This window comes from Pan troglodytes, chromosome 20 (assembly GCF_028858775.2).
Source record: "Pan troglodytes isolate AG18354 chromosome 20, NHGRI_mPanTro3-v2.0_pri, whole genome shotgun sequence".
NCBI classification, from domain to species: domain Eukaryota; kingdom Metazoa; phylum Chordata; class Mammalia; order Primates; family Hominidae; genus Pan; species Pan troglodytes.
The window spans coordinates 54,444,341-54,515,183 of NC_072418.2; the positions used below are offsets into that span (position 1 = coordinate 54,444,341).

General features: G+C 45.8%; 3 protein-coding genes and 2 pseudogenes across 10 annotated transcripts in view; 2 read left to right on the plus strand and 3 right to left on the minus strand.

The window, feature by feature from the left end:
- The window catches only part of ZNF175 (zinc finger protein 175), an 18,625-nt gene extending 11,708 nt beyond the window's left edge, over positions 1-6,917 (plus strand). For all 6 annotated transcript variants that reach the window (XM_016936722.4, XM_063800825.1, XM_016936721.4 and 3 more), the window contains one exon: positions 3,805-6,917. In XM_016936722.4, coding sequence (XP_016792211.1) covers positions 3,805-5,645 — 1,841 coding nt within the window. In that variant the 3' untranslated portion in view covers positions 5,646-6,917. The remainder of the gene's footprint in view (positions 1-3,804) is intronic.
- Positions 6,918-9,728: 2,811 nt separating this feature from the next.
- Positions 9,729-11,591, minus strand: LOC107969795 (uncharacterized; annotated as a pseudogene).
- Positions 11,592-15,640: 4,049 nt separating this feature from the next.
- On the plus strand, positions 15,641-18,908 carry LOC748403 (cytoplasmic tRNA 2-thiolation protein 1-like; annotated as a pseudogene).
- A 10,214-nt stretch (positions 18,909-29,122) lies between these two features.
- On the minus strand, positions 29,123-47,841 carry SIGLEC5 (sialic acid binding Ig like lectin 5). Of its 3 annotated transcripts, XM_016936724.4 has the most exons (9): positions 47,482-47,841; positions 47,015-47,398; positions 46,540-46,818; positions 46,226-46,264; positions 45,002-45,259; positions 44,630-44,914; positions 44,317-44,416; positions 43,218-43,299; positions 29,123-29,633 (listed from the first exon to the last, which is right to left on the minus strand). In XM_016936724.4, the coding sequence occupies exons 1-9, from the start codon at positions 47,666-47,668 to the stop codon at positions 29,442-29,444; spliced, it is 1,806 nt and encodes a 601-aa protein (XP_016792213.3). In that variant the 5' UTR covers positions 47,669-47,841; the 3' UTR covers positions 29,123-29,441. The 3 variants fall into 3 exon arrangements, with proteins under 3 accessions (XP_016792213.3, XP_016792214.3, XP_054528647.1); XM_016936725.4 differs by lacking the exon at positions 46,226-46,264; XM_054672672.2 differs by lacking the exon at positions 43,218-43,299 and having other exon boundaries at positions 29,421-29,633.
- An 11,881-nt stretch (positions 47,842-59,722) lies between these two features.
- LOC456252 (sialic acid-binding Ig-like lectin 14) lies at positions 59,723-64,292 on the minus strand. Its single transcript, XM_024351622.3, has 7 exons — positions 63,887-64,292; positions 63,420-63,803; positions 62,945-63,223; positions 62,644-62,697; positions 60,946-61,203; positions 60,704-60,839; positions 59,723-60,564 (listed from the first exon to the last, which is right to left on the minus strand). Exons 1-7 carry the CDS (start codon positions 64,113-64,115, stop codon positions 60,522-60,524), a joined length of 1,383 nt encoding a protein of 460 aa, XP_024207390.2. The 5' UTR covers positions 64,116-64,292; the 3' UTR covers positions 59,723-60,521.
- Positions 64,293-70,843: the final 6,551 nt, after the last annotated feature.

Below are 70,843 nucleotides of genomic sequence, written 5' to 3' on the forward strand. Positions count from 1 at the left end.
ACCTCTAGCTTGGGGCCCTGTTCTTCCATATGGGCATCTTTTCTTTTTTTTGAGGCAGAGTTTCACTCTTGTTGCCCAGGCTGGAGTGCAATGGCATGATCTTGGCTCACCGCAACCTCTGCCTCCCGGGTTTGAGCGATTCTCCTGCCTCAGCCTCCCAAGTAGCTGTGATTACAGGCATGCACCACCATGCCCGGCTAATTTTGTATTTCTAGTAGAGACGGGGTTTCTCCTTGTTGGTCAGGCTGGTCTCGAACTCCCGACCTCAGGTGTTCCGCCTGCCTTGGCCTCCCAAAGTGCTGAGATTACAGGCGTGAGCCACCGTGCCCGGCTATGGGCATCTTTTCACACAGGAATTGACTTAAAGGACCCATCCATTCTGAACTTTTAGTCCTCATATTTTTATTCTAACGATTTATATATCAATACCTCTAGTCCCTGTGCTTAAACTGTGTTCTGCTACCTTACTTAGCTCCATGGAGGACAGTTCCCATGAGATGACTCACTTCCTTAATTTTGGGAGATCAGAAATTGGAATCATCATCATCCAAATAAGGAATTCTCACCTGATAAATTTTGTGAGATTTTTCTGTTTCTGGGCTCAGAAACACAGTCCTCTAATTTAATTTATTACTTTGGAATTCTTACCAGTTTTTCTTTTTTTTAATTAAGAAAAAGGTGACCCTTTTTCTTAATCCCAGTGGTATTACAACAAACTAGATCACCATTTTCTTATATTTAGACAATTTTGTTCCCAGTGAGATATGTTGATTTCAGGTTTTTGAGTTTAGTCAAGATACTGACAGATTTTATGACCCCAAACATGGCTATTTTGTTTCTTTTTTCCTCAGTAGATATGATAAAAACAGGCAGTTATTTCCTACTGTGTAGGATTAACAAATTCTTTTCAGTGACATTGTCCTCATGGCCACATATTTCCAATTTAAAAATATACCTGAATAGTTTTCATCACTCATGCTCTGCTCCATTGTTTTTGTATGTTGTTTAATGTCTACTCCATAGAATGATTCACTTTGCATACAGTCTGCTGATTACTTTGTACTTTCTTAATCTTCATTATATCAATGTTTAGCATGAGGAAACCATTGTATTTAAGATATAGGATTAGGATTTTTGTATTTAGGATACAGAAAATACTGATTTTCTGAAAATGGGCAGAAAAGAATATTTCACAGTATTTTAAAAGGATGCTTTAAATATTTGCTGAGATAAATTCAAAAGAACGGAGATTGTATTTGGATGGAGAGGACAATGGCATTAAATGTTAAAAGTATTAGCCTTTGTGCATCAATCATGTCTATTTCATGGAAGGCTACTCAAAAAGTAAGTGTATCAACATGGGAAGCATGGATAGCAAATGCTGGTGAAGTTCAGAAAAAATGATGTCAGCCTAGAGGTGGAGTGACATTTGGAATTAATTTTAAGGGCACAGTACCTATAACTGGTTCAAGAAGCCATTTTGAATTGAAACAAAGAAGCAGATGAAGCAAGCTTAATGGGAATAGAGGACATGAGAGTGTGCTTGGATTTGAGAATAAATTGGACTTCTTTTTTGCAATCGACATTGTTAGGCTGTGTTGGAGAGTTGTGGAAAAGCTTTTCAGTACAGTTCTGATAGTTTACATTGAACATTTTGGGCAGTAATTTAAGTGTTACCAGGTTCAGCAAGATTTTTATGACCTGAATAAAGTGAGAAGTTAAAAATGTTTCAGATCGCTGCCTGGGGACACAGTGGAAGATTGCCAGAATAAATGACCACCTGTATATGGGTAAAATTGCTATTTAAGAGTGAAAAATGAAATAGAAAACAACCTGTTTTAATAAGTGGGAAAAGGATGTGAATAGACATGTCTTCAAAGATGATATACAAGTGGCCAATAATAGGAAAAAATGCTCAACTTCACTAATTATGTGGGAAATGCAAATCAAAACCACTGGGTGATATCCCTTTACATCCATTAGAATGGCTACGATTAAAAAAACAGAATAACAAGTGTTGGCAAGGATACAGAGAAACTGGAATCCTTGTGTATTACTAGTGGGAATGTAAAATGGTGTAGTCCTGTGGAAAACAGGATGATGATTTCTCAAAAATTAAACATAAAATTACCATATGATCCAGCAACTCCACTTCTGGGTAGATACCCACAAGAATTGAAAGCAAGGACCCAAACAGCTGTTTGTACACTCTTGTTCATAGCAGCACTATTCACAATATCCAAAAAGTGGAATTGTCCATTGACCAATGAATTGGTAAACAAAATGTGGTCTATACATACAATGAAATATTATTCAGCCTTAAAAAGGAAGAGGAATTATGAAACATGTTGCAGTGTGGATGAATCTTATCATGATGCTAAGTGAATAAGCCAGACACAAAAAATCCAAATGTATCATTCTACCTATATGAGGTACTTTAAGTAGTCAATTCATAGAGACAGAATAAGATTGTGGCTGCCAGAGAATGAGGGACGGGGGAAAAGGGAAATTGTTTAATGGACACAGCATTTCAGTTTTGCAAGATGTAAAAGTTTTGGAGATCCATTGCACAACAGGGTGAATACAGGTAGCACGACTGAACTGTACAATACAAAATGGGCAAGATGGTAAATGTAATATTATGCACTTTTGCTACAATAAGAAAAAGTTAACAATAAAGATTAAAAGTGTCCTTTTTTAAAAAAAAGAATGAAAGATGATTGAGTTTTTTTGATAGTACAAGAGTCTGGGATACAGTTTAAGTGACTGAAAGCGAAAAGAAACTACATGTGATGTTCATACTCAGTATTAAAATCTGGTAGAAAAAGTAATAGTAAAATTTAGTAACTATTATTTTTATTGAGAACCTGCTGTGTTTTGTGCAGTATACTAGTAAAGTGCACAAGATGATCAGGGACTCTTATTCTTGGCAAAAAAACAAAATAAAACAAAAAACTAAACTAAAAAAGGCATATTTGATAGCATAAAGCCAAAAGTTCTAACAAAGAACAATTAATTTCAATGGAACAAGGGTGAAACAAATTCTGGGGAACAGCTTGCTTGTCCAGTCTTTTAGAATATATTTCTGGGGATATGGGTATATTCCTAAGTTCAAGAAAAAAAAATTGTAGCTTCATGGAGAGTTGAGGCATAGGAGAGTTGAGGCATAGTCATTCTTTCACTGGTTGGCCATGTCAAGATAGGTGAAGCTTTAATAGTTTTCAGAAGGATATACAGGGCTGATGGACTTGGCATTGTTTCTAACAAGTAAGATAAAGCAGGCAGATTGGTGAGGATTCATCTCTGAAAGTTAATGAAGACCTACACACTGAGCCCCCTCCTTCAAGCCTTGGCTGCCCACAGATGTTGTCCTGCAACACTTGTCTGTTTTATCCCCTACTCATCCTACTAGATCTGGGTGTCTAGACCACTTGCATAAGTGTCCTCAGGTTGTTGAAATCTAATCCCCACAGATTAGCAAAGTGATCTTGGCCAATTACATAACCATTATGTGCTTCCTTTTCTTTGTAAAACAGGAACACCCATCATCGCTACCTCCTGAGGTTATTATGCAGATTAGAGTATGTGTGCACCATGTAGGCCACTGCCTGGCACGTGCTAAGTGCTATGTAGATAAGTGCTCATCATATGATAGGGGCTCTGTGTTTCTGCTCATTGTCAGCATCATTAGCACCATTATTACATGACTCAGCAATTTCCTTGTGTTCAGTGTCAATCAGCTTCATACAGTTTCTCCTGTTTCCTGTTCATTGTGTCTATTTCATCTTCTCTTTCTCCTTTTAGAAAGGGAGTTTGGGCTTGAAATCCCACAAAAGGAGATTTCTAAGAAAGCTTCATTTCAAAAGGATATGGTAGGTGAGTTCACAAGAGATGGTTCGTGGTGTTCCATTTTAGAAGAACTGAGGCTGGATGCTGACCGCACAAAGAAAGATGAGCAAAATCAAATTCAACCCATGAGTCACAGTGCTTTCTTCAACAAGAAAACATTGAACACAGAAAGCAATTGTGAATATAAGGACCCTGGGGAAATGATTCACACGAGGCCCCACTTTGCTTCTTCACAGAAACAACCTCAGAAATGTTGCTTATTTACAAAAAGTTTGAAGCTGAACCTAGAAGTGAACGGTCAGAATGAAAGCAATGACACAGAACAGCTTGATGACGTTGTTGGGTCTGGTCAGCTATTCAGCCATAGCTCTTCCGATGCCTGCAGCAAGAATATTCATACAGGAGAGACATTTTGCAAAGGTAACCAGTGTAGAAAAGTCTGTGGCCATAAACAGTCACTCACGCAACATCAAATTCATACTCAGAAGAAACCAGATGGATGTTCTGAATGTGGGGGGAACTTCACCCAGAAGTCACACCTCTTTGCCCAACAGAGAATTCATAGTGTAGGAAACCTCCATGAATGTGGCAAATGTGGAAAAGCCTTCATGCCACAACTAAAACTCAGTGTATATCTGACAGATCATACAGGTGATATACCCTGTATATGCAAGGAATGTGGGAAGGTCTTTATTCGGAGATCAGAATTGGTTACGCACCAGAAAACACACACTAGAAAGAAGCCCTATAAATGCCATGACTGTGGAAAAGCCTTTTTCCAGATGTTATCTCTCTTCAGACATCAGAGAACTCACAGTAGAGAAAAACTCTATGAATGCAGTGAATGTGGCAAAGGCTTCTCCCAAAACTCAACCCTCATTATACATCAGAAAATTCATACTGGTGAGAGACAGTATGCATGCAGTGAATGTGGGAAAGCCTTTACCCAGAAGTCAACACTCAGCTTGCACCAGAGAATCCACTCAGGGCAGAAGTCCTATGTGTGTATTGAATGCGGGCAGGCCTTCATCCAGAAGGCACACCTGATTGTCCATCAAAGAAGCCACACAGGAGAAAAACCTTATCAGTGCCACAACTGTGGGAAATCCTTCATTTCCAAGTCACAGCTTGATATACATCATCGAATTCATACAGGGGAGAAACCTTATGAATGCAGTGACTGTGGAAAAACCTTCACCCAAAAGTCACACCTGAATATACACCAGAAAATTCATACTGGAGAAAGACACCATGTATGCAGTGAATGTGGGAAAGCCTTCAACCAGAAGTCAATACTCAGCATGCATCAGAGAATTCACACCGGAGAGAAGCCTTACAAATGCAGTGAGTGTGGGAAAGCCTTCACTTCTAAGTCTCAATTCAAAGAGCATCAGCGAATTCACACGGGTGAGAAACCCTATGTGTGCACTGAATGTGGGAAGGCCTTCAACGGCAGGTCAAATTTCCATAAACATCAAATAACTCACACTAGAGAGAGGCCTTTTGTCTGTTACAAATGTGGGAAGGCTTTTGTCCAGAAATCAGAGTTGATTACCCATCAAAGAACTCACATGGGAGAGAAACCCTATGAATGCCTTGACTGTGGGAAATCGTTCAGTAAGAAACCACAACTCAAGGTGCATCAGCGAATTCACACAGGAGAAAGACCTTATGTGTGTTCTGCATGTGGAAAGGCCTTCAACAACAGGTCAAACTTCAATAAACACCAAACAACTCATACCAGAGACAAATCTTACAAATGCAGTTATTCTGTGAAAGGCCTTACCAAGCAATGAATTCCTAGTGCATCAGCATATTCATAAATGAAATATACTCCGAGTTTCTTGAAGAAGAGAAAATCTTCTCAGAATCAGGTCTAATTATAGGTTATTGAATTCATGCTTCAGAAAAACTCTAGGGATGCACTGCATGTGTGAACACATGACAAAAAAGTCATGCTTTATTTTAGTGAGGGCAATTACAGAGAAAAGAGTAAGCAGAAATGTCCTTCTGAGTACTGGCCTCATTAAGGATTATAAATTTTCTCCCCGGGAAGAAACCCTGACTAATGCATTGAGAAAAGCCTTTCTGTAAAGAATGGTACAAGACAGGTTGTTACTCGATTATTTATAGTAAAATGTGTGGGAAATTATATCAATGATAACCCTGTTTATTGTGGGATATCAATATTTTTAAAGTGCCAACAGAGTCATGATAGGACAATATTTTATCTGTGTGTGTGTGCCTTATGTATATAAGCATATATATAATATATAAGCATATTATTATATACAGGTTGAGTATCCCTTCTCCAAAATGCCTGGGATCAGAAGTGTTTTGGATTTCAGATACTTACAGATTTTGGAATATTTGCATTATATTTATTGGTTGAGTATCCCTAATCTGAAAATCCAAGATTAAATGCTCCAATTAGCATTTCCTTTGAGCGTTATGTTAGAGTTCAAAAAAGTTTCAGATTTTGGGTTTTCAGATTAGGAATACCCAACCTGTATGTACGTATATTTCTGTATCTATGTTTGTATATATATGCATATGCAGACATACGTATATGGTCTGGTCAGCATATGTGTATGTATGCGTATGTATGTATGTATGCCCTCAGTGCAGTGGGGTTTGCTGCAGAATTCACTGCATAGCAGGAGATGTAAGTAGATGAGTTATTTTTTAAGAGAATCTAATCTAATTGTTTTTATAAAAATTATTCCCTATTGAATATTTATATAATGAGGTTGTATCAACAATGATTAACTCCTTTATTATACATACACATGAATGTGCATTTTTGGTAAATGCATAAATGAGATTCTATAATGTTTACTGATCTTTATATTACAGATTTTCTCTTCTTTTAGGATTAGCTCAGCTTGCCCCCCCTTTCCATCTCCACCATCTATAGTGAGCCTCTCCATAATTAGTGCCAACCATTAGTCTCGTTCATATTTTTACACAGGCCCCTAAACATACACACCAGGAGTCAACAAACTGTGGCCATTGGCCAAATATGGCCTCCCAACTGTTTTTTTAAAATAAAGTTTTATTGGAACACAGCCATGTTCATTTGGACATGTATTGTCTGGGCTTCTTATGTGCTGCACTGGCAGAATTGAGTAGTTTTGGCGGAGATCAAATAGCCCCCAAGCTGGAAACTGAAAATATTTACTCTCTGGCTCTTTACAGAAAATGTTTGCCAGCACATGATACACACACAAACACACACACATACACACATATTACTATGTTCATCATCATATACCTGTGTAAGTACTCTTTCATTGATTTATAAAACTCAGATCTCTTACGTGTGTGGATGGTATTTTTTTCATTCTACAATCCATGATGGATTGTACACACGTGTATTCTATGAGGTTGACCTGCCATAATTTATTTAGCCATTCCCACAGTTTTGATTACTTATTTCCTCCCCACACACATTTTTTGCTAAAAAACGGAGAGGGAACTGTTATCAATACTTCTGAGAAACAGACCAGCATAATCTTTAAAGTGCACAGGCCCAGGAGCCAGCTTCCTGCATTTGATTCCTGGCTCCACTCTCTACCCTCTGCATCTGCTGAGCAAGTTATTTGGTCTCATCTATTCTGGTTTTCTCATCTACAAAAGGGAGATGATGATAGTACCCTACCCCCATGCATTTGGTGTGAGAAGTGTGTGTGTGTTAAACCCTTGGAACTGCATGGACAGACCAAGTGCTGATGAATTTTAGCGGGCCTCGTATCCCTGAGCCTGCCTGGTTCCCTTGTGCTGGGTGTGGGACTGTGGTGGGAGATTTCTGTCAGCTGGAAGTCTTTTCCAGAAGGGTGTTAGAGATGGGCACCCATGGCTTTAGTCTCCATACCCCTTCAAGGTTGATAGGGGCCCACACAGCTGGTCAGGAACCAGCACAGACCTGAGGCTGTGTCTAAAACAAGGTAACTTCACATGCAGGAGCCTGTGCTGGGCCCTGGAGAGCAAATCTGTTCTGTGTCTCACTGGCCTCTCCCTGTCCAGGGGCGTAGTATCAGTGACCATGTCCCACCTCCTGAGAAAGGTGGAAGAGTCTCACCTGGGGAGTCCAGGTACAAGGGCTGGCCGGCCGTAGACATGACTGGTGTGGGGTGGAAAGGCCACAGAGGCCTCTCCATGGTGGTGAGGGGGGAAATAGTGTGCACCTGGGTCCTGGGAGTGGCACCCTATTCAGTTTCAGGGAGGAAGGTGGCAGGGCCCTAGGACAGGTGTGTTAAAAACTTGAGCCCACAGTGTAGATACACTGGTTCCAAAGACCCCTCAGGATGTGCCTCCTTTCTCAGATCTGGGCTTTCCCTGTTCCTAAGCATCACCTGGGGGGATCACTCTGGGGTCCTCATCTCCAGCTACATGTTCACTCCTCACGTGGCCCTCCCTTACTGTCCCCCTCAGGGCAAGCCCTTCCTCCCCACTTCCAGAAAGCTGTTCGTTTCCTGGCCATCCCACACCTCTGACCTCGTGCCACTTCCAGGGCCTGTTGTCTTTAACACCTTTGTTTCCTCCCTACCCCCCAACCCCCTCTGTCTAGAGTGCTCACCTCCCTCCCAGCCTCTGTCTCATATTATTTTTTTCTTTCCTCTCAGTACCAAGCGCTGGGACAAGCCAGTCTGTACTCAATGCCTGTGGGATAATAGACGGAGGAATCTGGAGTTTGGTTGGGTGATTAGCTTTGGAATTGATGGGTCCCAGGGAGCTATCTAAAGTTTTCAGTCACATGAGGGCATGCTCACAGATCTGTGAAAAGATCTGTTGGCTCAGAGAACTAAGAGATGAATAAATGTTAGTCCAATGGCCTCATCATGAGATGAGAGGTCAAGAGTTTTGAGTTTCCAGAGGGAGAAGCTGCTATTCTAGGCAGCTTGTATGAACTAACTCGTTTATTCCTCACAGCCATTGCAGGAAATAATCTAACCTCATAAACCCCATTTTAGAGATGAGGAAACAGGCTTAGAGAATTTGACGTAAACTCAAGACCGAAAATCTAGGACCAAGAAAAGCCTGGATTTGAACCAAGCTATCTGATGCCAGTGTTTTAACTCTTAACCATTGTACTACTTTACCTCCCCATGACCTTTTTTTGTGTGTGTGTGAGATGGAGGCTTGCTCTGTCGCCCAGGCTCTGGAGTGCAGTGGCACGATCTCGGCTCACTGCAAGCTCTGCCTCCCGGGTTCATGCCATTCTCCTGCCTCAGCCTCCCGAGTAGCTGGGACTACAGGCGCCCGCCACCACGCCTGGCTAATTTTTTGTATTTTTAGTAGAGACGGGGTTTCACCATGTTAGCCAGGATGATCTTGATCTCCTGACCTCGTGATCCACCCCCCTCGGCCTCCCAAAGTGCCCATGACCTTTTTATTGTTGGGCAGTGAAAGCCATGGTGAAATGAAGAATGCCCTACTGTCATGTCATGTGATCAGAAAACATACTGCCCAGAGTCCCGTGCCCCCACCCCCAAAACCAGTACTTGATCCATCCTTTGACTGTTGTGGGGATTAGCACAAAGGTTGGGCACAGTAGCAGTTAGGCTCATGGGCTCTGGAGCCAACCTACCTGGATGCTACACATCCCAGCTCTGCCCCTCGCTAGTTTGGTGGCAAGCAACTTAACCTCTCTGCCTTAATTTCTCCAGCGGCACAATGGGAATAATATTATCTCGCCTTGTGGCTCCTTTGCAGATTACATGGTTAATTATGTAAAGTCAAGCATTAGCATGGTGGCTGTCCACCATGAGTACAACACAAATGCTCGTTCTTAATGATTCAACAAACATGGGATTTCATTAAATCTGAAATAAAGGTATTTTGAGAAGTTGAATTCCGTTATCAAGTGTGAAGTCCTGATCCAGACTCACCTCGTGCACACTATTTACCACAAAGGTGGACTCCCTATTTTAAATGCATTCACTTAAAGAGACCTTTCCCTGTACTAATTAGTGTTTGTTAAGAAGGACCTTCTGGACATAGTTGAAAGAAAGAGAAAAGAAGCAGGTGTTGGGGGGAGGAGAAGGAGAAGGGAGGAAGGGAGGGAGGGGAAAGAAGATGGATGGACAGATGGAAGGAAGGAATTAGGGATGGCAGAAAGGAGATAAAATAAACTCTAATAAGAAACCAGGTGGGGTGAGCGGGAGGGCTTCCCTCTGACCTTGGCCTCAGGGGCTCTTTCTGGCTTCCAGATAAGATACCCCTCAGCTTGGCACTGGGTCTCCTGAGGCTTGGAAGTTATGTCCACAGTGAGGTTGGTGTAGAGGGGCAGCCACTCTTTGGAGAGCAACCTGTAGCCCAGACAGTTGATGCCATCATCAGAGGATCCAGGGATCGGAGGATTGGTGGATCCGGGACAGAAGGCGAGGCCTGGAGGATGGGGAGGGGCAGCCATGTGAGCCTCAGGGAGGACCCAGAACCAACCACCCCACTTCCAACACTGATTCACCTCCAGGGCCTCTGCTTGTGGCCAGGGTCTTCCCCTTCCAGCATATGGTAGCATCTGAAAAGCAGGTGGGGCTGGGAGAGGAGCATCCCGCTTAGTTTCACCCTTCCAGAGACACAGGAAGGCATGGAGGCCAAACACCTGTCTCTGACAGGGTTCCCATGCCACAGCCCAGCCCTCCAGTCCAGGGTAGCCCATGTCCCCCTCAGTCCAGGGCGGCCCATACCTGCCTCATCATGTCAGGACCTGCAGCTCCTGCCTCCCACCTGGCAGTGATGTCATCCTCATCATCCCAACCCCACTACACGTTGGAGAAGCCATTTATCTTCAGGTAGTGAGTGGGGTGCAGGGCAAACACCCCTCCAAGGCACAAGCTAACGGCTTAATTGCTGTTGTTTCCCCATGTTCTGGCTTGCAGCACTTGTAACCTCTGGGCTCCTGCAGCCCTTAACATCTGATACCTTCACATTAAGATTTATCATCCTTATCTCTGGACCAGGCTGAATACACCTGTGTCCCGGTGCATCTGGCCAGCGGGTCAAAGGGCCTAGCACACAGATTAACAAATGAATGAGTTCCAGTTACCAAAGTTCAATCCTTGAGGTGGACAGAAGACGCCCAGGGCGTGTCTCCCATCACCCTTCACTCTCAATCCTCCTTATCAAGGGCCTCACGGGAATAGTGATAAGATCTCAGAATATACAGGAGGGAGCAGTTTCGGGAAGGGGGGCATTGGAAGGAAGTGGAGGGCTTGGATCTGGGGAGCAAGCGGGGAGAGTGCTCCGTTCCTTGGTTTTGGGATCTTGCCTTACGGGTCTCACCTGCCCTCCATCCTGGCTTCCACCTGGCAGGGTGTGTTTGTGTCAGAAAGACGATTGTGCGTAACTGTTCACCGCGTCCACGTCCCGAGAGTTGCGCACGCGTGGAGATCTGCAAAACGCTCCCTTTCAGCTCCGCGCATACACAGAGACCCCACCCCGCAAGTCCTTGCCCTTCGGCCTGGGCAGGCGTCCACTCCCATGGCTGCCGGGCGCGCCGAAGAGCCCACTCTGCATCCCCGAGACGCGGCCCAATCCTAGGAATGTGCTTAGCGCAGGTGCTATCTTCCCTTTTCACATTCCCAATCTCTTTCTCCGCCCCCTCAAACTCTTGCCATACTCCCACAACAGCAGAAAATCTGAAAAAAAAGTCCATCCCATCTTTGCACTGACAGCAGTGCACAGCAGCTGGCAGAGAATTCTGGCACGGCTATTGTGCTTGCGCAGGCGCAGACGGGAAGCGGGCCGGACCGGCCTAGTACACTCTGCGAGGCGTGCGCAGAATGCGCAGTGCTGCCGCGAGGATCTCTGGGAACTGTAGGCCCAGTTTGTCCGAGAGCCGCTAGTGTTTCAGGGCGACGCAACGCAGGGGCACCTGGGAGTCGTAGGCGGATGGGCCCAAAGCCTTCCGGGAGTCGTAGTCCTTCCGCCCGCTCCTCGTTTCCTTGGAGGTTGGCCCTTCCAGCTCCAGTTCTGCCCAGGTGAGCGCCCATCCCGCGGCCGGCCGGTCCTGGCCCTTTGTCGCGATGACGTGGCGGAGTTGAGGGTCTCTGTATTTCTCTCCCCCGCGTTCTGGTAGGCGTCCCTGGAAAGATGGCACCCTTTTCCGTGATCTCTCAATCCCTCTCTCCGGGTGGGAGTGCTCTAAGCAGCTGTTGTACCTGCTGACCCGCTTTGGATTCTGCGGCCCAGCCTGACACCTTCTCGCTCTCGCCCTTCAACCTGGGTGCAGTGCAAGCGCACCCTCCTCTGTCCGGGTTACAACACAGAGTGGTCAGGGCTGGCCCAGGGGGTGCTCAGGAGGCTGTGGGAACCCAGAGGAGGTGCTAGACCCAGCCCAGGGTTCAGGAAAGACCTTACAGAGCAAAGGACCTCAAATCTACCACATCCAAACGAAATCCCAGATTCCCTGTCCTAAACCTGCTCCTCTCACAATCTTTCTGCCTCCTCCCCACTAACTGTCCATCCAAGTGCTCAAGCCAAAATCTTGGAATGGTCGCCAGTGTTCTGTTTCTCTCATCCGCTTCCCTCCCGCAACCAAATCTTGTGTGAATCTCATCGTCTCTATCTCCAGAAGAGGCCCAGAATCTAACCACTTCTCTCCACTTCCACTGTCTCCATTCTGCTCCGAGCTACCGTTACTCCTCACCTGCATCACTGCAGGGGCCTCCTCACTGTTCTGTTTCTTCCCTTGCCACACTCCACCCTCTATTCAGGCACAGTGCCAGGAAGCCTGTGGAAATATAAATCAGATCCTGTTACCAGTCACTACCCTGCCCCCCAGCTTAAAATCATCCAGTGGTTTCCATCTCAGAATAAAATCCAAGCTCCTTATCCTGCCAACCTCTAAGCTTCTGGTCCTTTCTGGTCGTCCTCAGTCACAACACACTTTCCAATGGGCTGAACACAGCCAGGCCCTGCCCTTCATGTCCTTTGCATTTGCTATTAACTCAATTTGGAGCGTTCTTCCCACCCTGACCCAATATCTGTCTCCTCATTTTGTTGGCCTCAGCTCAAAGGCCTCCAGCCACCCTAAAGAACCCCCTTCCTGTTCCCCCCCAGTCATACCACCAAAGATAATTCCCTCATATTACTCCTCATATTTGGAAAGCATCTTAGTCATTTACTTCCTTATCCATGGCCTGGTTCCTCCATTAGAACATCAGTGCCCTGACAGCTGCAACCTTTCCTATCTTGCTCACTGCTGTGTCCCAGTACCTAGAGCATGCTGGGTACATAGGCGGCACTCAGTGGGTATTTGTTAAATGAATGAATGAAAGTTTGAGCTGAGACTTGAAGGTAAGAGTTAGGTCTACCACAGTGTTTAGGGAAGTGTCCTGGGCAATGAGATCAGCCTGGCCAAAGATGCAAGGGGTTGAAAAACCAATGGGAATTTCATCTGGCTGAGGTGAGTAGGTAACTACAACGGATGCAACTGGATCTGATAAGGACCTCAGGAAGTGAACCCCAGTACTAGGTGACTGTAGATTCAGAGGTTGAAAAAGCTGAGTTGTCTTCCATAGAGAAGCTGGGTGAAAGGTGGTGTTGCTTCCGGGAGACGGGGAGCTTGGTTAGGTAAGTTTCTGCCTTGGGGTGTGAGAGCTGGTCAGTTGGGCACTGAGATATGAGAGGCCTAGATGGGATCTTCCGTGGGGCATTTGGAGGGCCAGGCTGGTGGACATTGCGATTCAGAGTCACCCACAAACAGAATGAGAAGAGGGGTGATGGGCAGGATCTGAGGACTGTGAAGAGGCCTCCCCAGAAGATGTTAAGCGAGAGGCAAAAAACAAGAACAAAGAGGGAGGACTGAATCAAAAGCTGTGGGAGAAAGTATTTCAAAGGGGACTTTGCCCCGCTGTGACAGATGTACCTGACATCACCGCAGTTGAGTCCTGAGGGCTGCTTGATGGCTCAGTGACAGGGAAGAGTGCTTTGGGCAAAGAGAAGAGCCAGTGAAAACAACTAGAGACAAGAGTGTTCCTGGGGGTACTCAAGAGTAGACACCAGTGAGCAAGAAGGAGAGTGGAAGGAGATGAGGACAGAGAAACAAGGAGCCAGAGCCTGGAGGGCCTCGTCGGCCATTAGCAGTTACATTTTGTTTTTTGTTTTTTTGAGACAGAGTCTCGCTCTGTCACCCAGGCTGGAGTGCAATGGCACGATCTCGGCTCACTGCAGCCTCCGCCTCCCAGGTTCAAGCAATTCTCTGCCTCAGCCTCCCAAGTAGCTGGGATTACAGGTGCCCGCCACCATGCCCAGCTAATTTTTTTGTATTTTCAGTAGAGACAGGGTTTCACCATCTTGGCCAGACTGGTCTTGAACTCCTGACCTTGTGATCCACCCGCCTCGGCTTCCCAAAGTGCTGGGATTACAGGCGTGAGCCACTGTGCCCAGCCAGTAGTTACTAAAGTGAGACGAGATCCAGGGCAGGATCCCACTGGCTGTTATATGAAGGAGTGTGTGTGGAGGAGGCAAGGCGGGGAGCATGGAGACCTGTGAGGAGCCCCCTGCAGCCATCTAGGAGAGAGGCAGACCTGACTAGGGTGCTGCCATGGAGATGGTCAGAAGTGTTTGGCTGTTTTGAAGCTATAGTCAAACAATATGTGTGACTTTTCATTTGAGCACCTGGAGTTTGAAAGGGTCCGGACTTAGCATTGCAATTTGGCTCCACCCACTGGGAGAGTGACAACTGTAGTGATAGAAAGAGCAGTCCAGGGTCCTGGACCCCAAAGCTTCTGGCCTGAGCAGCTGGAAGGGATGGAGCTGCCCTGTACTCCAGGAGAAGCCCGTTAGGTTAGAGGAATCAGGAATTTGGGTTTTGAGATGCCTATTAGACATCTGAGTGGCACTGGTCTTTACTTGCATGGAAGTTAGAGACGGTAAATACACAGTCATATGAAATAATTCCACACATTGTGGTAAATCCTAGAAGCAGTGTGACCTGCTCTGAATGGCAAGGATGTGACAGCAGTAGTGCAGGCTGGAGGTGGTGGTGGCTTGAGGAGGGGGACTGAGCCTGGGGAGTTTTTATGGGTTCACCAGACAAGTGGGACGAAGGAGGTTCGATGGGACAGTTAGAGTCTTGGCTGGGTGGGGAGGGATGAGGTAGGAAAGAGAACAGTTGGGGGCCAAGGATGAGCCAACCCCATCACTGACCCCTCCCCTCCCAACCTCTCTGTGTCTTTCGGGGGCCACGGAAGCTTAGGTGGATTCTGATACCAGAGCGGGGTTAAGTTCAGAACTGGAGGCCCACACACCCTCACCTCAAAAATAGGTGCAACCCCTGCTAGTCTCCCTAGAGGTGTGATCTAGCCTGCCTGTGTGTGTCCTTGTCAGACACAATCAGGACCCATTCCTGGAGACAGTATGCCCACCCCCACCCCTGAAAGTGAAATCCAATTGGTCTTTTCTGTGTAGCCCCCTTCCCTTGAAGAGAGCATGGCCTCCCTCTGTCCTTAAGAGTCTCTGACCCCTCCCCTCCCAACCTCTCTGAATAGTCAGTAATATCTACCTTCTGATCAGGGCTGTAACATGGGTGGCCTCCTGGAAGTTGTTACAACTGGTCCTTAATAGACGCCCTCACCCCTTTGGACAGGACACGATCTAATTCTGGGTATAACCTGCTTGTTGCTCCCTCTTTTTCCCCCTGAAATCAGCTTAAGTTCCTTCTCTTCCTGGTGCACAATGGGTGCAGTCCTGGAAGCCTTCCTGGAGGCAGTGGCTTTCTTACACCAGAACCCATTTATAACCCACGTATATAAGAGCAGCCTGCCCACAGCTGCCCCTGGTCTATTCCAGGCAGGGGCACTATCTAGGGAACTCCTCAAAGGCAATGAAACATGTGTAACCCGCCTCCTCTCCCAGTCTAGGAGAAGCTGTCCCTTCTTGCAATGCCCGCCCTGTCATGTGCCTCCTGCCACGTGGCATGCGCCTCCCTCCGCCATCCATGCTCGGGCCAAGCGCTGTGCGGTTCCTGCTTCTGCACCGCCTTCGAGGCGGAGGTGCAGCACACGGTGCCTGTGGGCTACCTGCTGCCGCCAGGCGCGGTGGTGGCCCTGGGCACCTCGGGCGGCAAGGACTCCACGGTGCTGGCGCACGTGCTGCGCACGCTGGCACCAGGCCTGGGCATCTTACTGCAGCTCACGGCTGCAGACAAGGGCATCGGACATGGCTTAGCGGGGGGATCCCAGTAAGGAGCTGGGGAAATACGCATGTGCCTATTTAGGGCCGGAGTCTACTGAAGGTTCATGTGGGTAGTACGTGTGGCTCCCTAGGATGGAGTAAGGCAGGTTTTTCAAGCCTCTGGGTCTCTGACATCATCTTAGTGAGAGATGAAGCTGGCTGGGCTTCTGGGTCAGGTGGGCACTTGGAGAACTTTTCCGTCCAGCTAAAGGATTGTAAACACACCAATCAGTGCTCTGTGTCTAGCTAAAGGTTTGTAAACGCACCAATCAGCACTCTATAAAACCGGACCAATCAGCACTCTGTAAAACCAGACCAATCAGCACTCTGTAAAATGGACCAATCAGTGCTCTGTAAAATGAACCAATCAGCGCTCTGTAAAATGGACCAATCAGCAGAATGTGGGTGGGGCCAAATAAGGGAATAAAAGCTAGCCACCGAGCCTGCAGCGGCAACTCATTTGGGTCCGCTTCCACGTGGTGGAGGATTTGTGCTTTTGCTCTTCATAATAAATCTTGCTCCAGGTTGCTCTTTGGGTCTGCACTACGTTTATGAGCTGTAACACTGCAAAGGTCTGCGGCTTCACTCCTGAAGTCAGCGAGACCAAGAACCCACTGGAAGGAACCAATTCTGGACACATTGGTACATACATTGGCAGGTAGAGGGGCTACCTTGTAGGAGCTAAGGCTGGAGTACTCTGCTATTATTATTATTATTATTTATTATTATTATTTTGAGCTGGAGTCTCACTATGTCACCTAGGATGGAGTACAGTGGTGCAATCTAGGCTCACTGCAACCTCCGTCTGCCAGGTTCAAGCGATTCTCCTACCTCAGTCTCCTGAGTAGCTGGGCTTACAGGCGTCTGCCACCACACCTGGGTAATTTTTCTATTTTTAGTAGAGGGAAATGACTTTGTTTGTATCTCCCTTCACAAAGAGAGATGTGAAGAGGTGTCTGTCATCGAAAGTCACACAGTCTGAAACGCTACTGTGTCTTTTAACTCCTTTTCTTTATAGATTTCTCTCTGACAGCTCTTATTTTCTCTCAATGATTACTTCAATAAGTAATCATCGTCCATTGACTAAATACCAGATACAAGCTGTGTAGCCTAGAGCAAATTACTTAACCTCCGTTTCATCTTTTGTAAAATGGGGATGTTAATAATATCTGGGTCCTTGAGTTGGGAATTAGATGAGTTATATATAAAGCACTTAGACTAGAGGCTGAAAAACAGTAAACATGATGTAAATGTTTGCTGTTATGATGATCCACAAGAGCACAAGACAGTCTCTACTCCTGCCTGATTCTCACGAATGTAATTATAACCTGACGAGTGCTACTACGGAAAATTACACAGAATGTGTGAATTTATATCAGGGGGTACTAGTGGCGGGGAAAAGGTGGGGATTAAGGAAACGTTTCCTGAGTGAACTGAGACCCGAAGGCTCAGTGAATAACCAGGTGAGGGATGAGTTGGAGTTTGGGCGGGGGGTGTTCTGAGCTGAGGTCACAGAGAGGCAAAGGCCTTGAGGAGGGGAAATATGACCAACTTGAGAAGCCCGAAGAAGAACAGCATTTTAATATACAGACTCAAGTATAAGATGACAAGATGCAGAATAAACGTAGTTTCCATTTAAATTGTATGGCGACTGGTGTGTATGTATTCATTAACTTTCTTTCTGGTCTTTGTAAATCGCGTGATCTGCATTCCCAGAGGCACTCGTGTCTACAGCTCTCTTGAGAATCCCCATTAGATGGCCCTTTTTTCTCCTGTGTAGTCTGAAATACAGTTTTAACTGAGGCTGAAATGATGTTTGCAGCTTAAAGCACTTTTACCCGCTATGTGGAAAGAGAGCTAGCGAAGGGCCTGGTATACAGTAGGTGGATGGCAAATGAGGGCTCCCCCAAGGAGCTTGTTTGTGTTCCCTTCAGGTTTTCTGTCCACCTCCAGTCTCCTTCTGGTTGCTCCATGGTGCCCGGGAGTCTCCATGGTCCGGTTTCCCCATCAGTATCTGTTCCTCCTCCCCCTGCCCCTCTCTGTCTTGGGTCCTGGCGGCCCCGCTGTGCCCTGGGTCTCCCCTCCCCGTCTCTCTCTGGGTCGTGGTTACCCACAGTGTCCCAGGGGTCTCCATGGTTTTGTCTCCCCCTCCCTGGATCCTGGCTGTTGCACATTGTTCGGGGTCTCCATGGCTCGCTCTCCCCGTCGCCGTCTCTCTCTCTGGGACCTGGCGGCCCCACTGTGCCCTGGGTCTCCGTGGGTCTCCCCTTCCAGTCTCTCTCTGGGTCCTGGTGGACCCTTGATTCCTCGAGGGGCTCCCTGGCCAGCAGCGCCCTCCGCGCCGCACCTCACCCGCTCCCTTCTCTCCCCACCGGATCACAACGCCGACGACATGGCGGAGACTGTGCTCATGAACTTCCTGCGGGGCGGCTGGCCCGGGGCGGGGGCCTGGGCTCTCCGGGCTAGGGGGGCGCCCTTCCGCGCTGCCGCCCGCTGCAGTTAGCCTCGCAGAAGGAGGTGGTGCCGTACGCGCACTTCCGCCGCCTCGACTACTTCTCAGAAGAGAGGAGCGCCCGGGATCTGCTCAAGCGCCTGGAGGCGCCGCGGCCGTCGGCGGTGCTGGACCTCGTGCACTCGGCCGAGCGCCTGGCGCTGGCCTCGGCCGCGCGGCCCCCGCGCCCCGGCGCCTGTCCCCGCTGTGGGGCGCCGGCCAGCCGCGCGCTCTGCCAGGCCTGCGCGCTCCTGGACGGCCTGAACAGCGGTCGGCCCCGCCTGGCCATCTGCAAGGGCCGCCAGGGGCTGGACGAGGAGGCGACGCCGGGGACGCCCGGGATCCGGCCCGGGCCCCCACCTCCGAGACCGTCCCCACCTTCTAGCGACTCCGGGCCTCCCGTCGGGATCCGACGCGCCCGGGTGGGGTCTGCCTGTAAATGACACTGAATAAACCCATTACCTTATCTGGCCTTCCATGTGAGGTGGGAGGGGGATGGGGGCCCGGTGACCTGAAACTCTAAAGAAGCTGGGACCCCAGACTTCGGGGTCTCAGGGAGGAAGGGTCTCGAGCTGGCCTTCTGGCTCTGAGGGAGGAGAGGGCTGGGGGGCCATCCTAGGTCTGACAGAGGAGAGGACCAGGACTAGGGCTAGAGGAAGTGGGGCTGGGGACCCCAGGCATCTGTGGCTGAGGAAGGAGGGCCTGGGGTCGTGGACTCCTGGATCTCAGGGAGGAGGAGGCTGAACACCTTGTGATTCCTGAGCGAGTGGGGGTTGGTTGGGGACCTCCTGCCCAGGGCCTCTGCTGGTTCTGGGTGCGCTCAGCATGGTCCTGACCCTCCTTGAGCACCAGATTCCTGATGTTTCCTGTTTGCCCGCAGTGGGGTAAGCGGAGTGACGTGACTTGATGGACACACGCCATTCACAGCCCCCGTCACGATGCCTCCCTTCCAGCGCTTCGTGTGCAGCGCGTGCTGCACCCTCATTTCGTCTCCTCCACGGCCTCACTGGCTGTGGCCTGAGCCGCAGTAACTGACCTGGGGGCTCCCACAAGGTTGGCCTGGCTCCAGAGCTGTCAGAGATTTTGGGATTGCCTTTCCCCCGTGCTATCCTATCTTCATCCATCACCACCTGAATCTCCCTTGCCATCTCTTGTCATAGGTAAGGAGGGGCTGGTGGGCTTTGCAGACCTCTCAAGCTCTGAAGGCAGAGCTGCGCGAGCCTGAATCGCCGCTTAACTTTTCTGACCTTCCATTTCCTCCTCTGAAAATAGAAGCAACCCTCCCTCTCCACTCCCCCCAACATTAGGGTACTCTTGGGAGGATTCAGTAACTTGGTTGTTCATATTAAGGTTTGGCCACCAGGAAGCTTTTAGTTTCAGGATTGCTGCTCAGCTGGTCCTGAAAGGAGTGAGGCCCAGAAACTTCCTGCCTAACCTGTGGGAGATTTGGTGTTCTCAGTCCCACCTCCGAGCTTTGCTGGCTTGCCTCCCTAGTCAGGAATGCCTTCCCTTTCCCATCTGCCTGCTCAAACCCTCCAGGGTCCTTACAGAAAGAGGACCTTCCTGATTCTCCCTTCCCACCCAGTCCAGGGCGTAGGGATCTCCCAAACCCCACCCCATAGGTACCCCACCCATAGGTCCTGTCCTGACTCTGTGGCCTTCCAACCGTTTTGGGTTATGCTCTCCCTAATTAGACTGATCATTAAGGGCAAAGACCAGACCTCTCTCCCCATCGGACAATACAGCATTATTCATCCAAGAAACACTTATTGAGCACCTAATGTGTGCAGGCACTGGTGAGAGAAAAAAGACAATCTTTCATGGAACTTAGGGCCTTGTGGGAAAGACACCTATATAATGTCAGATAATTAGTGCTGTAGATAAGAAATAACATAAAGGGAAAAGGTGTACAGAGGTGTTATTTTAGTTTGAAATGCCAGGGCCTCTTTGAGAAGGTGACTTTGGGGCAGAGATCAAACCAAGCAAGCGAAGTTTCTAGCCATGATAGAGAAGCTGATGTCAGAACAACACTTCCACACTAAGACTGAGACCAAATGGAAAAACAGGACACACATACACACACAAAAACAATCTGATGACATTGGAGAGCTACCAAGTTGGCCAGGATCCCAGAGAAAAGGGAAGCTCATTCTCCTGGAGGGGCCAAAAGGCTAAGGAAGCAAGCAGAAAGCAGAAGATAAGAAGATGGGAACCTGAGTTGAGCTTTCAGCAGTGTTACGGCTGGGGCTGGAGACAGAAATCATGGTGGCCAGGTGCAGTGGCTCATGCCTATAATCCCAGCACTTTGGGGTGCCAACGTGAGAGGATCTCGAGCTCAGGAGTTTGAGGCCAGCCTGGGCAACATACAGAGACCCTGTCTCTACAAAAAAAAAAATTAATAAAATTAAATAAATACAAATAGATCATGGAGCCTGGTGCTACCAAGGTAGACAGGACTTGAGGGACCAAAATCCTGGAAGGAAGGGAAGATCACTGAGGTGAGCCCAACATGTTTAAACTCTCCTCTCAGCAGTCTGATGGAACTGGGTAAGCCAAATTTGATGTTCCGGGTCTGATAAGGAGAGGCCCAGTAAACACCCCAAACCTTCCATTAGAACTCAAGAAGGGTTACAGATTAAAAGTAAGGGTCGGCCGGGCGCAGTGGTTCACACCTGTAATCCCAGCACTTTGGGAGGCCAAGGTGGGCGGATCACGCGGTCAGGAGATCGAGACCATCCTGGCTAACACAGTGAAACCCTGTCTCTACTAAAAATACAAAAAATTAGCCAGGCGTGGTGGCAGGCGCCTGTAGTCCTAGCTACTCAGGAGGCTGAGGCAGGAGAATGGCGTGAACTCAGGAGGTGGAGCTTGCAGTGAGCTGAGATCGCGCCACTGCACTCCAGCCTGGGTGACAGAGTGAGACTCCGTCCCCCCGCCCAAAAAATACGGGTCAACTGGGAGTAGACCTGCCCACAAAAAGACCAAAACCCATCTTCAAACTCACTCAGCCTGGGGCTGGCTTAAGGGATCTGTCCCTATTCCACTTGCCAGAAAGCAAAAATAGGGTAGCCCTAGCCACATGAGCCGATTTATCTTTAAATTAATTAAAATAAAATTAAGGATTAAGTCCTCAGTCACCCTAAACACCTTTCAAGTGCTCCTTACCACCATATTGAACAATGCAGACACAATGCCTCCATCGTCATGAAAGTTCCATCGCACAGTGCTGTTCTAGACTGTACTAGAATCCAGAGGAGGAAAATTTCAGTCAGAGCTCAAAAAAATCTCTGCAGTTTTTCAAACAAAATACTAGAAATTCAACTAAAAATTAAAAAGTTTACAAGCATGCCAGGAGATATGACAAAATTGTTGAATACCAAGAGGCTGGGCATCAAGCACAGACGTATTTACAGGTGTTCTAGATATGAGTTTTAGGTATGGACTTTGTCATCACGTAAAAACAGATGCTAAAATGGAGAGTTTCACCATTGTCTTGGATTACATTTTCAAAAGAACCATTAAAATTGTGAATGTGATGAATAATAATAACCAGGCAGAATGGAGTAACTAGTACCAGACTTACCCTCCTGCTGTAAACAACTATAAAGTAGCATAATGTATTAGGCAGTTTTCCCTGCTTTGCTCCACATGCAGGCCATCTTCCCAATTGCCAGCCCTGGGGATGACCAACACCAGCCTCAAATCTACCACCACCTGCTTGGCTGTGTGCTTACAGAGGCAGTAGCTACGCAGGCAACAGTTTTCCATGGAACTTTCTGAGATCCCCCTTTGGGGGTCCCATGGTAACAATGGGCATACTTGGCTTTTCATATATCCCTGCAAGCTCTATCTTGCCTACCCACACCTGTTCTTCAATGGAACTGCTTAATGATGCTCTCATGATCATCCTGCCTTCTCCAAAGCATCACTTTCCAGCTCTACCACATTTGCATTAAGTTCTAGGTCCTCTAGTGAGCGCTTTATTCTCATAAAACTCTTGGTTGCTGTTTCCCTGGCCACACTCTTGTCTGGTGGAGTGATGAAAACCTATAGAGATAATTTTAAGCTCTGGGTCACATTATCCTTCTTCAGGGCATATTTACTGTTGCTTGTGGCAAGCCGACCACTTCAATTTGATCAGATATTGAGGAAATTTGGTCTGGCTTTAATCCTTATGAGGTATCATCTAGTTCCAACTCATCCTTACTCTACAAGGTCCCAACCACAGCACTACAGTGTTTACCATGGCCCTTTTTCCTTGGCAAGCCCTCAGCCATAACTTTTATCATTCTATCCCCATGAGATTCAAATGTTCTACTTAGCTTTTCAGTCTATGCTTGGAATCAGCAACCTGTTTCATCCAAAGGATTGGGTTGTGGAAGGCATGAAGGACCCTGAGCTGAAAGCAGAGGACCCAGCTCAGGGGCTGATCCACAGGCCACTCCTGGTACCATACCCTCCTCTGTGCCCCAGGTCCTCCCTCTCCCTGCAAGTGCTGACCCAGACACCTGACATTCACATCCTAGGTATCCTGGAATCTGGGTGCAATGGGGCTCTGACTTCCCCATGTCAGAGCCTGCTGAGGATATAGGACACCCAAGAACTGTTACTGGGAATGGGTCACCCTGAGACACACCTCCCTCCACCCCCACACACACTTATTGTGGTTGTGATGATCAGAAGAGCTTGCACCTTGCACTTTTCTCACTCCAGGGTCCCCAGATGGACCCAGATCCAGTTCGTGGCTATTGGTTCTGGAAAGGGGCCAGCCTCACCTGGATGCTCCAGTACCAAACATAACAGAGTCTAAAATGTGAAAGAAGAAGGCAATGGCAAATCTACCTTCTCTGAGGCCTCCAAACTCACAACTGGCCCTCAAGGATGAGAGGTGCTCAGATGTGGGATGCAGGAACACCTAAGCTCTCTGTAAGTACAGTAGTACTCTACCTTTCACATTTAGAGGTTATGTTTTCTATTTGTGAAAATATCTCACAAAAAGTCTTCTCCTCATGAGGGAAAAATGTCATGCTCCCCTCCTTCTTGGCATCTCTGTTGCTCAGTGAAGGTCCCCAAGGAGGTGGAATCAGCCTACGGTTCTTGGTGTGTCCTCTGCAGCTTTTGACCTGGTCTATTTGTGGAAATAGGAGGATCATGGAAATGGAAATGTTGACCTCTTCCACAAACCAAAAGACATAGGCTCTTCTAGAGTAAACACAAAAATTTCAAGATGAGAGATCAAAGCATGAAGATACAGAGGCAGTTTGTCCTGTACCACATCTTCAAATCTCAGACCTGCAGCTTCTATCCTGCATATTTCTCCAAGCTGTACCCCAAAATGATGACGAAGGACCTTCTGTGAAGTCACATTTCCTGCAATCCTCTTGCCCCTGTACATGCACAGCAGGGGCAACAGCAGCATCTTGGGTTTGGAGGAGGGTGGGTCTGGGACTCCTGACATCGCCTGATGAGTCTCTTCTATCTGGAGATCAAGGCAGCTACAGAAAGAGGACAGCTAGGGACTTTTCCTGGATTGAGCTGCTCCAAGTTCCTCTCTCTATTAGGAGTCCTCTTCCCTCAAACAACTACCAGGGAAGTGAAAGCTGACCTCCTTTCACCCCAGGCCTACTGATAACCTGTTCAGTGCCCCCTGCCATCTCATTCCTCACTCAGATGTTGCCTCCTCCAGGCATCCATTCCTACCTCTCCTCAGAAAATGAATGGGGCATGCCCCACCTCTTCTCTGTTCACTTGGAACTCGGAGATCTCTCTCAGAGCAGAAGAGTCTAGGATCCCTGAAACTGAATCTTCTGCCCCTCCACCTGGTCCTGATCACACAAGAAGTCACGAGAAGGTGGAACTGAAACTCACCTGCAAGGGGGGCCCTTCATGGTCAGAGACTGACTCAGAACTGAGGCCCTGGCTCCAGCTTCACACTCGACTGTGATGTTTGTGGTTTTTCTGGTGTCAATTTGAGTTCAGAAAGTCACTGAATTTTTGTATGTCTCCTCGCTTATTCTCAGGTTTCTGATAAGCCCTTCACTCACACCTTCAGTGTGAGTTTTGACTTCTTGACAGTTCCTCCAGCCCTATGGGCCTCCCATCTTCACAGTATTTATCAGATCTCTCCCTCCTTAATGCACATCCATTTCACCCTGACATTGCCTTGCCTGTTCTGCCCTTCATGACAACTCTCTCCATCCTGTGGTCCACTGAGGCCCCAGGATCCTTTTCCTAGTCTAAACACTTACCATTCATGTAGAATGAAGGAAAACTTAGAATTTATTTCTGTGACCCCTCAGCTCCAAATATAACTTCACAACTAGCCTTCTAATAGATCCTTCATTCCTTCATTTGAGCTGATTCAGGATTTGGCACAGAGTCAGGTATGGAAAAGGATCACATATCATGTTCTGTTGTTCAGAACACCATGACAGGACAAATAAGGGATTCAAAGCAGGAGCAAATTATCAACTCACTGGAAAAGGAAGGGAGGAAGAGATGGAGCCTGCCACATAGAAGGTTTCCTGGAAGGAGTGAGGGCAGAGTCAGCCCAGAGAGGCAAGGATCCCAGGGGCCTGTGAGAAATGCACCATCTCTCTGAAGTTAAGTCTTCTCTTCCCTAAAATGAGGGGGACTTCAGAAGAAGACTGAGGAGGAGTTTGAATGTCCTCTGACCAGCACCTCTGTCCTGCAGCACAGAATGTAACCAACTCTGCTTTCCAACCTTCTTACCTCTGCATTTGAGACAGGCCAGAGTTCTGCTCCCAGGGGGCGCTCCACCCGCCATGCCCGATTTGGGGAACAACTAGCCCAGGGTTGGCGCTGTCCATGGTTCTGCACCACAACTGTGCTCTGAGTTCAGGAAACTCCCAACTCTGCCGTGGACACAAATTTACAAGCACACGGTTCTGAGCTGTAGGCCAGCGGGGCACCTAAGTCAGAGAGGCTTCGAAAAGGCTGGGTCCCTTTTGGGAAGGAGAGGCCAGGGAAAGAGACTTATCGCTGTGCTTTTCCTCTCACTCCTCTTGTTGAGCTAAGGATCATTCTTTTGAATTGTAGTACCGGCCTGGCTAAGGGACAGGGAAGAACAAGGTATTTTTCTGAAGTTCCAGATTATGCTGATGTTGCTGGCTCTTGGACCACGCTTTAAGTAGCAAGTCCGTGCCTGGATCTCCTCTCAGATAAGGGTTTAGGAAAGAGATGGACATTCACTGAAGCTCCCCAAGTTCCAGACTCAGGGCTGTGCTTTTCTATATATGCCTCATTTAATATTCATAACCAACCTAAGAGAGGTTTGGTTAATAATTGTCATTTGACAGAGTGGGAAACAGAGACTGGATGTATAAGCGATTTCATGGGGTCTCACATTATTGGTGCATATATATATATGTGTGTATGTCTGTGTGTGTATATATTTTTTTCTTTTTTTTTTTTTTTTTTTGAGACAAAGTCTCACTGTCACCCATGCTGGACTGCAGTGTCGTGATCTCAGCTCACCGCAGTCTCAACCTCCAGGGCACAAGTGATCCTCCCATCTCAGCCTCCTGAGTAGCTGGGACCACAGGCACCTGCCACCATGCCCAACTCATTTTTGTTTATTTTTTGTAGAGATGGGTTCTTACTATGTTGCCCAAGCTCTTCTTGAACTCCTGGGCTCAAGCGATCATCCCATCTCAGCCTTCCAAGTAGCTAGGACCACAGGTGTGTGCTTCCATGCCCATTAACTTTTTTTTCTTTTTGTAGAGACAGGGTCTCACTACATTGCCAGACTCATTCCAAACACCTGGGCTCAAGTGATCCTCCTGCCTCACTCTCCCAAAGTGCTGGGATTACAGGCATGAGCCACTGAGCCTGGTGATATTTTCCACTGCGATGTTGTCAAATCTATCAAGATTTTTGGTAAGAAGGATGAGTTTTTATTAACTTTTTGTCATAATCTCCTTAAAGAAAATTATTTTTTCTTCAAAAATTTTAAGAAAAGATGACTATCAGAAGATCAGACATTTCCTAGCTTGCAATATTTTTCCATGTTTGTGTTATCAGAAATATACTTACCATTCACAATGTGTGATCATCTGTTATGCTGAGAAATAGAACATGCGGGCACCCCGGGAATCTTAGAACCCCTCTTTGTTTCCCACCCTCCCTGACCTTCTTTATGAGTACCACCTTGCTGATATTTGGGATTATCTTTTTTCCCTGCCTTTGCCCATAAGCATAATACCTGTGTATATATTTTTAAGCAAGAATAATTGCTTTAAACATTCACACAAATGGAACAATGTGGTAATGTGTATTTTGTATGGCCAAATAGGACTGCACCAGCTTTCCTTTTATTAATGTCGGCATAATATACTTTCACTTTTGGCCTTCTCTATCCTTGTACTTTACGTGTATATGTTGTAAAGATGATATACTTGGAATCCATCCAAGTGGACTCTGTTTTTAACTGAAGCATTTATCCAATTATATTTAACATAAATATCCCATGTTATATTTTGTTTTCTGTATGTGTCACCAATTCTACATTACTTTATTTCTCCGTTTTGTTTGTTCGTTTGTTTTGTTTACTAAGTAATTTTGTTGTTGTTTGGCTTTTTGTTTGTTTGTTTTTTGAGACAAGGTCTCACTCTATCACTCGGCTTACTGCAGTCTCCACCTTCCGGGCTCAGGTGATCCTCCTGTCTCGGCCTCCCAAGTAGCTGGGACTACAGGCATATGCTACCATGCCTGGCTACATTTTTTGTATTTTTTTGTAGAGGTGTGTTTTGCCATGTTGCCTAGGCTATTCTCGAACTCCTGGGCTCAAGTGATTCTCCACCCCTCAGCCTCTCGAAGTGCTAGGATTACAGGTGTGAGCCACTGCGCCTGGCTGGTTTACTAAGTTTTTAATAGTATACCTTTAATGATCACTAGGTTGAAAGTTATATATTATGATTCTGTTCTTTTAGCCATCATGAGAAAAATTTACAGCATGCCTTATTAACCTATCAAAGTCTTTAGTAAATGAAAACCTCTCTCTCCTCCTGGATAATATATGGATATTGGGACATGTAAAATACACTTACCTTGGTACTTAACTATTGTGATTGTCAGGAATTCTAAACTATCTTTTGTTTTTATTAAAGCTCCCCCATTTACTTGCTCTGAAAGATCATTATTGCTTTCTCATTTTTGAGTTGACTTTACTGAGTATAGATTGCAAATTGATGTTAGAAATAGTATTTGCCTTCTTCTACTCTCCAGGTTGCTACAGATAATTCAGTTGTCAATTAAATGACTTTTCTTTTGAAGGTGATCCTTTTTCTCTGGTAGCTGTTCAGATTTTTTTCCTTGTCTTCAGTTTTGATTCAGCCTTACCTTGACACAAACCCAATGTAGGGATGGTCTCTTTTGACATTTGCAACCTTTCGCTGGGCCACAGACTTAACCTTCATTTCCAGAGCCACATGCAAGACCAAAGAACCAAAGCTTCCTTTTTCAATATGAGCAAATGCCCCTGGAAATTTTGGCTTAGTGATTCTGCTTACTTCTCTGGGTTCAGCCTTTCCCCAGAATTTTGGCCTAAGTTTCCATTTTCTTTTCAGGCATTCTATACTATTTAAGGGAAGGATTCTTTTTCTACTCATTTTTTCCCCAAAAGATTTTATTATTTTCAACACAAGACTTGATCAAAATTATCTAACCTGTCATAACCAAAACAGTAGTCACAATTCAACTTCTTTACAGTGATGAAAATGAGGTTTGGGTGGTAGATAGTGAGAATCAATGTCCTCCCAGTACTCCACGGGAATTATCCACTCATTTCCTCATGGCCACTTGCTAAAGTTTCTAACATTGTCATTTATCTGGGTTTGGAGATACCCTAGATAAGTAACTGGAGAATTTTTAGCTGCTTTTGGTTTAGCATTTTAAAAAATAAATTAGTTCAATTTTAGAGGAGGGAGAGTATAAGTTCTTTCTTCAGTCCACTGTTCCAACTCAAGACCACCCATTAACTCATGTTTGGAGGAAAAGATAGTGTAAGCCAGATGAAAGCAAGGAGGCATGGCTTCCAGGAGGAGGAATCTCAAATTGCAAAGACAGTGTGGTATGAACCAGCATGAAAGGCTTAAGGAAGGGTTAGGCAAGAGGAAAGTATAAATGAATAGATAGCAGGGAGATCATGAAGGACTTTACGTGTCAGGGGAGATGCTTGTGATATATTGTCTAAGGCCAGGGGGCCATGAATGGGTTTGGGCAGGAAAGAGTTAGACTCAACTCTTTGGCTGTTGGAAGGATTCCTATGGGTCTCATAAATGAAGGACTGGAGCCAATGGAATATGATGCAAGGATTGCAGGTAAAAGTGGGCAAAGATATGACTCTGGCAAGGATATAAGATCCCACATCATGAACCAAGTGCCAGGCTGAGGGGCTGGTCTTTCCTAGGGAGTCTTTGAAGAGTTTTGGGAAGGGGAGTGACACCAACATATTGCTGCCCTGTTTTTTGTGCCTGGTCATCCCCAGCCTTGAGAGAACTTGCCAGCAGGACCTTTCTATTCAAGGAAGAGAGACCAGAAAGCACTGAGCACAACGCCCTGTTCCAGGACCCATGTTGGTTGATTTCCACGTGTTGATTTCTTTAATGTTCACAACAACCTTTGAGGTAACATGCATGATCTCTGATTTACAGAATGGGAAACTGAGGCACAGAGGGATGCAGTGAATTGCTTGATGACAGTGCCAGGGCCTAGATTTGAGCCCACCTCTCTAATTCCATCATCTGTCTTCTTTCTGCTCTGCTTGGAGCACTTAAACATCAGTTAATGTTAACATTGCCACAAGGGCTCTTCATGCTTCAGCAAGTGGTCCCTGACTTGTCCTTTCCCCCAGACAGGCTGTGGCTCCTCCAGCCAGGACTGAACTCTGGGCAAATCCTCACTTGCTTGTCTTGATCTCCGAGTACTCCGTGGTGCTTGGGGCCTCCTGGTCCTTAGGCTCCCTCGACTTCATCTCAGAAAAACTAAGGGAAGCATAATGGAGCTCCTTTTGTTCTTCCAAGGGAGGGGCATCCCCAGGAGGAGATGCTTGATCTCCAGGGCTGTCTGGCCAGGGCTTCTTCCTGGAACCCTGAGTAAAGGGGAAGGAAAGGTGTCACAGTAGGAATAAAGAGGCAGGTGTAGAATAATGAGTTCTTATATTTATATGTTGCCTTGGGATTTATTTTGAATGGAAGTTGGACTTTCTCATGCCAGAAGCAGGGCTTAGTCACCTGGACACAATTTCCAATTCTCTACCTCCTCCCAGTTCTCCAAGGTGGTTAATCCAAATGTCTGCCTTATACAACCATCTCCTTGTGACCAGCTCCCTATGGGACATACAGTTACAACCTACTTGACTTACCTCTTGACTCCTGTGTCCCTCATAGGCTGCGCAGATATACTGCAGCAACCACCTCTCAGTCACAGTGTGGCTCCACAGAACTCCTGCCTGCTAGCTCTAAAACCCCAGTTAGAACTCCCTGTGGGAAGCCTGCTTGGATTATGCCCTGGACTCTAATTAAGGCTTTGGCTCATGGGTTCTTCTCTCCTCTCTCTCTCTCTCTCTCTCTCTCTTGCCCCCTACCCACTGGATGAGCACTTGTGTCCTGGTCAGTTCCCTCCTTTCCATTCGCCCTTCCAGGCTTGCTGTGCTGTCTTCTCTCTGGGACCTGTGAGTAATAAACTGCTTCTGTTATTTCATGTGTTTTGTTGTGCTGTCTCCTCTGTGTGCTACCCGCCCAACAGACCTGAACCTCACTTCTTTTCTGGTCAAGGCTCTCCTAGAGAATAGCTGTCTTGGTGGGGATAAACTGGACACAGGTCATAGGAAAGCTGCAAGGGAATCTGCCAGGATAAACAAGTTTGCTGTGAGAGGGGGTCACAGGCTGGGCACTTAGGCAGTAGGTGGTGTGCCAGGATAAAGGAGTATTCTGTGAAAGTCACACTGTGAACATGATGGCCAGATCTCTGGGGTTCCCACTCAAGGCAGGGCTAGAGTTTATGACCACTCCCCAAAGAGAGACCTCAACACCAAATAAGAGAAAAATACAACAAATGGTTCCCACAGGGAAGTTGGGCTGATGTGACATTTATCAATTCATCCTTTTATAATCCACTCCTCCTAAGGACGGGCCATAGGCTGCCTAGGTCAGGGTCTATGTCTGATTTCTCACACTGTATGTGCCCAGGACCTGGCACAGGGCAGACAGGGCTGGGTTCAAATCCCGGCCCCACCTGTCCATATACATTTCCTGTGAACTCAACTATTCGCTCATTCTTTCAAAATTTTGTAATACTATGATTGATTAGACCATATTGAGGACTTACTAATCACATTGAATCATCACAAAAAAAAAACCCACAACAGTATAAAAGATATTCTAATTATCCCCACCTTACACACAGGGAAACTGAGGTGGAGAGAGGTTAAGTAGCTTGCCCAGGGTTATTCATCTAATACATGGCGAGGCCAGGATTCGAACTCAGCCCTGTCTCCCCTGTTTCAGGTTCTGGGCACATACAGTGTGAGAAATCAGACATAGACCCTGACCTAGGCAGGAGGAGCGGATTATTGATGAAGCAAATGTATACCTTCGGCATAGGTTACAAGGTGTCTCATGTGCAAACCAGAAAAGAGATGGCAATTCTGATCCTGGACCCAGGTTCCATGAAAGAGAAACAAAATGGAGCAGATCCTGTCCCCAGCAAAGATGGTAACCAGATACAAGTAAGCAATTTCTTTCCTCTCCCACCTTCACCCATATCCCTACCCATCACGCTATGGAAAATATGTTGAAAGCAATGTGAGTCTTCAAACAGTAGCTGAGAAGTTTTCTTTTTGAGACAGAGTTTCACTCTGTCATCCAGGCTGGAGGGCAGTGGTGTGATTTCGTCTCACTGCAACCTCCCGTCCCTGGCTCAAGCAATCCTCCCACCTCAGCTTCCTGAGTAGCTGAGACCACAGGCACATGCCACCATGCCCAGCTAATTTTTGTAAAGACAGGGTTTCGCCACATTACCCAGGTTGGTCTCAAACTCCTGGGCTAAGCGACAGGCCCAGTTTAGCCTTCCAGAGTGGTGGGATTACAGGTGTGAGCCACCACACCTGGCCATAAAGTTTTTTAAGAGGACTCCAGAGTTAGGGAAAAATGGCTTCATTGTGTCAGAAAAAAATAGACTTTCTGGAGAGAGCTGCTTATATTAGGCACAAGAAAGATGAAATAAAATGAAAAAGTGGCTATGCACACCAGCATTATGCAGGCAAAGGAAGAAATAAAGACATATGTCTATCAATAGGTTTGCGGTGTATGAAATAAAAAGGGTGAAATTGACAACTGAAAGAAAAGGCACAGCTCAGATTAGTAAATAGGACAATGCAGTATGTTCACCCTTTCACTCAATAGCTCTTTGCTGAGTGCTTTCTTTGGGCTAGATGCCGTTCTTGTAAATGAGGACATAAAGCAGACTGAAACCACCCAAATACCTCCCCGTCATGCAGTTCCTTGTTAGACAGAAGGAAAAGTAATACTGAGTAACAGTTATAAGTGAGCTCCCTGTGAGCTTGCCACTTTACTAAGCACTCCTTGTAACAATCCGAGACGGATACTAGCATATTAATAACCCAATTTCTATAGGAGAAAACAAAAAAACAGAGAGGTTCATTAGCTTATCCAAGGTCACACAGCTTGCAAGTGGGTGAATCTAGAACCTGAATGCAGGACGTCAAACTCCAGGGACCATGCTGTGCCTCGCTTTACCATTCTGCCTATGGTATGAAAGTGTGCAGAACGGTGAAAGGTAAAATAAGGGAGAAAACAAAGCTCTCTCTACCATAGTTCTTGTCAAAAGCGTGAATTCATACACTGGCTCTGTTCTCCAAGACCTACCAATGATGGAACTAAAGATGGAGCTCCTGGGTGAACAAAACTTTACAAATCAATTCATGATCAGTCAATCACACTGATATCCCTAGAGGAAAGTTAAGGCTCATTTGAAGAAAAGGGGTGGGAGAACTGGGCGGGGGGACAGCTGGCTTGTTGAGAGGATGGGTTAGCCCAAACATACTTGAATTCTGCTCCTTTCTCTCCTCTACCCTTCCAGTGGGACAAACATAGTCTGCCCCTTACTGCAGAATTCAGAGTATGGACAGGATTATGATGTGCCAGTGTCCAAGAGGCATGTGTTGGGTAAGCACCAGAGGCCCACTGGGGTGAGGAGAAGGAGAACAGAGGTGGAAGCTCACTGGTCTTTGACATTCTTCTTGCCATTTTCTCCACTCCAAACTCCCAGGGCCGGTGGATCACAATGCAATGAGAGTCCTTGACCAATGTTGCTTCTCCACGAGGGTCTGAAGATGGAGGGATGACTTAAGCTGCCTTACTGGGGTGATAGGAAGTGGGACTGGTTAGGTGTGGTTTGGGTTCTTGAGGGGATCCACCCTGGGGCTTGTCCCAGTCATTTCTCTTTTTTTGAGACAATGCTTCACTGTTGTTGCCCAGGCTGGAGTGCAATGGCATTATCTCGGCTCACTGCAACCTCCACCTCCCAGGTTCAAGAGATTCCCCTGCCTCAGCCTCCCGAGTAGCTGGGATTACAGGCATGTGCCACCACACCTGGCTAATTTTGTATTTTTAGTAGAGACGGAGTTTCTCCATGTTGGTTGGGCTGGCCTCAAACTCCCGACCTCAGGTGATCTGCCCGCCTCGGCCTCCCAAAGTGCTGGGATTACAGGCGTGAGCCACCGTGCCTGGTGTCCCTGTCATTTCTTTGGCTCAGTAAGCCTGACACAGGCCAGCATCTGCCCTTCCCTCATTCAAGAAACACTGCCAGAGTAGCCAATAACCCCAGGGGAATATGAGCTCACAGCTCAGAAGGCTGGGCACCTTTGAAGAAAAGCAAACCAACAGAACCTGATAGACCACTAGAAGCACAAGTACTAGGACGCTTTGGTCAAGAAGCTAAACTGAGCATATTACACGCACTAAAAAGATGTGACAATATTAGCAGCATGAAAACAAGCATAAGAAACTTTGTCAATAACAAAGTGTGCATGCAAAATGAATGTGAAACATAATAAGGAATTATGTAATTGTGTACTTGATGCAAAAAGGGCCATGCGAAAATATCTGAAAAATATCATAGGAAGAGCCCAATGGATGGGATGGAGAATAGAATGACTATAATTGAGGGCAAATTAGTGAGCTAGAAGGGCCGTCAGAAGTATCCCCTAAAAGGAAGCAGGGAAAGATGAAGACTAGAATATATAAGAAAAAGGTTAAGATAGATGGAGGATAGAAATAGAAAACTGGCCAGGCGGGGTGGCTCATGCCTGTAATCCCAGCACTTTGGAAGGCCAAGGCAGGCAGATCACTTGAGGTCAGGAGTTCAAGATCAGCTTGGCCGACATGGCAAAATCCTGTCTCTAAAAAAATACAAAAATTAGCCAGGCGTGATGATGTGCACCTGTAATCCCAGCTACTCAGGAGGCTGAGGCACAAGATTCACTTGAACCCAGGAGGCAGAGATTGCAGTGAGCCGAGATTGTGCCACTGCACTCTAGCCTGGGCAACAGAGTGAGACTGTCAAAAAGAAAAAAAAAAAAACACTTGAACATTTAGATAATAATAGTTTTCAAATAAGATAAAAAAGAAATAGGCCGGGCGTGGTGGCTCATGCCAGTACTTTGGGAGGCCGAGGCTGGCGGATCACAAGGTCAGGAGATCAAGACCATCCTGGCTAAGACGGTGAAACCCCGTCTCTACTAAAAATACAAAAAATTAGCCGGGCATGGTGGCGGGCGCCTGTAGTCCCAGCTACTTGGAGGGCTGAGGCAGGAGAATGGCGTGAACCCGGGAGGCGGAGCTTGCAGTGAGAGGAGATCGTGCCACTGCACTCCAGCCTGGGCGACAGAACAAGAGTCCACCTTAAAAAAAAAAAAAGTAGAAAAGGAAAAATATTTGAAAAAAATAGTGGGAACAAAATTTCCAGAGTTAAAGAAGATGAAACACCTCAGCTGAAAGGGCCCCACGAGTGCAAGAAAAAAGATGCAGGGAATCCCATGCCTAGATACAGGACAGTGGATCTTAAGAATATCAGAACCAAAGAGAAAATTATAAAAGTTTCCAGGGAAAATGAGTGGATTACCTACAAATATGTGAGATTAAGAATGACATAAGATGTCTTAACAGCAATACTAAATGCAAGAAACAGTGGGGTGGAGTTTAAAGCGCCAAAGGAAAATCACTTTAATTTTAGAATGTATATCCTGCCAAATAAAATTCAAATGTAAGGGGATAAAATATATTTCCAGGCATATAAGTCTTCAGAAGCCTTGAGGAACCCAAATTGAAAACCCACTGGGGGGAAGAATTCAAATAAAAAGAGAGAAAGAGAAAGAAAAACAGAAAATCTGTGATAAGTATGGAATAGAAAGGTAACAAAATACCTCAACACAATGTGTAGCTGTATATTTTTTAAAAAATCAAATAATAGAAAAATGCTAAGTATGTTCATAATAACACAGAACAAAAACTGCACATTTGTAGAAAATATCAATATTGTAAAGAGTTGAAGGAAGAGAGGCCAAGAGATATAAAAGCGCACCAAAATTCTTTTCGTTAGATGTAAGACAGAGATATTAATTTTTTTTTTGAGGCGAGTGTCTTGCTATGTTGCTCATACTAGATTCAAAGTCCTGGGCTCAAGCGATGCTCCTACCTCACCCTCCCAAGTAGCTGGAATTACAGGTATGCATCACTGTGCCCGGCAAGATATTAAGCTTCTAAGTAAGAAAGGAGAAAAATGAAATATTGAAAAAGTGGAACTAAGTGAAAGTAAAAGTTAAAATAGTAGAAAGAAATCCACATATGTCAGTAACCACAATAAATACCAGTAGAGTAAACTCAACAAGGGATGTCAAATTGGATTTTTTAAAACCTGGTTATATACTGTTTACAAAAATCACTGGTAGAGCATAAATACATAAAATGTTGGGAGGATGGGAGAAAATGAAAAAGTATCAGGCATCTAACTAATCAATAAGAAACTAGAGTAGCTATATTAAGATCCACATGCCGCTTCATTCCAGCCCGCGTGAAAGAGTGAGACCCTGCCTCAAAAAAAAAAAAAAAATCCAGTCGAACAGACTTTAAAGCAAAAAGCATCATTATGAGCCGGGCACAGTGGCTCACACCTGTAATCCCAGCACTTTGGGAGGACGAGCTGGGCAGATCACTTGAGCCCAGGAGTTCAAGACCAGCCCGGTCAACATGATAAAACCCTGTCTCCACTAAAAATACAAAAATTACCTGGGCATGGTGGCGGGCACCTGTAATCCCAGCTACTCGGGAGGCTGAAGCAGGAGAATCGCTTGAACCCAGGAGGTGGAAGTTACAGTGAGCCGAGATCGTACCACTGCACTGCAGCCTGGGTGACAGAGTGAGACTCTGTCTCCAAAAAAAAAAAAAAAAAAAGCACCACTATGAAGAGAAAGAATTACTATGTTTGATAAAATGTTCAGTTCACTGAGAAGATATAATGCTTTTCTAAAATATATGTTTTTAATTTAAAAGTACATCAAATATAAGAAACACAATTGTTAGAATTACAGTAAGAAATTGACAAATACATTATCATAATGTAAGATTTCAACACACCTCTCTCAAGTATTGACATGTTGGGAAGATCTGTTGACATCTAAAGATTTGGATTTGAACATTACAATTAACACACTGGACTGTTAATTTAAGAAATAAAAAATATACATTGTTGCCCAGGCTGGAGTGCAGTGGCACGATCTTGGCTCACTGCAACCTCCACCTCCTGGGTTCATACGATTCTCCTGCCTCAGCCTCCTGAGTAGCTGGGACTACAGGTGCCTGCCACCACCCAGCATGCCCAGGTAATTTTTATATTTTTAGTAGAGACAGGGTTTCACCATATTGGCCAGGCTGGTCTTGAACTCCTGACCTTGTGATCTGCCCACCTCGGCCTCCCAAAATGCTGGGATTACAGGTATGAGCCACCGCACCCGGCTAAAAATATACATTATTCTTAAGCACACAGGGAAACATTTACAAAAATTCATTGTATACAGGCCACAGATCAAGTCTCAACAAATTTTAAAAACAGATATTATAAAACCATGTATTCTGACCAAAAAGCATCTACTTAGAATTTAATTATGAAAGATTTTTAAAATCTTCATACCTTTGGAATTTTTAATCACAAATAATTTAAGATTCAAAAAAGAAATCACAATGTTGTTTTAACAATATCCACAGCTGAATGTTATTCAAATAATACATATCAAAATTTGTGGAATGGGAAGAAAATGAAATTCTGAGAGAAATTTATCCCTAACTACGTTTTATAGAGAATGAAAATATATACACTAAGAAGCTAAGTATCCAGCTTAAAAATTTATCAAAGATCATCAGAATAAACCAAAACAAGTAGAAGGAAGGTGCTGAGAAAATGAGAGTAAAAATCAATAAAACAGAAAACAAAGATACAGTGAGAAAATTCTACAATCCCAAAAGTTGGTTCCTTGAAACTGATAATAAAATAGGGAAAGCAATTAACAAGATTTAGCTAGAAAAAAAGAAAGAAGTCACAAATAACCAATGTCAGGAATATTTCTAAAAGGGGAAGTAATCTCGACAAAAACAAATAATATAAAGACAAAAGAATGCCACCCATATCCTTCTGTCAAAATATATATATATATGAAACTTAGGTGAAACGAACACGTCCCTAGAATAAAGCTCGCTGAAGAATACATAAAATGATTAAATTAGGAAGATTGCACATAGCGACGCCACCAGGCCCAGGTAGTTTGATAAGTGACATCTATCAGTCATTCAGGAAACAAGTCATTTCAGTTTTATACACACTCTTCCAGGCAGTAGAAAAAGAGAGACTAGTCCCCACTTTCTCAATCTTATCTTGATGCCCAAACAAAAGAAACAGGAGGAAAAAGGAAAATGACAAGTGTATTTGACCATGCATATAGACGCAAAAGTGCTGAGCAAAAGATGATCAAACAACCTACTGGAGTATTTTTAAAAATGCTATGAACAATATGGTTTTCTCCCAGGAATGCAGGAGTAGTTTCATGCTAGAAAAATCTTTAATTGTCATTCCCCATGGTAACAGATTAAGTAGGAAAAAATCCTATCAGTAGATGCATTCAAAAAATACAACAGAAGTTTAGGATAAAAACTTATGTAGTGATAGAAAGGAACTTCCTTAACCTGATGAAAGTTCACAGAACCAAGTGGCAGGATATTGGGTGCATTTCCTTCAAAATCAGCAGTAGCAAAAGATGCCCATTGTCACTATGTCTACTCAACTTTGACCGTAATCTCACCCAGCATATTGAAACAAGAAAAAGGAAAGAAGTGCTTAGGACAAAGGGAAGAGATAGGCTGTTATTATTTTGCAGATGATATAATCATCTAATTTGAAATCCCAAAACATTCTAAATAATACCCAAGACCAATGTGTGATTTTTTTTCCTTTTGTAGAGATGGAGGTCTCACTGTGTTATCCCCTGGCCTTGAACTCCTGGCCTCAAGAGATCCTCCTGCCTCAGCTTCCCAAAGTTCTGGGATTACAGGCATGAGCCACCAAACCTGGCCTAATTTGTGATTTTGTTTTAATTGAAAAAAATTTATTTAAAATACTTCAATTTCTATATACTAGTTATTTGAACTAATAAGGGAGCTTAGCAAGTTGGAAGGAAATGAAATCAATTAAAAATGAGTTTTACTTGCTGCGTTTACTGAGAGAATTAAGACAATTCTCTAAATCCAGAGAGCTGACATCCCAGAGGAGGTAGGTGTCACTATGAAGAGATGCACAGTTGTAGTGAATCCCCTCAAGGAACCCAGCCGAGAAATTCAACCCCATCAATGTAGGAAAGAAAAAGGAGAAGTTCTGTGTTGCCAAATGGTGGGGAAATGAAAGGTAACTGGCTATTCTTCAAACCATCCGTAGTCACAAACTGCCCACAGTCTGAGGTGTTACACAGACTTCCGTTGCCAGATGAGGTTAGGTTTGCGTGTCCTCACTTCCTCATCAAAGTGATTATTCAGGACAGTGGGTCATTTGTTGAAATCTGACATCTGTTAGAAGAAAAATACATCTGCAGAGTATACATGAGGACAGGCATTTCTTGCTCAGTACCTGAAGCCCAAAAGGATGAGTTGATTCTTTAAGAAAATAGCATTACACTTGCATCAAACCCAGCTGCTTTGATTCAGCAAGCCATGACAGTTAAAAATAGGAATATCACTAATTTTTCAGATGGTATCTATATTTCTGAAAAAGAAGAGATCAGCAGGCTTATAAAAAGATCTAAGAATTCTCCAGCTACCAAAGCAAGAAGATGCTAAAGGACACATGCAAGACCAACTTGTGATTTTTTTAATTACAAAAAAAAACCCCTCTTATATTTTTTAAATACTTTCATTCTGCATTCTGATAAGGAATCAGAAAATGCACTTTTAAAAAGATAGCATTTACAATAGCAACAAAAACTGGTATTTAGGAAGAAAAATAACAAAAGATGTGTTAGACCTGTGTGAAGAAACTCTACATCATCTCTTTTAAACGCTTAAAAATATTTAAAGGAATACATGGATAAGAAGGCATGAATTTCTAAACAAGTAAATTTTTTCCAGATTGAGCTATAGACTCAAGATTCAATGTATTTTTTGGAATTTGACAACCTGATTCTTTTTTGTTTTGTTTTGTTTTGCTTTTTTGTTTTTTGTTTTGTTTTGTTTTGAGACGGAGTCGTGCTCTGTCACCCAGGCTGGAGTGCACTGGCGCGATCTCTGCTCACTGAAAGCTCTGCCTCCCAGGTTCACGCCATTCTCCTGCCTCAGCCTCCCGAGTAGCTGGGACTACAGGTGCCTGCCACCACACCTGGCTAATTTTTTTTTTTTTTTGTATTTTTAGTAAAGACGGGGTTTCACCGTGTTAGCCAGGATGGTCTCTATCTCCTGACCTCGTGATCCACCCACCTCGGCCTCCCAAAGTGCTGGGATTACAGGCGTGAGCCACCGCGCCCGGCCTTGACAACCTGATTCTAACATTAAAGTGAAAAAAAAAAAAGGACCAAGAATGGTCAAGATACTATTGAAGGAGATTAAGGAAGAGGTTTTGCTGTACTCTATATCAGGACTTATTTTTGAATTTATAGACAGTGATGACTCAGGGACAGTAAAATTGACTATTGGAATAGAATAGAGACCACAGAAAGAGACCCACAAATATATAGAATTTTAATACATGGCAGAATTGGCATGTTGCTCAATGGAGAAGGGAGAAGGACTATTCAGAAATGAAGGAGAAACATATATGGATCATCACTATACACCATACACAAAAGTCAACCTCAGATAGAGTGAGTACTTAAATGTCAAAAGAAAAGCATACTCTCTATGTCCATCAGTTCAATTTTTTTTAATTCTTAGATCCCACAAATATGTGAGAACATGCAATGTTTGTCTTTTTGTGCCTGGCTTATTTCACTTAACATAATGATCTCCAGTTCCATCCATGTCGTTGCAAATGACTGGATCTCATTCTTTTTTATGGCTGAATAGTACTCCATTGTGTATATGCACAACATTTTCTTTATCCATTCATCTATTGATGGACACTTAGGTTGCTTCTGGATTGTTTGCAACGCAACGGATCAATGCTTGAGGGGATGGGTACCCAATTCTTCATGAAGTGTTTATTTCACACTGCATGCCTCTATTAAAACAGTTCATGTACCCCATAAATACATACATTTAATATGTACCCACAAAATTAAAAATAAAAGCATAAAACTTTTAGTAGAAACTATATTTGAATATCTTTCTAATCTTAGGATGGGTGAAATTTTTTTTAATGAGATCCAAAAGGTACTCAATAGAAAAGAGAGGATTTGTGAATATGATTATATTACAACTAGGAACTTATGTTCATTGAAGATCACTTTAAGAAGTGAAGACAAGCTATGCATTGGGAGAAGATATTTATATTTACAACACATACAATGAGAAAAATAGTGTAAAAATGTATAAAGCCCTCCAACAAATTCATTAAGAAAAAGTCAAACACCCAATAGGAAAATGGGATTCAGATGTGACCAGGTGTTTTATAGAAGATGAAAGCAGAGAGAGATTTTTCATCTTCACTGGTAACCGAGGAAATGCAAATCAATACCATAGTGAGATAGTAAAATAGCCTCCAAAACTGAGAAAACTGAGAAAAGCAAGTGCTGGAAAGATTACAGAACAACAAGATTTCCTAGGCATAGATGAGAGTATAAACGGATATAATTGCTTTGGAAAGCCATTTTTCATGACCTTGTAAAGATGCCCGTTCACATGCCCAGCAATGCGGCAACTCAATCTTTAGGTAATGCTAAAGAAAAGCTCTTGTGTGTTAGTACGGTGAGACAAGGATAAGAATGTTCAGAACGGCTCAAATGGAAACAACTCAAGTTTGCATTAATATGAGCTTAGGTGATAGATACAATCACAAAATATAATATTGTAAGCCGTCACACTTATAATCCCAGCACTTTGGGAGGTCAAGGTGGGTGGATCAAGACCAGACTGGCCAACGTGGTGAAACCCCATCGCTACTAAAAATAAAAAATGAGCCTTGCATGGTGGTACACGCCTGTAATCCCAGCTACTCAGGTGGCTGAGGCAGGAGAGTTGCTTGAACCCGGGAGGTGGAGGTTGCAATGAGCTGAGATTGCACCACTGCACTCCAACCTGGGCAATAGAGTCAGACCCTTTCTCAAAAAATATATATATTATAAGCAGGAAAAATGAATATAACTGCAACTTTATACAACATGGATGAATCATAATACAATGTTGAGTCTACAAAGCAAGTCCAAGAAGTGTGCATGGAACATGATACCCTCTGTAGATTCATAAACAATTAAAACTAAATAGTGGTATAAGTCTACATATATGTGACAACACTGGGAAGACAAGATTCACAACAGTGGTTACTGGGAATGGATCAGGGAGCAACACAGGTGGATATAAGTTATCACCAACGTGTTAGGTCTTAGGTTGGATGGTGGGTTTGCAGTTATTTATCATATTATGAACCAAAGTGAAAAAGTAAAAGTAAATGATGCTTGTTCCAGTCATGATAGCTTGGTCATGAACTAAGCATTTTGGACAATTCATTCGGGGCAACACTAGATCAATTTTGTAAAAAAGGAGAGGAGACACGCTGGACAGAAACAGCATGAGAAAAAACTGCAGGTGCTAAAGAAGCCCCAGCCCCTGTCCTTCAAGAATTCCACAGATATTGGCCAGGCGCAGTGGCTCACACCTGTAATCCCAGCACTTTGGGAGGCTGAGGCAGGCAGATCACCTGAGGTCAGGAGTTCGAGACCACCCTGGCCAACATGGTGAAACCCCGTCTCTACTAAAAATACAAAAAGTAGCCAGGTGGTGCATGCCTGTAATCCCAGCTACTTGGGAGGCTGAGGCAGGAGAGTTGCTTGAGCCTGGGAGGCAGAGGTTGCAGTGAGCCGAGGTTGCGCCACTGCACTCCAGCCTGGGTGACAGAGCAAGACTCCGTCTCCAAAAAATAAAAATAAAAAAGAATTCCACAGATATGATGAGTGGGTGGAGACAGGTAAAGGCAGTGGTGATGTGTGATGGGGACGGGGATGCATGTAGGGCTGTAAACACAGAAGAGAAGGGGTAGATGTCAACAGGAGGGGAAATGACTAGAGTAGCAGATACTGAGATTAGAGCTGGAAGGATTAGATGAGGTAGTCTGGTGGAAACGGGGAAGGAAGGGTGGAAGAAACTATACTTGCAAGGGCTCAAAGTCGTAGGACAGCAGGTCTGTATGGAGACAGAAGGCCAGCGTGGCCAGGCCACGGGGCAGGATCAGAGGACAGAAACAGGCTGAAGTGGCCACCTGGTGTGGGGCAAGGAATGTGGGCCTGATTCTCTAAGCAACAGGAACAAACAACAACAACATTGAAACTCCAGGCTGCCTGGGAAGTAATAGTTTTGGGGCGATGATTCTGGCAGCCTGAAGTTTGGGATGAGAGATGGAGGCAGGGAGGAGGTGAGGCAGGCTCTGTGGTCAGTAGAGGTGGGGAGGGAAGATGAGCAAAGCACAAGTTAGTTTTACTTTTAGAAAGAAGGTTGGTGGCCGGGCTTACGTGTGTAATCCCAGCACTTTGGGAGGCCGAGGCGGGCGGATCACCTGAGGTCAGGAGTTCAAGAACTGCCTGCCTAACATGGCAAAATCCCGTCTCTACTAAAAATACAAAAATTAGCCGGGCATGGTGGTGTGCGCCTGTAATCCCAGCTACTTGGGAGGCTGAGGCAGGAGAATCGCTTGAACCTGGGAGGTGGAGTTTGCAGTGAGCCAAGATTGCACTATTGCACTCCAGCCTGGGTAACAAGAGTGAAACTCCATCTCAAAAACAAACAAACAAACAAAAAACAAAGAAGGTTGAATGGGACATAATGATTTCCTGGCTCTGGGATATGAAGGGGGAGAACAGGAGAGAAGAGAACTCCCAGGTGATGAGGGAGGAGTGGGTTTGGCAGAATGCTGAAGAGCTCAGCCTGGACTTTCCGAGTGGACATGCACATGAGAAGATCCCCAAACCACTCACCGAGGTGACGGTACCCATAATGGGATCTTCATCATCCATTTTCTCTGTTCTCCCAGCTGCTTGCTTCCTGCGGGCTTTCACTCTAAGGAAAGAAACCAGCACAGTGCAGCTGGGACCACCCAGGCACGGGTTAGCAAGTTGCCCCATCCCATGCTAAGATGGTGAAAATGACAATGAAGCCATCCAGGCCCCGGAACTGAACTCGGAGACCTTCCTGACTTCGGAGTGAGGGCTCCATCCTCCTGGATAACCAGGGATTTGGTCAGGGTGGCCATGGACTGAATTTCCATCATATAGACCTCCTCTTACACACAAAACCGTGGCAGGAATGGTCATAGCAGTGTTATGCATCATAGCCAAGAAGCAGAGGCAACCCAAATACCCGTCAACAGCTGAACCCACAAATCAAATGTGTTCCATTTATATAATGGAATATTATTTGAAAACAAAAAGGAATGAAGTATCGATGCATGCTACTACGTAGATGAATCTTGAAAACATTAGGCCCAGTGAAAGAAGCCAGCCACAAAGGACCACATATCGCGTGATTCCATTCACACAAAGTACAACTGCAACTTCAGGACAGACAAATCCACAGAGACAGGGAATAGGTTAGGGCTGGGGAAAGAAGCAGGAGTGATAGCTAAGGGGTGCAAGGTTTCTTTGTCTTCGTTTTTCACTTTAGGCTAATGAAAATGTTCTAAAATTGATTTTGGTGACAGATGCATAACTCTGTCAATATACTTAAAGCCATTGACTCGTACACTTTCAGTGGATGAATTGTACAAAGCATGTATCTCAATAAAGCTATTAGAAAAGGAAAAAAGAAAGAAGACCTCTCTGGCTTTTTGTTTTGTTTTGTTTTTCTTTTAAGACAGGGTCTCTCGCTCTGAGGCCCAGGATGGAGTGCATTGGCACAATCCTGGCTCACTGCAGCCTCAACCTCCATGATCAAGTGATCCTCCTGCCTCAGACTCCTGAGCATCTGGAACCACAAGCACACATCACCACCTCTGGCCTTAGCTCTGTGTTTCTGAGATTCAGTCTCTCCTACTCCCTACAAACACCACCCTGTACCTTCCCTGGGACCAAGACTTACATTAAAAAGAAGATGAGGCACAGACAGATACAGAGCAGGGCCATGACACCAGCACCACCAAGGGCTGCAGGAACCACTCCTGTCCCGAGGTTCGATCTCCCTGCAGAAAAGAGGGGCGTGCAATAATTCACTCCCAGGACTCAGACTCTTGTCCTCCCACCTGCTGGGCAACTTGCTCCAGGGCCCTGCTCAGACAGGAGATGAAGAACCCTGTCTCCCCACCACCAGTCCAGCCTCTCTCTCCCACCATCCATCACTCTGGGATCCATGCCCCTCCCTTCAGGCCCCTGCCCTCTGCAATACGCCCCCTGACCTTGCAGCAGCAGGACAGAGCCGCTCTGGGACCCATAGCTGTTCCAGGCCTTGCAGCTGACTTTGAGGTCGGAGCTGAGCCCCCCGTGGAGGATCAGGGAGCTGTTGGCCCAGGGCCCAGCTGAGCTGGAGTTGACCTTGAATGAGCCCTGGCTGCTGTTCCCCTCCAGCGGCTTCTCCCCAAGCCACCAGCACAGGGAGGGGGCCGGCCGGGCTCGAAAGGAGCAGCTGCAGTGCAGACCCTCAGCCTCCCAGGAGCAGGAGGGGCCCAGCAACTGTGGGAGGGCTGTGGGGAGGGAGGACAAAACTCAGCAGGGGGCCTCTTCCTTCTTTAATACCATGCAGTTCCTGCTCCAGCTGCCCCCACACTCACAGTAAACTGAGAGATTCAGAAAAATTTGCAGGAAGCCCAGCGGGTGCTGAGCGCGGCAGGTGAAGCCTCCTTCTTCTGCAGACCTTACTCGACGAAGCTCCAAGATCCCGGTATTGGAGATGGGGGTGGCGTTCAGGGCAGGGGAGCCCTGGAACCAGCTGAGGTGTGCAGGGGGGTTGCTGGGAGCATCACAGAGCAGCCGCAGAGCCTGGCCCTCTAGGACCGGAAGGTATGAGGTGTTTTGCAGGATCTCTAGGGCTTTGGGGAGAGAAGGGTGGGGAAAGAGAGATGGGGCCAGGGAGGCTGACAGTCCCTATCCTTCCCTCCTTCCCAGGATCCAGAAGACATCTCCCTCTCCTCCCCTGGCCTATGCTGGCTTGATTGCACCCTGGTTCAAAGGCTGGGCCTTTGCACACTCAGGAAACTGACCAAAGTGTCTGAGTCTCATGTCTCCAGAGGAGGCTCAATATCTCACTGGTACATGCCTGGACTGTGGTGGAGAGAGGACAGAGAGCCCCCGGTGGTGTTGGGAAATACAGTCCGCTAATGTGACAGGAAATAAGACTGAGGATGCAGGAGTGGAAGGGTGAGAGAAGAACCACAGAGCTGGGCTGACTGAGATGAGAGGGGCATGGAGTGGTCCTTGGTGACTGTGGAAAGAACCAGACCACAGGAGGGATGGGAGATGGGTGGGGTCTAAAGTCTGTTCATTGCTTTGAGCAGAGTGCATGAGTGTGCACCTGTGTGCGTGTGTGTGTGCGTGTGCGGGTGTACATACGTGTGTGTGTGGGTGTATCTGCATATGTGTGTGGTGTATGTGCGTGTGTGCATGTGTGTGTGTATGTGCGTGTGTGTGTGGTGTATTGCATGTGTATGTGTGTGGTGTATATGCATGTGTGTGCGTGTGTATGTGCGTGTGTGCATGTGTATGCGTGTGTGCATGTGTGTGTGTGTATGTGTGTGTGGTGTATTGCATGTGTATGTGTGTGGTGTATATGCATGTGTGTGTGTGCGTGTATATGTGCGTGTGTGCATGTGTGCGTGTGTATGTGCGTGTGTGCATGTGTGCCTGCACATGGGGCTCACAGAAGGTGGAAGCCAGAAGGCAGTAATTCTCATTCTTGCTCTTCCCAAATCTGATTCCATTCAAGCTCTGATTCTCTACCTCTGCTCAGAGACAGACCCAGAGGCAGGTCCCAGCTTCAGAGAGGAGGTCTCTCCTACCTATGCCGTTCCTGAAGATGGTGATGGTCTGTGGAGCATCTGGGATAAAAAGATATAACCTTGGCTTCAGCAGTGAGGAGTGAGATGGGCATGGGCCCAGGAGGTACCCAAAGAGGAGCCACAGAAACCCACCAAGTGGGGAAGGCTGTCCTGTCTCACTCCCCCCAGATCCCAAGGCTTAGATCCACACACAAGGTTTCTCAAGTTATTGTTTTGTTTCTCTCTGTCTTCCTTACACACACACACACACACACACACACACACCTCACTCCCACTGCCCTTGGGGACTCAGCTGTGTCCCCAGCACCACTCACAGGAGACATTGAGCTGGACAGTTCTCTCCGTGGTCACCTGAGCTCCTTGGCGTTTCACCCGACAGGTGAGGTTGGTGCCATGGTCCTCGGGCCTGGGGGTGAGGGTGAGCTCCGAGGAGCGGGTGGTCTCGGGGTCCAGGGGGCTGAGGGCATTCCCTGTCCAGGAGAATGTGAGAGGTCGTCCCGCTTCACAGGATCCTGGAAGGCTGCAGCTCAGCCTTGTGGGGCGGCCGGACTCCAGAGGCTCCAGAAAGTGGATGTCGGGTTTCTCTATCAGGGCTGAGGAGGAGACAGGGAGATACCTGGGCCCCAGGGGCTTGAGGACGTAAGGTGTGACCCCGAGAGTGGCCAGGCCTCAGGCCCCGACCTACCCCAAGTCCTGCACCTCCTCCAGCCGCCCCTGCCCAAGCCCTGTCCCTGTTCTCATACGGGGGTCTCCACGTCCCAGGGTCCTCTCCTAGGGCCTCTGCCATACCTGTCACCTCCAAGTTCAGCTTATTCTGTTGGTAGCTATGTTTTACATCCCTTCCTCTCTCCACGTGGAAGAAATAGCTTCCCGTGTCCTCCATTCTGGCATCTCCGATGCTCAGGGAGCAGTTCTTCTTCTGGACATCCCCAAGGAGGCGGAATCGGCCCCGGGTCCCTGGCTTCACTCTTCCGTCTAGGTTGTTTGTGGCCACAGCCTCAGCGTAGTATGGGCTCTCCCCGTCCCGGAACCAGTAGATGTAGAGTGGGGGAGAGGAATACCAGGATCTCCAGGGGTAAGAGAAGGAGCAGGACACAAGGACGCACAGGCCCTCCTGCACCGTCACCGACTTCTGCACTTGCAGCTCGTAGCCTGGCTCCTCCTGCAGGGACCCTGGGGGGGGCACAGAGGCTCAGCTGCAGCTCCAGCCCCCCTTCTCACCCCTGTGCCTGTCCCTCCTCCCTCAGCTCACTCACCCCCCCACAGCAGGGGCAGCAGCAGCAGGGGCAGCATGTCTCCATCCGCCAGGGCCCCAGCCCAGTCCCAGGTCCCGCTGTCAGGGAAGGAAATGCCCCAAATGTGGGGTGGGGCTGAGAAAGCCCCGACAGGAAGCCGGTGGGTGAGTGAGAGCTGTCGCCTCGCACAGAAGGAGAACTTGGGCATCACGTGCTGTTGGGGTGAGGCGGGGGCTGGGAAGCCATTCTGCTCCCACCCCCACTGGACGCCGCTGGTGAAGATACTGAGGCCCCCAGACGATGTGAGGCTTGTCCAGCTGAGGATCTGGAGGTGATCACCCCTCAAATGATGTTTCAGTCATGAGTGAGATCCTCAGGGGGCTGAATGCAGAAAGAAAAGAGAAACAAGGGCTTGTCCTGGTGATGAGGTGAGATGTCAGAACCACCCTCCACCTAAAAACCATGAAACATTCTGGAAATACATAATTTTAAATTTGATTTTAAATGTTCAAAGTGACCAGGCATGGTAGCTCATGCCTGTAATCCCAGCACTTTGGGAGGCTGAGGTGGGAGGGTTGTTTGAGCCCAGGAGTCTGAGACCAGCCTGGGCAACATAGCAAGGCACCATCTCTACAAAAAATAAAAACTATTAGCTGGTGTGGTGGCACACCTATAGTCTCAGCTCCTCCGGGGCACTGAAATAGGAGGATTCCTTGAGCCCAGGAGTTTGAGGTTGCTGTGAGTCATGATCGCACTACGGCATTCCAGCCTGGGCAACAGAGTGAAACCCTGCCTTAAAAAAAAAAAAAGTTCAAAAGGGCTGAAAAAAAATTTTTTTGACCCAAATTTAGTGGAGGGTCAGAACATGAGAGAGCTGAAGCACTCTTATGTTAAGAAGATTCTTGGGACACAGCACAGTCCAGTTTGGGTCTCGATGGACCTGAGGGTCTTGTGGGACAGCAGTGAAACACAAGCCCCTGCTAAAGCCTCATCCTATTAAGGAGCTACAGAAGCAAATCTGCCACTGTGAGGCTGATGAAGCTCAATCTTCAATGCCCTCCCTTGCAGGATCCACTTTTCAGATGCCCAGGAGGGGCCCACGCAATGTGTGGAAGTAACCTGCATTGTTACTGCTCTTTTATGAAAGAAATTTCATAATAGTTTCCCAAAATTTAACAACATATTAAAAAATGTTACACATTCCGATTAATGTGTTGTGAGAATAAAGACAGTTTCTTAAACTATCAATGATCAAAGCAAACGTCAACCACCCATGCCAGAAGAAATACCGACTTCTCTTTCTATTCTATCTATAAAAATTATATTATAAAATTATTCTCCAATATTGGCCAGGTATGGTGGCTCACATGTGTAATCCCAAGCACTTTGGGAGGCGGAGGCGGGTGGACCACCTGAGATCAGGAGTTCGAGACCAGCCTGGCCAACGTGGTGAAACCTCATCTCTACTAAAAGTACAAAAATTAGCCAGGCATAATGGCGCACACCTATAGTCCCAGCTACTCCAGAGGCTGAGGCAGGAGAATCACTTGAACCCAGGAGGCAGAGGTTGCAGTGAGCCAAGATCACGCGGTACTGCACTCCAGCCTGGGTGACCAAGTGAGACTCTGTCTCAAAAAAAAAAAAAAATTATCACCATTATGAAGGCAATCAAAGAATATCAGTCAAAAATATAAGGAAAAAGTATGCAGGTGTAGCAGACAGGTAGACTATACTATTAATAAAAATAGTATGCCATTTTTCTGAGTTGTCTCATATTTTGACATTTTAGATTTTGTGATTTGATGTGTTTTCTCAGTCCAAAAATCATCCTATGTGTGCCAAATTTCGTATTTTTGTATTTTTTTTCTAAAGAGTCACAAAGACTCTCTTCTTAACCATACTTATGAAAGCTCCTCTGAACCCTTTTTTCAACTAGGCTTTGTCCTTGGGACTGCCTTGTCCAGCTGTAGCAAGAATCCTGCTAAGTCGGTTTTGCAAGACTCTTGATATCTGATCACCTTCACTATCTGATCAAATTCCCTAGCCCTCACCCTTGGTATCTGATCATGCTGGCCTGCTTTCAGCAAGAATCCTGTTAAGTCAGTTTAGAAAGAATCCCGGTATCTTCAGTGTCTCCTCTTAGTAGTTTTCCATCCACTGACACACACAGCCAGCCTCCCTCACCTGCTGCACTATGCTTCTTGCCCATAAACCCCCCTTGTCTTTGCTGTATTCCGAGTTGAGCCTGACCTATCTCCATTATTGCACTAGTCTTTTTTTTTTTAATTGACTTCTGTTTTTTTTTTTTTTTCTGAGACAGGGTCTCACTGTGTTGTCCCAGCTGGAGTACAGTGGTGCAACCTTAGCTCACTGCAACCTCCCCCTCCCAGGTACAAGCGATTCTCCTATCTCAGCTTCCTGAGTAGCTGGGAGTACAGGTGCATGCCACCATGCCCAGCTTATTTTTGTATTTTTAGTAAAGATGGGGGTTTCACCATGTTGGCCAGGCTGGTCTCGAATGCCTGACCTCAGGTCATTTTCCCGCCTTGCCTCCCAAAGTGCTGGGATTACAGGCATGAGCCACTGTGCCTGGCCTGCACTAGTCTTGATACCTGTCTCAGTCATCCTGAATAGTCAATGTTAACAGGTGTCAGAATAATTTTTTCTTTTTTCTTTTTCTTATTGCAAATTCTGAACTTTATTCCTCATTTGAACTGTGAAAGTAATTCATCATACCGGCTAGTAGGATCTAAAGATAAAGACTCGATTGTGTAGGAAAATGGCATTTTTATCTTTACATTAAAATCTTTATATTAAATTCCCTCTCCTAAAATACATAGTATGGCTTCTGTTTTCACATCAGCCTTAACTAATTAAATCTCAAGAGATGAATAAATGAGCATTGGGTGATTTCAGATCCCTTTATGATATAATTCATAGCCAACTAGAAATTCTCTTTAGAGAATTTCCCAAACAAGATAAAGGGTGTCTTCAGCAAACATCATATACCTAATGAAGTAGCTTCAGGTCCTAGCATAATAAGGCAATAGAAATAAGCAAAAGGTACAGCAATTACAATGAAATTTTAACAGAGGTCTTTATCAATGACATGATTGCACATATAGAAAAATCCAGGCTAAGCGCGGTAGCTCACGCCTGTAATCCCAGCACTTTGGGAGGCTGAGGCAGGCGGATCACGAGATCAGGAGATCAAGACCATCCTGGGTAACATGGTGAAACCCCATCTCTACTAAAAATACAAAAAATTAGCCGGGCGTGGTGGTGGGCGCCTGTAGTCCCAGCTACTCGGGAGGCTGAGGCAGGAGAATGGTGTGAACCTGGGAGGCAGAGCTTGCAGTGAGTGGAGATCACACCACTGCACTCCAGGCTGGGTGACAGAGCGAGACTTCGTCTCAAAAAAAAAAAAGAAAAATCCAAAAGTATATACAGATACATTTGAAGCCTTAATAAAATATTTGCAAGACAGCCAGAGATTAATCAAATTACAAAATCAGTTGTCTTTCCACATCACAGTAATAAAAACGGAATTTTATAAAAGATGCCATTGACAAAAGCTTCAAAAATTATGATATAATTTATCAATATCAAAAATTATGATATAATTTTTGAATATATAGAATATATCTAACTATTAGAGATGTATCTAACAAAAATATGTATATGTCACCTCTATGGAGGAAATTATAAATCTGTATTCAAGGACATTAAAGATGTAAATAGGCTGGGCGCAGTGGCTCACGCCTGTAATGCCAACACTTTGGGAGGCCGAGGCATGTGGATCACCTGAGGTCAGGAGTTCAAGACCACCCTGGCCAACCTGGTGAAACCCCATCTCTACTAAAAATACAAAAATTAGCTGGGTGTGGTGGCAGGCACCTGTAGTCCCAGCTACTCAGTAGGCCAAGGCAGGAGAATCACTTGAACCTGAGAGATGGAGGTTGCAGTGAGTCGAGATTGCACTATTGCACTCCAGCCTGGGCGACAGACCAAGACTCCGTCTCAAAAAAATAAATAAATAAAAAATAAATAAATCAAGATGTAAATAAACTGAAAAAGAGGCCATGTTGATGAGTTTGAGAACAATATTGTATGAATGCCAATTTTACCCAACAATCTACAGCATCAAAGGAATATGTCATACAATCTCCCGGGTGATTTTTGTGCAATTCGGTAACTCTATTGTAAAATTTATACTGAAGTAGAAATGTTCAAGTATGGTCAAGGCAACCATGAAGAACAATGAATGGCTTTGCAAGATAAAAAGATGTATCATAACATTACAGAAAATATGACCATTTCAGACGGGGCGCAGTGGCTCACATCTGTAATCCCCGCACTTTAGGAGGCCGAGGAAGATGGATCACTTAAGGTCAGGAGTTTGAAAGCAGCCTGACCAACATGGTGAAACCCTGTCTCTACTAAAAAATAACAAAAATTAGCTGGGCATCATGGCATGTGCCTGTAATCTCAGCTGCTCAGGAGGCTGAGGCACAAGAATTGCTTGAACCCAGGAGGTGGAGGTTGCAGTGAGCTAAGATTGTGCCACTGCATTCCACCCAGGGTGACAGAGTGAGACTGTCTCAAATTTTTAAAAATGTGAGAAAATAGGCCCATTTCAATGGTTCACACCTGTAATACCAGTGCTATGGGAGACCGAGGCAGAAGGATTACTTGAGCCCAGGAATTCAAGACCAGCCTGGGCAACATGGTGACACCCCATCTGTACAAAAAAACACAAAAATTAGCTGGGCATGGGTGGCTCATGCCTGTAGTCTCAGCTACTTGGGAGGCTGAGGTGGGAGGATCACTTGAGCCCAGGAGGTGGAGGTTGCAGTGAGCCAAGATGGCAGCACTGCACTCCATCCAAGGTGACAAAGTGACACAGTGAGACCTCATCTGAAAAAAAAGTGACAATTATGTATTGACCAAGTGGAACAAAATTGAGTGCCTGGAAATAGACCTCAACCACAGGAAACATCAAGTGTGATAGAGGAAGTGGCAAATGATAAATTTTTCTTTTTATTTATTTGGGGTTTTTATTTATTTAATTTTTTTTGAAACAGTGTCTCTGTCACCTAGGATGGAGTACAATGGTGTGATCAGGGCTCACCACAGTCTCTATTTCTCTGGGCTCAGGCACTCCTCTCATCTCAGCCTCCCAAATAGCTGGGACTACAGGAATGCACCATTATGCTTGGCTAATTTTTTAATTTTTTGTAGAGACAGGTTCTCACTATGTTGCCCAGGCTGGTCTCAAACTTCTGGGCTCAAGCGGTCCTCCCACCTCAACCTCCCAAAGTGTTGGGATTACAGGCATGAGCCACTGGGCCCGGCCAACTTTTCAAAAAATATCTGTGGGCAAAACTTAATGCAATCAAGTTTGCAGTAAGTTTGCAATGAAATTTGACTCCCAGCTCATGCATAAAAGTCAAGTACAGGTAGCTTGAAGGTCTAAATATGATAAAGAAAACAATAGAGCTGTTAGAAAATAATATAGCAGGAAATCGCCATGAATTTGAGGTAGGAAAGGATTTCTGAGCAAAACATAAATTACACTATTTATTTATTTGTTTATTTTTATTTATTTTTTTTTTTTTTTGAGACAGAGTCTTGCTCTGTCACCCAGGCTGGAGTGCAGTGGCGTGATTTTGGCTCACTGCAACCTCTGCCTCCCAGGTTCAAGCGATTCTCCTGCCTCAGCCTCCAGAGTAGCTGGGACTACAAGCACACCCCACCACGCCCAGCTAATTTTCAAATTATTAGTAGAGACGGGGTTTTATCATGTTGGTCAGGATGGTCTCGATCTCCTGACCTCGTGATCCACCCACCTTGGCCTCCCAAAGTGCTGGGATTACAGGTGTGAGCCACCACGCCCAGCCAATAACACTATTTATAAAGAGAAAGATTGAAAGCTTGACCCCTGGCCCAGACACTGAGCTCTACCTCTCTGAGGTCTTGCCTCCACAGGACCTGCACATCCAAAGGTCTTTTCTCCCCAGGACCCTGACATCCTACTCCAGCTCCCATAAGCCATGCTAAGGAGGCTGATTCTCTCCATGTTTCTCTGGCTTCCAAAGGGGAAAACTGAAGGGCACCTGCAGAGCACCTGAAGCCCAGAAGTAAAGGTGACCACTGAGACAAGGAGTGAGGTAGCAGTCATGGGTCTCAGGTCCCTGAAAGGAGAAGGCAGCACCTTTTTGAGAGAAGGTAATGGGTGTTTCCTCTCCATTTGGCTCCAGGGTCCCTTCGGAGTGATGAGTAACTCCATGTGTGGTCCCACCCTCATCTCCACCTCTTGTTGCTCACTCTTGGAGAACTTGTGCCCCTGTCACTCTCACAGTGACTCCTTAGGTAAAAGGTTTATGTTATACCACATCCTCTTAAGATATATCTCCCACTAACTCCCATCTGGAATCCCCCAGTACTCAGAGAAGAGTTATTGTCCTGGGAGCAACTGAGGAGGTGACATTGATCTTGGGAATTATATTTTTTATTTTCACCCTCTCTTTGTGATCACTAGAGAACAGTTACCACGTGCCTGGCTGCAGTGAGTTTTAGGATTCCAGGATCCCAGGTGTAGGAGAATGTACAAAACATTAGGTCACTTGTTTCCTTGGGTGAGAGACAGAGATACCTGTAGGGCCAGCCCCAAACCCCACCTGGTCCTCTCAAGCATTTGTCCCACTCAACACTAGAGGCATCTCTCAAGCTGGAGATCCCAGATCTTGCCCTGGGACAGCTTCATTCCCCCAACCCCCATCCTCTGTGCTGTCTATTAAGTGCAAGAAACAGATGAGGTGAGAGAAGAGGAAATTGCAACCAGAAGCCACAAGATATAGACAGAAGGGCAGAAAAGGAAATTTCCCCACAGCCTCTACCAGGAAATCTGGGCCCCAAGGGCAAGGAAGAGGCCAGGCTGGCCCACCTCGGGGGCACAATGCCCATTCTAATAAAAGTAAAGTAACACAAAATACAGAATTGGATGAAAGAAGGAAAAAAAGATTTGAGGTAAAGAAATTACCATTTTCACATTCAAGAAGGGCTACAGAGTTTGCCTCAAGAGAGAAGTGTGTATATAGTTTATCACTACTTTGTTTTCAAATTAAACTGGTGATAATATTTTTTATTGAGATGAAACTCAGACGAAAAAATTACTAGTGGTAATTTTGGATGTATAAACTTTTGAAGGATGAGGTGAAGAGGAAGCTAAAATGATGCTGGATAAAAAAAGGAAGATGAACGTTAAGGCTCCCCCTTGTGGAGGATAGAGAAAGCATTTTTAAAAGTTCTGGATTCAGTGGCAATGAGATGAGGATTTGGGGGATGATCTTTTGGACTCAACAACGTGGTACTAGGACACAAAATCCAGTGAAAGACTTTCTGTGGTGGGGATGAATGGTGAATTTTTGCAACACGATGTCTAGCATCCAATTTAACCTACTTCTTATCCTGAAGAGCCATTCCTTTCTGCTGCTCCCAAACCTTGAATGAAGAGTGCTACCCAAAATATACTTGTACAAAGTGCTGGGAAAGGCAGGAAAGAAGTCTTTGTTCTCACGTTTGGGGAAGGGATACCAGCTTGCATATGTCAATCGCCCATCACCCTCAGGAACTCTCCCACATATTGTGGTAAGTTGGCAGCTTTGGGTTCTCTGTGATTATTAAGCATGAGAGATCCAGTTACTTTCTGGGGATCTTAAAATCTGAACAGGATGCAAGATTTGGGAATTACTGGTTTGTACCATCAAAACTTAAATCTGCTCTTAAACTCTTGGAATATATCAGCCTGGTGCAGTACAATTTTACCAAATTCAAAGCAGGAGAGGAGGAGCTGAGAACAAAGTTACAACCTGTGACTGAGTTGATGGTATGATAAATTGAGGCAGGAATTATGTGGAGGCAATTATGAAGGACTCCAACTAGGAGAGGTGTGGACTGAGAGAACACTCTGGTAGCTATGAAGTCTTTACTTTTGATTGGGCATCCATTGGATAGATATATTCAGCTTACATTTCTATTATATTTGATTGAAAGTGTTGACAAAAAAAGTTTTATTTTGGTAAAATAATGCATAACACAAATTTTAACATTTTAACCACTTGTAAATGTATGGTTCAGTGGCACTGAATATATTCATCTTGTTTTACAACTGTCACAACCATCCATTTCCAGAACTTTTTCATCTTTCCAAACTGAATCTGTGTACTCATTAAACACTGACTCTCCATTTCCTTCTCATCCCAGCCCTTAGCAAGCGTCATTCCACTTTCTGTATCTATGCATTTGACTATCTAAGTATCTCATATAAGTAGACTCTTATGACATTTGTGCTTTTCTGTCTGGTTTATTTCACCTAGCATAATGTCTTCAAAGTCATACACATTAAAGCATTTGTTAGAACTTCATTCCATTTTAAAGCTGAATAAGATTTTATTTGATGCATACTACATTTTGTTTCTCCATTTATCCACTGATAGACATTTATGTTGCTTCCATGTTTTGGCTATTGTAAATAATGCTGCTGTGAACATTGGGGTACAAATATCAGACTCCCTGCTTTCAATTCTTTGGGGTATCTACTCAGAAGTGGAATTGTGGAATTGCTGAATTACATAGTAATTACATGCTTTGTTTTTCGAGGAATTTTCATACCATCTTCCATAGTGACTGCACCATTTTACATCCCACCAGCAATGCACAAGGGTTCCAATTTCTCCAAATCTTCACCAATATTTGTTATTATCTGGTTTTGTTTTGTTTTTTAATAGTGGTCATTCTAACGTGTATGAAGTGGTATCTCATAATGGTTTTGATTTGCATTCCTGTAATTATTACTGTTTATAAAATTGTATAAGTATTTATGTGTTGGAAATTATAAATTAGTTTTCAATATTTCAATATTGAGAAGTGTTAAAATAATATGAACTTACTCAACGTACCTTTCAAAATTGGAAGATCTAGCACTCCCCTTATGACAGTGATTAACTGGGGATGAACAAGAACTGCCTCTTTTACTTTGCCACACTTTCTATTCTGTACTGTGGTGGTTCAAGCTATCTCTTCCAACGAAAATTACCCAAACAATAAAGAGGGGAAAAACATAGGATGGAAAAGATAAATTGTTTTAGTCCATTTGGGCTGCTATAACAAAATACCTTAGGCTGGGTGATTTATAAACAACAGAAATTTATTTCTCATAGTTCTGGAGGTCGGGAAGTCCAAGATCAAGGTGCCAGCGGATTCAGTGTCTGGAGAGAATTATTTGCTTCCCAGATAGTATCTTTTCGTGGTATCCTCACATGGCAGAAGAGGAAAACACACTTCCTTCTGTTTCTTTTATGAGAACACTAATCCCATTCATGAAGGATGGCACCATTATGGGTTAATCACTTTCCAAAAAGCCCCAACCTTTTAATACCATCACCTTGAGGTTTAAGATTTCAACATATAAATTTTGGGAAGACACACATTTCTATTATAGCATAAATAAAGTATATTAAGAGTTAAAGCATATAGAAAAAAAGCAAATATTGCACTCTTTTTGCTACATGCACTTAGGGAAATTAAAAGAAAAATACCTGAAGTTTATAAAAGTTAAATTCATGAAAAAGAATGAAGAAATTATAAAAGCAGCAAGACATAAACAGATATTGCCTTAAATGGAACCACAATAAGAAAATGATGACTGAATTGTCATGAGAAACTCACCCGTCCTCCAAAGTGGAATGACATCTCCAAAAGGTTAAAAGAAAAATGCAAAGCTAGAATTCTACATTTTGGAAAATTATCCTTCAAAACGAAAGAGAAGGAGTCGTGCTTTTATTATGAAGGAGTAAGCTCCTAGCAGAGTGAACTCACCACAACACAACAAAACAAACAAACAAAAAATCCTTACAAGTTAAAAGCTATGAATGGGGAAAAAAAACTACTTGGGAAATGGGATAAAAGAAAATAGATTCTGGAACGGGAGTCAATATTTGGGGAAAGGCACCAACAAGGAATAAATAGCTTTATTCCAATGGTAGGTCAGAGCTACAGTGCAGAAAGTGGCTGCTAAAATTCTAATACAACTCCTTCCATCTGTCTGGACTGAGAAACAAGGGACGAAGCCCAGGGCAACTAGGAACACTGAAACAACAGGTAACAATTCTGGAAAGGGAAGAGCTAGGGAAAAGGAACTCCAGCTTCTGAGTATAAATGCTTTCCATTTCAAATATAATGAGGTGAGGCTAGGACTTAAAGGATGTGAAAATGCATACTATGCAAATACCAGTCAAAAGAAAACTGGAATGGCTATGTTAATAGCAGACAAAGTACACTTAAGAGCAAAGAAAATCACAGGAACAAAAAGTGATGTTACATAATGTAAAACAGTTGATTCAGCCAACTGCGGTGGCTCACGCCTATAATCCCAGCACTTTGGAGGCTGAGGCGGGTGGATCACCTGAAGTCAGGAGTTCATGACCAGCCTGACTTACATGGTGAAACCTTGTCTCTACTAAATACAAAAAAAACTAGCCAGGCGTGATGGTGCGTGCCTGTAATCCAAGCTATTTGGGAGGCTGAGGCAGGAGAATCACTTGTACCTGGGAGGCGGAGGTTGCAGTGAGCCAAGATCGTGCCATTGCACTCCAGCCTGGGCAAAAAGAGCGAAACTCTGTCTCAAAAAAAAATTTTTTTAAGTTGATTCTTTAAGAAGACATGAGAATTCTTAATATGTATGCACCTAACGACAGAGTTTTAAAATACATGCAGCAAAAACTGATGAAACTGAGAGGAGAAACTGACAAATCCAACATTAGGATCAGAGACTTCAACATTCCTCTCTCAGTAATAGACTGAGCTAGTAGACAAAAAAGTTACCAGCTATAAAAGTGAACACCATTGCACAACTATGTCTAATTGCCATTTAATATTCGTCCCATAACAGGGCAATACACATTCTTTCTAAGCACACATGGAGCATTCACCAAGATAGACCAGTGTCATCAAGCAAACTTAACCAATATAAAAGACTCTCACGGTTGGTGAAAGTGAAAGTTAGTTCAGCCATTGTGGAAGACAGTGTGGCGATTCCTCAAAGACCTAAACACAGAAATACCATTCGACTCAGCAATCCCATTCCTGGGCATATACCCAAAGGAATACAAATCATTCTATTACAAAGACACATGCATGCATACGTTCACTGCAGCACTATTCACAATAGCAACGACATGGAATCAACCTAACTGCCTATCGGTGGTAGACTGGATAGAGAAAATGTGGTACATATACACCATGGAATACTAAGCAGCCATAAAAAAGAATGAGATTATGTCCTTTGCAGGGACATGAGTGGAGCTGGAGACCATTATCCTCAGCAAACTAACACAAGAAGAGAAAACCAAATACCACATGTTCTCACTTGTAAGTAGGAACTAAATGATGAGAACACATGGATACATAGAGGTGAGCAACACACACTGGGGCCTTTCAAAGGGTGGAAGGTGGGAGGAGGGAGAGGATGAGGAAAATAACTAATGGGTACTAGGCTTAATATCTGGGTGATGCAATAATCTGTACAACAAACTCCCATGACACTTTACCTATGTAACAAACCTGCACTTGTACCCCCTGAACTTAAAAGTTAAAAAAAAAATCATATCAAGCCTGTGTATTTATTAAAATGGAACTTAAAAAGAAAGTAGTAACAATTTGTTTAAAAATAAAAAACCAGTAAAATCTGCAATCACTTAGAAATTAAACAACACACTTCTAAGCAATCCGTGAATTCAAAGGAAATCTCAGGGGAAAGAACGAAATATTTTGAACTAATATAAAAATACAACATAACAAAATTTTTGTGGTGCAGCGAAAGTGATTAAAGGGAAAATGCAGAACCAGTGGATACAGAAGGCTGACTGTACGATATTAAAAGCAAAAAAAAACCCACCAAAACCGAGAATGAGCTATTGATATGTGTAACAACATGGATAAACTGGGAAAACCACACTGAAGAAATGAAAGCAGACCCTAAAGCAAATATGTTTGGTTCCAGTTATACGATGCACAGAACCTGACAATACAGGTATTGCCTTCTTGTATATGGACAGAAAGAGAATCACTTGAACCTGGGAGGCAGAAGTTGCAGTGAGCTGAGATTTTGCCATTGCACTCCAGCCTGGGCAACAAGATAGAAACTCTGTCTCAAAGAAAAAAAAAAAGACATAATTTTTGTCTACAAACTCTCACAGAGGCATTAAAGAGTAAAATCAGTTATGTTGTATTGTTTCATAAAAGTTTTACTTATTTTATAACAATTGTATTGGATAATAATCACAATGAGGTAGAGTTTTAACTGGAAAACAAATGCTGCCTCTCTGTGCCTATATGGATAGGGAAGCTGAGGAGACCAGAAATTCAAGTGTTAAGAAGGTAACTTTTGGCAGCCAGGCACGGTGGCTCATACCTGTAATCCCAGCACTTTGGGAGGCCAATGCAGTGGATTGCTTGAGGTCAGGAGTTCGAGACCTGGCCAACATGGTAAAACCCCATCTCTACTAACATACAAAAAAAAAAAAATTAACTGGGTGTGGTGGCAGGCACCTGTAATCCCAGCTACTAGGGAGGCTGAGGCAGGAGAATTGCTTGAACCCCAGAGGTGGAGGTTGCAGTGAACGGAGATTGTGCCACTGAACTCCAGCCTGGGCAACAGAGTGAGACTCTGTCTCAAAAAAAAAAAAAAAAAAGGTAACTTTTGGGTAATGGGTAATGGGGGTATAAGACCGAAAGTACATTCCCTTCACAGGGCTGGAGATGGAGGATGGAGAGGGAAGAGAAGGGCAGGTGGAGAGGGGATGGGGTGCAGATGGGGATGCAGGTGTGGTGGGGCAAGACTCACAAGCAGAGGGGAATAAGTAGAAGGGGTATGGGGCAGGAAGGAAAAGAGGGGTAGTCAGTGGGATGTGAGCTTCCAGAAAGAAGCTGACAGTGATGTCCTGCATGTGTCCCACAGGGCTGAGTGTCCACACCTCAGTTCTGTCTTGAGCGGGAGGGGCTCAGCCAGGCCTCTCAGCCCTGCTCTGCTGGGGGCCTCCACACCTGCAGAGCCAACATGGGCCTCAGATCAGCACCAGCCACTTCAGTTCTAATTCCAGGTGGGGCTGAGCTGTCCTGCCCCAGGACAGCTCAGCCCCACCTGGAACTCAGGAGCTTCCTGGAGACAGGCAGTCCGGCTCACCTGGTATAGTAGATCCAGGTGAGGCCATAGGTGAGGAGGAAGCCAGCCCCCATGAGAGCCCCCCTGATCAGGGTGAGGACGAGGGGCCAGGAGCCCTGCTGTTTCTCAGTTACACATATGCAGGAAGAGGAGCTTCCTGGGAGAAAGGAGAAGGTAAGGTGCTGTTACCAGGCCTCAGTCCCTCCCACCAACCTGAATACCTCACCGGGCTGTCTACCCTCAGCACCTGTCCTGCAACTCACTCTGCACAGAAAGGATGAAGGACAGGTGCTGGGAGCCCAGCGGATGCTGAACCCGGCAGGTGAATTCCCCTCCCTCTCTAGCTCCTATGTTAGGCAGCTCCAGGGTCCCAGACATTGAGGTCTGGGAAGGATTGAGGGCTTTTCCCTCCCGGAACCAGCTCAGTGAGGCAGGGGGGTTGCTGTCAACTGTGCAGGCGAGGAACAGGGACTGGCCCTCCTGGATGGGCACCGACATGCCATTGCTCAGGATCCGCAGGGCTGGGAAAGAGAAGCACAGCCAGGTGAGTGGAGCCGGGAGGCCCAATTCTCCCTCACTCCTCCCACTGAGCTGCAAGAAGAAAGACAAGACTGTGTGGTGAGTGCTGAGAATGGACTAGTCATGGGTGAAAGGATGAGGACTTGGTGATCAGGTCAGGCTACCAGAAAGAAGGTGGCTGAGCTGAGAAAAGACAGATGAGGAGGAGTTCTCACATTAAGGAGAAGTGGATGGGCAGCTCAGGTGCAGACGTGCCAAGAACTGAGACAGGCAGACGAGGAAAGAGGCTCCTAGATGCGCAACCTGGCAGGGAGGACCCAGAGCTCCCAAGACACGATAATGGAGGTAGAAGCAGGCTCAGATCTTTTGGAGCATTGGGTGCCAGATTGAGGGCCTTGGGCTTTATCCTGGAAAGCAAGAGGGGGCTATAAGCAAGGGAAACAGAGTTAGCACTGGATCTAGAAAGATCCTGCTGGAGCCAAGTAGGTCCCGGACTGGAGAGAAGTGGGATGGGAGGCAGGGAGGCTGGGAGGAGGCTGGGGCAATGGGCCAGGGTTGAGCACGAGACTTGAGCTGGGCCTGGAACCAAGGGGATGAGGAGGGAAGTGATGATTGGTGAAGTAAAGGTGTTAAGACTTGCGGACTCACGGAACAGCTGATGAGAAAGGGTGCTGTCTACAGCGATGTCCAGAACAGCCCTGGGATCAACAGGGAAGGAGGAGCCGAGAAGCATCCGAGGGAGGCGGCTAAATGTGCAGATCTGTGCCTCAGAGAAAGGGCTGGATATAAAGTTGTGGGAGGCATCAGGACAGGGTCAAGGAGAGATCGGATTACTCAGGAATGTGGAGGGGAAGAACTGGGTTCTGGGACAGAGCTGTGGGAGGTGGGAAAGTCGAAGGCTCCCAAAAAGGACGATCAGTTAGAGATGAAGCAGGGCATGCATCAGAGGACATGGGAGCAGGCAGAAATTCAAGAAAAGGGAACAGCGTGTCCTGAGTACTCAAACTCACAGAGACAGAAAAGTAGAATGGTGACTGCTTGGTGGCAGGAGGGGGAAGTGGAAAGTCGCTGTTCAGTGGGTACAAAGTTTCAGTTTTGCCAGATAAAAGGAGCTCTGCAGTTTGGTTTCGCAACAATGTGAACACATTTAACACTGCTGAACTGTACTCTTTAAAATGGCTAAGATGACAAATTTTGTGCTATGTGTATTTTCTCACAATGAAAAAATAAATCTGAAAAAGAGAGCAGAGAAAAGGGAGAAGCCAAAAGAAATACTAGGTCTGTTCGTGCAAGATCTTAGTGACTGGGATTGGGGGGTTGGGAGCAGGAGGGACCCAGACCCAGGGGCTGAGGGGTGAGGGAGGGTCTCCTCTCCCAATGCTGAACCCTGAGCTAATAGAAGGCTCCCATCACAGCCCCAGAGGGAAGAGGGTCTTTCCTACCTGTGCCTGTGCCATTTCTGAAGAAGATGCTGATGGCGAGGTTCTGTGGAGCATCTGGGATAGAAAGATACAGCCCCAGCTTCAGAGGTGACAAGAGGGATGGGCGTGGTCCCGGGAGGGACCCAAGGAGGGGCCACAGAAACCCACCAGGTGGGGACGGCTGTCCTTCCTGCCCACACACGAGTTTTCCCTGGTTATCATTCTCTTTCTCTCTCTCTCTTCTACACACACACACACACACACACACACACCTCACTCCCACTGCCCTTGGGGACTCAGCTGTGTCCCCAGCACCACTCACAGGAGACATTGAGCTGGACAGTTCTCTCCGTGGTCACCTGAGCTCCTTGGCGTTTCACCTGACAGGTGAGGTTGGTGCCATGGTCCTCGGGCCTGGGGGTGAGGGTGAGCTCCGAGGAGCGGGTGGTCTCGGGGTCCAGGGGGCTGAGGGCATTCCCTGTCCAGGAGAATGTGAGAGGTCGTCCCGCTTCACAGGATCCTGGAAGGCTGCAGCTCAGCCTTGTGGGGCGGCCGGACTCCAGAGGCTCCAGAAAGTGGATGTCGGGTTTCTCTATCAGGGCTGAGGAGGAGACAGGGAGATACCTGGGCCCCAGGGGCTTGAGGACGTAAGGTGTGACCCCGAGAGTGGCCAGGCCTCAGGCCCCGACCTACCCCAAGTCCTGCACCTCCTCCAGCCGCCCCTGCCCAAGCCCTGTCCCTGTTCTCATACGGGGGTCTCCACGTCCCAGGGTCCTCTCCTAGGGCCTCTGCCATACCTGTCACCTCCAAGTTCAGCTTATTCTGTTGGTAGCTATGTTTTACATCCCTTCCTCTCTCCACGTGGAAGAAATAGCTTCCCGTGTCCTCCATTCTGGCATCTCCGATGCTCAGGGAGCAGTTCTTCTTCTGGACATCCCCAAGGAGGCGGAATCGGCCCCGGGTCCCTGGCTTCACTCTTCCGTCTAGGTTGTTTGTGGCCACAGCCTCAGCGTAGTATGGGCTCTCCCCGTCCCGGAACCAGTAGACGTAGAGTGGGGGAGAGGAATACCAGGATCTCCAGGGGTAAGAGAAGGAGCAGGACACAAGGACGCACAGGCCCTCCTGCACCGTCACCGACTTCTGCACTTGCAGCTCGTAGCCTGGCTCCTCCTGCAGGGACCCTGGGGGGGGCACAGAGGCTCAGCTGCAGCTCCAGCCCCCCTTCTCACCCCTGTGCCTGTCCCTCCTCCCTCAGCTCACTCACCCCCCCACAGCAGGGGCAGCAGCAGCAGGGGCAGCATGTCTCCATCCGCCAGGGCCCCAGCCCAGTCCCAGGTCCCGCTGTCAGGGAAGGAAATGCCCCAAATGTGGGGTGGGGCTGAGAAAGCCCCGACAGGAAGCCGGAGAGTGAGTGAGAGCTGTGGACGCGCACAGAAGGGGAACTTGAGCATCACGTGCTGTCTGTCGGGGTGAGGCGGGAGCTGGGAAGCCATCCTGCTCCCACCCCCACTGGACGCCGCTGGTGAAGATACTGAGGCCCCCAGAGGGGCTTGTCCAGACTTGTAAGTCTAGACTCCTGAGGTCACCAGGTCCCATAGCTGCAGCCCTTTCCTTATGCACCTTTGTCTACATAGGAAGGAGAACACCACTTGGCCAGCTCCCTGGGAGTCAGGGCCTCGGGACCCTCAGCGAGATGGGAGAATAAATCCTTTATGACATGATAGGAGCTGTGGTGAGGGAAGCACACGCTGGGGGTTTCAGGTGGGGAAGACTTTCCTCTTTCCAGAGGGAAGGCAAGTTGTCAGGGACAAACACATCAGGTGGACATGACCGGGTCCTTAGCAGTCAAGAGAGATGTGGTCCCCACCACCAGTTGGATTTGGGTCCCTCATCTCATCCTTGTCCTTGTCCCAGGCAGCGTCAGACCCCAGCCCTGATGTTGACAGCCAGGTGAGGCTTGAGAGCCGGGCATTTGAAATGTGGACGTTGAGGACATGGAATACCAAGTGTGAACCCAGACCCCTCACCTACCGGCTGTTGAACTTTACAAAAGTTACCTACCCTCTCTGTGCCTCAGTTTGCTCAGCTGAAAAATACAGACAATAATAGAATTGCTGTGTGGGGATTCAGTGAGGTCTCATGTGTAAAGTGCTTAGGACGGTGTCTGGCCCCGAGAATTCGTTCGTTCAACTGATGCTTCATGGGCACCTATGGTGCACCAGGCCCCCTGTTTTAGGAGCTGGAGATACAGCAAAGGATAAACTCTTAGGATGAGAAGGTAAGTCAAAAATCCTAGTGGGGGCTCCTCTGGGCACACTGCTTATGCATACCCCTGCTCCATGAAGAACAGTAAAAAAAGAACGCCGGGCGCAGTGGCTCACACCTGTAATCCCAGCACTTTGGGAGGCCGAGGCGGGCAGATCACGAGGTCAGGAGATCAAGACCGTCCTGGCTAACATGGTGAAACCCCGTCTCTACTAAAAATACAAAAAATTAGCCGGGCGTGGTGGCGGGCGCCTGTAGTCTCAGCTACTGGGGTGGCTGAGGCAGGAGGATGGCGTGAACCCGGGAGGTGGAGCTTGCAGTGAGCCGAGATCGCACCACTGCACTCCAGCCTGGGCAACAGAGCGAGATTCCATCTCAAAAAAAAAAAAAAAGAAAAGAAAAAAGAAAAAGAGAAAATAAAATAAAAATCCTAGAGGGAAGACAAACATTTAATATGAAATTAAAATACAGTCTGCTAAAGAATAATATATTCTAAGAAAAAATAAAAACAGGAGGAATCAGTGAGGACTGATAATTTTTTTTTTTTTTTTTTTTTTGAGACGGAGTTTCGCTCTTGTTGCCCAGGCTGGAGTGCAATGGCGTGATCTCAGCTCACTGCAACCTCTGCCTCCCAGGTTCAAGCGATTCTCCTGCCTCAGCCTCTCAAGTAGCTGGGATTACAGGCATGTGCCACCACACCTGGCTAATTTTGTATTTTTAGTAGAGATGGGGTTTCTCCATGTTGGTCAGGCTGGGCTCGAACTCCCGACCTCAGGTGATCCGCCCGTCTCAGCCTCCCACAGTGTTGGTATGACAAGCATGATGATAAAATTTTTTACAACATGGCTTGGGGGGCCACTTGGAGGAGATGACATTTGAGTAAAGATGCGAAGGGCGTGTGGGAATGAGTCCACTGGTATCCATTCCAAGGGAACCGCACATTTAAAAGTCCCAAGGTAGGAACACACGTGGTGTGCTTGGAAAATAGCCATATGCCAGCATTGAGGGGTGATCAGAGGGGAAGATGGTAGGAGGGTAGGTCTGGGAGGTGTCCTGGGTCTGATCATGAAGAGATTTGGGAGCTCTCATAAGAAGTTCACTTTTTTCTTGTCCAGCTGGAACCATGGAGGGTGTCAAAGAGAGGAAGAAGAAAAAGAAGGTTCCTGCTGTGCCAGAAACCCTTAAGAACAAGTGAAGCAATTTCACAGAGCTGAAGATCGAGCGCCTGAGAAGGAATTTTGCCCAAAAGATGCTTCGAAAGACAAGGAAGAAGCTTTTCTAGGAAAAAGCGAAGCACTATCACAAGGAATATAGGCAGATGGACAGAACTGAAATTTGAATGCAAGGAAGGCAAGAAAAGCTGGCAACTTCTATGCAACTGCAGAACCCAAATTGGCCTTTGTCATCAGGATCTGAGGGGTCAGTGGTGGGAGCCCAAAGGTCCAAAAGGTGTTGCAGCTTCTTCGCCATTGTCAACTCTCCAATGGAAGCTTTGTGAAGCTCAATAAAGCATCAATTAACAGGCTGAGGATTCAGAACCACATATCGCATGGGGGCACCCAAACCTGAAGTCAGTAAATGAACTAACCTACAAGCGTGGTTATGACAAAATCAATAAGAAGCAAATTGCTTTGACAGATAACACTTTGATTGCTTGATAAATATGTAAATATAGCATCATCTGCTATATGAGGATCCAATTCATGGAACCTGTACTGCTGGAAAATGATTTGAAGAAATAACTTCTCGTAGCCCTTCAAATTATCCTCTCCACAAGGTAGAATGAGGAAAGAGACAACCCATTTTGTAGAAGGTGGAGATGCTGGCAACAAGGAGCACCAGATCAACAGGCTTCTTAGAAGAATGAACTAAGGTGTCTACCATGATTTATTTTTCTAATCTGGTCAGTTAATTAACAGTACCCACTTTCAAACTGAAAACAAAAACCTGACTTTTGCTGAGTGTATTAGCCAGGGTTCTCCAGAGAAACAGAATCAACGGGATGTGTCTGTGTGTCTGTGTGTGTGTGTGTGTGTTTATTATAAGGAATTGACTCACACAATTATGGAAGCAGAAAAGTCCCAAGATCCTCAGTCGGCAAGCTGGAGACCTGGGAGAACTGACGGTGTAGCTCCAGTCCACAAGCTTCCAGGCTGGAGATCCAGGAAGAGCCAAAGTTTCAGCTCTAGTCCAAAGGCAGGAGGAAACTCAGGTCCCAGCTTGCAGGTAGTCAGGCAAAAGGAGTTCCCCTTACTCATAGGAGCGCCAGGCTTTTTGCTCTATCCAGGCCTTCAACCAACTGGTCAAGGCTCACCCACCCTGGGGAGGGCAATCCACTTTACTCAAAGTCTACTGATTTAAATGTTAATCTCATCCCGAAACACCCTCACAGGAACACCCAGAATAGTATTTGAGCAAATACCAGGGCACTCTATGGCCCTGTCAAGTGGAGACCTAAAATTAACCATCACACTGAGCAAATTGTGAAGACAGGGGTTGAACAGAGAAGGGGCAGGATTTTATTTGTTTTTACCTGATCACTCTGCTTGCTTTCCTGAGACTAGACTCTGCTGAGCCATTGCAATGCTTGGGAGGTGAGAGGAGGGTGCTCAGGTCTGCAAGGACACAGTGGAGGTGGTGAGAAGAGGGGGAGTTAACAGTATTTGTCAACAGATTGGACACACATGGGAAGAGAAAGGAAAGGGCCACAGATAATGCTTGTTTTTGACCTGAGATGTTGCAGGCTTGAAGCTGCCATTGAGAGAAGAGGAAAAGACTTCAAGAGAAGAATCGGGAGCTCAGCTTGGGACACGTTGGGTTAGATGTGCTTATTAGACATACAAGTGGAAGGAAAAGGAAAGGGGTTAGATCTGCGGGTCTGGAATTTAGGAAAAATAGGAAAAAGTTCTGGCTAGAGACAAAAGTGGGGTCATTCATGTTCGAAGAGTGTCTGTAGTCATGAGCCTGAGTGATATCACAAAGAGCATGAGTTAATTTATTTATTTATTTAAGACATGGTCTAGCTGTCACCCAGGCTGGAGTGCAGTGATACAGTCATAGCTCACTGCAGCCTCAACTTCCCAGGCTCAAGCAATCCTCTCACCTCAGCCACTTGAGTAGCTGGGACTACATGTGCACATCACCACGCCTAACTAATTTTTTTTTTTAAGTAGAGATGAAGGTTCCACTATGTGCCCCACGCTGGTCTTGAACTCCTGGGCTCCAGTGGTCCTCCGGCCTTGGCCTCCCAAAGTGCTGGGATTATAGGTGTGAGCCACCATGCCTGGCCAAGGCATGAGTTCAAATGAAAAAGGGACAGAGACCATCTCCAGGGCTTCCATGATCTGGATATCACACCCACTTTCCCACTGAAAATAACTAAAAATACAGGGAAGATAATTAATGCAAATCTTCTTAAAACCATGGAAGGGCTGACAAGAGAGAAAAGAATTTACAGTCAAAACTGTAGGAGATGGCGGGAACCAAGAGAGGGAAGCAGAGCACCAAAGTCACACGTGCCCTCCGGGAATTTTGAATGTGGGGAACTTGAATTTGGGGTTTCCTAGACCTGAGGATGAGAGTCAGACTATGCACCAGGTGTAGGGGAAGTGCAGGGTTCCTGGTCACTCTCTCTTTCTGCACACCCCCAGGCTCTGTCTAGGGAAATGAAACTCAAGTGCAGCCAACCCCACTCTCCGCCCCCATCCACCCTCTGACTGCTGCCCCATTCAATGGCAGGGAGGCTAGAAGCATCTCTAGGCTGGAGGAGACCCAAGTCCCTGCCCTGGAATCACCTGATTCTCTAACCCCATACTCTGATTCATCTACTAGGAGCGGGAACGCAGAAGAGATAAGTGAGCAGGAAGGAAGTTGCATTCAGAAGATACAACACATAGACATAAGCACTCTGATTCAGTAGAAGAGGAAGTTTCCCCATGATGTCTCCAGCCTGGGTCCCCAGCCACCCTTCTGAGAGTATCTGAGTTGATGTGGAAATATGAACACAACGCCACGCTCTTGGTGTCAGATCTCCAGCTCCAATGCTGAGTCCAATGTACAAATCTTGTAACCCTTGGCAGACTTGCCCTCATCTTCACTTCCTCCTCTACACTTATGGGTTTTCAAAGTTCAAGGGAAAGGCAGAGGTCTCCGATGGCTCTGATCTCCTATGCAGTGGTGTTATTATTTGTTTGCTTGCTTATTTGTTGACTGCCCACAACCCAGTTCTTCACCCATAGCCCTATTTTATTTTCCTTTGGAGAACTACCACTATCAGCCCCATCCCTCACTTCAGTGGGGAGTCTGTGAATTGTGCAGGGAGCACTGTCCAATCGACATAGCTCATCACCAACAATGCTGCGGCCAATTTTAAGAACAAGCCCGTGTCCAATTGCCTCTAAAGATCCAAGTTCCAGGATTTTTGCCACACCTTCAGGAAAAATAGCTGTTCAGTTTCTCCCGGCATCCCTGGGTGGAAGAAATGTAAGCCTGCAGCTGCCTGAGAGCAAAGTCAACAGAGGAAGGAAGAACTCTAGGGTTAACAAACGAAAAAAAAGGATTTTAGAGACATCAACCAATTCTGGAACCTGCTGTGCCTGAAGCCGGTGTACTTCAGAACTTTTCGGCTAAGTGGGCCAATGCTTGGCTTTTATTTCCCAATAGGCCCATTTGAGCTAGATTGATCTTGCTTGCACCCCAAAGAGTTCTGCCTGATATAACCTCTCCCCTAACCACTGTGTTCCACATCCCCTCACCTACTCTGCGTCAGACCCTGAAGCTGCCAAAAGCCTCCCTGTGAGACTTGACCTCAATTTCAGAGTTCACAACCCTTCCATGACTTCTGGGAAAGATCCTGACATGTGCCCCTCCCTTTTAACAAGACCCTCTGTGACATCCATCAACATAAAGTCAATTAACAGGCCTGGTGGCATGTGCCTATAGTCCTAGCTGTTCTGAAGGCTAAGGTGGGAGGATTGCTTGAGCCTAGGAGTTCAAGATCAGCCTGGGCAACGTAATGAGACCCTGTCTCTACAAAAAATTTACAAATGAGGATTAATAACCTGAATATGTAAGGAGCTCAAACAACTCTAGGACAAAATCTAATAATCCAACCAAAAACTGGGCAAAAGATCTCAACAGATATTTCTCAATAGAAGACATACAAATGGCAAACAGGTATATGAAAAGGTACTTGGCATCATTGATAATCAGAGAGATACATATCAAAATTAAAATGAGATATCATCTCATCCCAGTTAAAATGGCTTATATCCAAAAGACAGGCAATAACAAATTCTGGTGAGGGTGTAGAGAAAAGGGAATCCTTGTACACTGTTGGCGGGAATGTAAGTTAATATAGCCACTGTGAAGAACAATTTTGAAATTCCTCAAAAAATTAAAAATAGAGCTACCATAAGATCTAGCAATCCCACTGCTGGGCATATACCCAAAAGGAAGGAAATCAGTATACGGAAGAGATATCTGCACTCCCAAGTTTATTGTAGCACTGTTCACAAAAGCCAAGACTTGAAAGCAACCTAAATATCCGCCAACAGATGAATGGATAAAGAAAATGTGGTGCTTATACACAAGGGAGTACTATTCAGCCATGAAAAAGAATGAGATCCTGTCATTTGCAATAACCATGGATGGAACTGGAGGTCACTATGTTAAGTGAAATAAACCAAGCACTGAAAGACAAACTTTGCATGGTCTCACTTGTTGGAGGAAACTAAGAATTAAAACAATTGAACTCATGGAGATAGAGAGTGGAAGGACGGGTTACCAGAGACTGGGGAGGATAGAGGGCATGGGGGAGGGGAGAAGGTGGGGATGGTTAATGGGTACAAAAAAATTGGAAAGATGAAATGAGACCTCGTATTTGATAGCACCACAGGGTGATTATAGTCAAAAATAATTTAATTGTATATTTTAAAATAACTTAAAAAGTATAATT

Coding starts and splice junctions, on each gene's coding strand:
- SIGLEC5 (XM_016936724.4), bottom strand. CDS start 47,668: ATGCCCAAGTTCTCCTTCTGTGCGAGGCGACAGCTCTCACTCACCCAC. Junction 45,260..46,225: donor CATCTTCAGGAACGGCATAG/GTAGGAGAGACC, acceptor CTCTCCCCAAAG/CCCTAGAGATCCTGCAAAAC. Junction 43,300..44,316: donor TGCCTCATCTTCTTTTTAAT/GTAAGTCTTGGT, acceptor TTCTTTCCTTAG/AGTGAAAGCCCGCAGGAAGC.
- LOC456252 (XM_024351622.3), bottom strand. CDS start 64,115: ATGGCTTCCCAGCTCCCGCCTCACCCCGACAGACAGCACGTGATGCTC. Junction 63,804..63,886: donor GCTGCCCCTGCTGTGGGGGG/GTGAGTGAGCTG, acceptor TGCCCCCCCCAG/GGTCCCTGCAGGAGGAGCCA. Junction 60,840..60,945: donor CTTCATCCTTTCTGTGCAGA/GTGAGTTGCAGG, acceptor CCTTTCTCCCAG/GAAGCTCCTCTTCCTGCATA.